We start from the raw sequence: 65,052 nt of genomic DNA, 5'->3' as shown, positions 1-65,052 counted from the left end.
AAACCAATCAGTTGATGTATACCACGGTTTATTACACCTCTGCAAGGTGTAATAAATCAGATGTTCTCCACCAAACTACTCCAAGGTATACTCTCAGTGGCAGGGGAGAACGGAGCAATACTGGATGTGTCAAAGCTGGACTGGCAAACAGCACAGTTCCACTAATCATGGCAGCACAGGAACAAGCTCTAAGCACAAGATTGAGAGAGGATGGGGTCTACCGCACAAGGCAACACCACAGGTGCAGAGACAATCCAGCACATAACAGCAGGGTGCAAGATGCTAGCAGGCAGGGCATACATGGAACGCCATAACCAAGTGGCCGGCATAGTATACAGGAACATCTGTGCCGAGTATGACCTGGAAGTCCCGAGGTCAAAATGGGACACGCTCCCAGAGGTGGTTGAGAACAAAAGCAAAATTATGTCACTGTGTTGGTGGGATTGTAAAGGCTTGTGAAGTCATTGTTTTAGTAGCACAATGTTTGACTGACTCCAGGAAAAGTAGCTGTACTTGTTACAACTAATGGACATCAAAATAAAATAAAAGAGAGCTAAGATCCCGTGGGACTTCCAGATACAGACAGACAAACTTGTGATTGCTAACCAACCGGACATCGTAGTGGTGGACAAACAAATGAAGAAGGCCGTAGTGATATCAAAATGAAGAAGAAGGAACACGAGAAGCTCGACAAATACCAAGGGCTCAGAGAGGAGCTGGAAAGGATGTGGAAGATGAAGGTAACAGTGGTCCCAGTGGTAACTGGAACACTCGGGGCAGTGACTCCCAAACTGGGAGAGTGGCTCCAGCAGATTCCTGGAACAACATTCAAGATCTCTGTCCAGAGGAGCACAATACTGGGAACAGCTAAGATACTGTGCAGGACCCTCAAGCTCCCAGGCCTCTGGTAGAGGACCTAAATTTGGGGGAAAAAAACAAGGCCGTTAGAGGCAAGCAGGGATAAAAAAAATCTCTCTCTCTCTCTATTTATATATAGATTTATCCCTCTCTCTCTCTACATATATATATATATATATATATATATATATATATATATATATATATATATATATATATATATATATATATATATATATATATATATATATATATGTAAAAAGTGGTATCATGCCATCCCTAGTCTAAATTAAAAAGTTCACTTTGGTGCCCTACTATCTGTACCATTATAGTAAGGTAGAAAAATTAAATTTACCCATAAGCATAAATTACACAGCTTAGTTTAAAAGAGCAAACTAATATTTTTAAATTTATTGGAATCCAAAGGAACACATTACACTAATGACAGTGCAGGTTTACTTTTTTTCAGTGTGTGCATAGAGTAAAAGCAGTACTTACAGAATGTGCTGTACTTTTAAAGTCTCTGTTCAACGTATTAAAACTTTTAACAATGCAGCATAAAGAACTACAATTCAAAAACATTTAAACATGTATTGCAAATTGCATGTAAACCTGTAAATCCTGACAGGGCCTGCCCCATTCTGATTTATCATTTATCAATTTAACATACAGTTGAGTAAAAACACTTTTTCACATTTAGATCTGAAATCTGTCTTCAAAAATATAACGGTAACCTCAAGATTTTTTCAGAAACTGCTACATGTAATTAGCATCATGCCATATAGGCTTAATACTTCCAAAATCAATAGCTTCATCAAAAGATCATCCCTACAACTCAATGAAGAGCTTTGTTTTTAGAGCCTGAGCTTTGTGTTATAGATTGTTCGCATCTACTTCCAAAAAGAGTTTCCACACAACCTCAAAAATATATCTAAGTGTGTGAGGGTAACTCAAGTTAAAGGTATAAATGAACCCAAACAACAACGCAAAAGCAAGTGACACACTGCCAAGATCTTCCAGAACTACACCTTCAATTACACTCCAACATCTACAGGAAGGTTCACAGTTTCAGCCCCCTGAACTCTGGTTGCACAGATTCCCAAACCAATCTCCTCAATCCCATGTTGATTTGCAGCCACATTAGAAACCTACAGTGGAACAGGAAAAAGAAAAGATAAAAACAGAAGTCACTCATTCGTAGGACAGAAAGGATTAGAAGAATAATCACTGTTTCAATAGATAGATTTCCTCCCATTCTCACTCCCAAAAGTATTTTGTTTTAACTTTCCTGCTCATTTGTTCTCCACCATTCACAGCTTATGTTGTATTTTGCCTACACCACATTTTTGCCTCCCTAACCATCCACACTCATAAAAATACACTTCTTAAATTATATTTCAATGCAACTATGAATACCTGTGCTGTGGCAGTCACAAGTTGCATAATCTTTCATCCTTGGACTCCTGTTTTGGTGAACATCTTCAGATGTTTTGTAGCATGCCGGTCCAGCTTTGAAAAGAAACGTGAAAGCAGATGGACTGTTGTAATCTGCTCAAACTCTGCGCTAACCTACAAACATTCAGATTCACAGAATTTACACAAAAATTGGGAGTGTGACAAATATACTTTCCTTGATGACTGCATTCCCTTACCTGTTTTGTCCTAAAAAGAGCCGGCCATTTTGTTTTGAAATCTGCTGTAAGAGGTGATTCCTAGATGCCTTCTCAGGTCTTATCCATTAAGCACTTTCAATGTCTGGTCATTGACCTTTTTAACTTCTGAAAGACAGGCCACTGTTACTCTCTCAAGACTCTCAGCTGTTTCTTTACACCATATGCTGGGCTAGACTTTCCTTTCCGTTTCTGTTTGAGTGAATTCACAGTGAATTCCACGCAGCATTTGAGGCCTGCTAGAGTGACTCTTATTCATGTTCAGGGGTTGAAGCTATCCACTAGCTGTCTGCCATAAGCTAAGTGGGCATGCATAGCCCACTCACAGAGGTTCTGCTTCCTGTACCGTGCCATCTGCTGTGGCCCAGAGTTGAACTTCTTGCTCATTCCAAGATTTCCGGCAAGCTCAGCAGCTTTATTAAAAGAACCTCGTGGGGTTCATGAGCAGGACACCTGTCAGAACCGTTGCCCAGTTTTTGATTTGTTTTAGGGGCTGAGCATAAAGCTGCTGGAATATCCCGCCCTAGGGCAAAATTGGGAAGTCGTAAATCCTTTTTAATGAGCACATTAAGAGAGCCATGAGAGGGTTAACCTTGACAGTTGTTGTGAGGGATGTTGCTTACTGTCATGATGATGATTTAAAAATGCTCTGGGATGTTTGTGCCCTTTTAGATAATGGAGAGGATTAATAAGAGTCTCTGCTGGGTATCTGTAGGGGATACAGGTGACCCAGTTTTCAAAGATGCTGAACAAGCAAAAACCTGAAACAAAGGATTGAGGAAGAGTATAAATACCACGCTTAGAAGAGGAGAGAAGAAAGAAGAGATAGTCTTTGTCCATGTTGCCCATTTTTCCACCAGCTAAGGCACAACCTCCTGGGAGGGCTTCTTGCTTTTTGTCCTCTGTTTTTGTGTTTGTATATTTCTAAGTACTACTAACTTTTTGCAACAGAGTTTGCTCATCACCATGGATCATTTGGACAGTTTGATTTTACTTGGACTCATACTTAATCTCAGCACGGGCTCTTCTCGGTCAGAGGGTGTGATGGGGAAGCCGGAGAAATGTAGATTGCACGGCATTAAAAGAAGTTACCACTCTACGCATGCGCATTTAACCACGTTAGCTTTGCTTTAACCACTTTAGCAAGCTACCTTGTCACAAAGCTAGCCTCCTAGTTTTCAGAGGTGGGAAGTAACGAAGTACAAATACTTCGTTACTGTACTTAAGTAGATTTTTCAGGTATCTGTACTTTACTTAAGTATTTATTTTTCTGACTACTTTTTACTTTTACTCCCTACATTTTTACACAAGTATCTGTACTTTCTACTTCTTACATTTTCAAACAGACTCGTTACTTTTTAACACGTCAGAGAGAAGTTTGCGTTTCCGGTCAGTGCGCCTTCAAACATAAAACGATCTGAGCCTAAATGGAGGAATAATAACATATAAGAGACAATCGTACTGCGTATCCTCCATCACCGGGGCTTATCTCGTACAAAGAGATTAAATACGCAAACCCATATAAGTAATGTATCATTTATAGCGCTATAATCGGGCCGGACCGAGTCCGTAAGTTGCGCTGCGGCACATAAACAGCTTAGCTAGCGCTACTGAAGAGGAGCGAGCATGAAGGGAGTAACGTGTGGCAGGTAAATGCAACGTTTCTAAATGCTCAACAAATATCAGCAAACACACAAAGTGTGTGCAGTTTGTCACACAGTGTGTCTGCTAGCTAAAAGAAGAGCTGATGCATTTCAGGGAGAGCAAAGAGAGAGAAGTTCACTCAGAGATGGAGAAAGAGGACAGGAGAGGAAGAAGAGAGGTTAGAGTTAAAGGTAAGGACTGGAAAATAAACTGAAGTATGCTGACTTTGTGTAATTCAAAGATTGTATGAAAATACTGCAGTTTAGTGTGTAATAAATAGGTTAGTTTGTTGTACTGTATTTACAGTAAAGCTCTGTGTTGGACTGGAGCACAGTGTTTGTGTTCATGGTCAGAGTTACAGGTTACATCAGTGCAGCAGAGATGAGTTTGACTCAAAGCTGCTGATGCTGAGGTTCATTCACTGAATCCAACATTTCTACAGCCTGTATGCTGTCAGTGTAGGGGATGGAGATCAGCTCAGATAGCTGTGAAATACTGGGTTACATCTTTGTGAGTTCAGTTCATCCACACAGAGCAGTAAACCTCAGAGCAGCAGCAGCAGCAGGTCAGCTGATCACAGCCTGCACACCAACATCATTTACTGCAGCTCACAATAGAAAGCTGTGATTCTTCTCCCCATGCAGAGCCACTACAGCTGATCTTAGGGTTCCTCCACCTTCTGAATCCCACTGTAACCCCTGAGTATCCTCATGTTGGTGTTTAGGTGGAGACACAGTCACCCTCTACTATGGAGGACACAGAGAACAGAGCTGTGTTTAAATTCCCTTTAACAGTTTGTGTCCTACATAACAGTTTCAAGCTGAGTGCATTCATTAGGTTTAGAATTTAGATTGGAATAACATTTGTATTCTCATGTACTATTTTATATTATTACAATAATATATAATGAGGTTCGGTTTGTTTTACACAAAAATAGCAGGTAGAAACATCCTCCAAAGAACTACTTTTACTTTCTTACTTTGAGTAAATTTCAGAGCCTGTACTTTTTTACTTTTACTTAAGTAGAGAAGTTGAACCAGTACTTCGACTTTTACTAAAGTATTTTTTAACATAAGTACTTGTACTTCTACTTAAGTACAGAATGTCAGTACTTTTGCCACCTCTGCTAGTTTTAAACAAAACTGAAGAAAGGAAAGGGTATAAAAATGAGTACCGTAGCCGGTCCAAATAAGAAACCCAAAACTTACCACTTCCATACGGAATGGGAGGAGGATTTTTTTTTCACGATGTTATATTCAAAGTGTGTTTGCCTCATCTGTCAGTGCGCCATTGCTATTCCAAAGAAGGGAAACGTAGACCGGCATTTTCGGACTGTCCACAAAAATTATGACATTGACTTTCCTCCGAAAAGCGAGCTGAGAAAGGTGAAGGAACTAAAATCCCAGTTGTCTGGACAGCAGTCGTTTTTCTCACAACTGACCACAAAAGCGAAGGCAGCCACCGAAGCATCATTCTGGGCGAGCCACTTAATTGTTAAGCACAAGAAGTCCTTCCAAGACGGAGAGATGATCAAAGAGGCATTTGCTGAAGCAGCTGATTCGTTGTTCCGAGATTTCAAAAACAAACCAGAAATATTATCTTTAATCAAAACTCTACAGCTTTCGAGGAATACCATTACACGGAGCTCTGAAGCCATGGCCGAGGATATAAACCAGCAACTTTGGAAGGATATTGCTGACTGTGAGTGTTTTTCGCTGCAATTAGACGAGTCAACAGATGTGAGTGACACAGCCCAGTTGTGCATTTGTATCCGGATGGTTTTTACCAACATGAATGCCAAAGAAGAGCTGTTGACAGTACTGCCCATGAAAGAACACACGCGAGGAGAGGACATTTTCCAGTCTTTCAAAAACTTTACTGAGAAAACCCAGCTCCCGGTTTGCAAGCTCGTGTCTATCACCACGGACGGAGCACCCGCGATGGTTGGCCGCTCGAACGGATTCATTGCCAAGTGTAGGGAGGATGATGCTTTCCCGGACTTCCTCAGTTACCACTGCATAATACATCAGCAGGCTTTATGCGCTAAAATGCTCAGCATGAAAGAGATAATGGATGTAGCAACGAAGATTACCTGTTCTATTTGCACCAGATCTCTTCAAAGACGACTGTTCCGTGCACATCTGGAGAAGGCTGACTGAGACCCCTCTGAGCTGCTGCTACACACTGACGTGAGATGGCTTAGTAGAGGGAAATTCCTGCAAAGATTTCGAGAGCACTATCCAGAAATAAGAGAGTTTTTACTCAAAGCTAAGCATGAAGAATACAGCCAACTAAATGATGAGCAGTGGCTTCTAGACTTGGCTTTTTTAACCGATCTGACCAACATGTTGAATGACCTTAATGTAGAGCTGCAAGGAAAAGACAAAACTGTTATCCACATGATCAGCTCAGTTAACGCTTTCAAATGAAAGATGCAACATCTGTCCTCAAAGTTGCAGCGCCATGATTTGGCAAACTTCCAGAATGTTGCGTCGGAGCTGGAGATGCAGGAGAAAACGTGCGAGCAACTTGACAGTGCACGGTACACACAGCACATTGAGAACTGTCTGTCAGAGTTTGACAGACGCTTTCAAGACTTGCTTTACTGGAGCCAATTGCTATATTCATGTGCTACCCATTTCAGGAAGATGCTGATGTTGATTGACTTGCATCAAAAATTGTAACGTTGTTTCATCTGAACTCGTCTGGTGTGGAGAATGAGTTTTTGACTCTACAAGCTGACACTGAACTCAAGTCCAGGGCTCATGGACAATTCTGGAACTTATTTGCAGAGGAAAAGTACCCCAGCATGAGGAAATGTGCCACTTCCCTAACTGCATTATTTGGTTCCACCTATTTATGTGAGTCAGCCTTTTCCCACATGAAGATTATAAAGTCCAAATACTGTTCTACCATGACTGATGATCATCTGGAAGTCTGCTTGAGGCTGGCTATCAGCAGCTACTGTCCAGACTATGCAGCCTTGACAGATGCCATTCAGTGAAAGTCAACCGAGTAAGGTAAGAAAAATGAATGTACACAGTTGAATTGTGCAATGTGGGTTAATGCAGTTATGCAAGACAAACTAATATGTTACAGATGAAATTTAAATTAAATTAAAATATACTTTATCCTAAAAGCACAAAATTGGCTTGGTCATCTTGTAAGTAGATTGCAAGCTGAAAAAGTGTGGGCACCCCTGATCTAGGAGAACCACTGAGACACTGGATACATCAAGATCAGATTTTTCAAGACTAAATGATAAGAAATTGTCATGTACCGCTGTGTGGCAGGCAGGATGAGGACCCCAGAGCAGGACACCAAAGGCAGAAACTTGGCTTGAAACTAGACTTTATTAAATAAAGGAAACAAAGATGGGCTGGACGGGAGCCAGCAGCACAAACTCTACTCTTAAAACAAAACGTGATGTGCCTTGGCATAACTTACATAACAGGAAATAACCAAACCTAGTATACGCAGACTTGACACACAGAGGGAACTGGCACACAGACAGAACCTAAACATGACCAAAACAGAAACCCAAATACAAAACACGGAAACATCAGGACGTCAAACTAAACACAAGACATGAGCCAAAATATACACAGGCACAATGACAGAACAGAAGGACATGGAAAGCAAAACCTAACACAGACATGACACTGGAGGGATAACACAAACACCTGAACACAGACCATGTGAAAACCATGAGGGGAACAGAAACTAAACACAAATGACTAAACAGAAAATCATGATAACCTAAAATCCTAATTCATGACTCAGAAAAGTACAATACAAAACCAAAAACGCTGGGTCACAAGGACCCAGGACATGACAGAAATCATGATCTGGTGTTTCCCTGCGAGTGAAAGAGGAATGTTTCTGAAACAATCTGTGTGTTGTGCAACCTTTTTCAAACAGCTGTGCTTTCCATCAAAGCCCATGGTCCAAAACACTACAAGTGGATCAAACAACTTAATCTCTGGGTACTGCTCCAGATAATGGTGTTTTGGTAGCAGTTTAACATGAGGGAAAAGTTGTTGATGCTTCTGTCTGTGTTCAGAGATCTCGCTTTTAAGATCTGGAGCAACCACAAGCTCAACAATAACCTTCAGGTCTAAGAGCACCTGCCGTGCAGGCTCATCCTCTGATGCAGCCGTGACTGGTTCTGAATGAAGGCTTTACTCTTCAGCTCTCAGCGGAGAAGGACTGTTTCCGGGATGTTTGTAAACAGATGCTCTACCCCCCCACTGTCCTGTCTTCTTCTGACCTGTGTTGGACTGATCTCCCTGACAGAGCTGCTGATGAACTCTACATCTTATCAGAACTGTTAGCTGAGGAGGGAGTTTGAGTCAGACCCACAGTTGCCCCCTCTCTTTCGCTTCTGATGCATTCAGAAGCGAAAGAGATACTTCCGGCGCCGCGCGAGCAGGCAGCCAGTTTCAGCAGCTCCGCACTAATTCCGTGTTTTTTCTCATTTTGTTTAGTATTAGATGTGTTTTTGTGTTTCTGTATCTTCTGCTCTTTTTCCTCATGATGGAGCAGACTTTTTTCTGGAAAACTTTGTTTTTATTTACCCTTTTTATGGTGTTTATGTTTGGAGACTGCGAGAGTGGCCACGCTCCTATTGTTTACTCTCGGGACCAGCTGATCTCCATCGGGTGCTCCGCTGTGCCTACTCCTGCAGAACGACTCGATATTCCCCGCGAACTGAGAAGGAAGAGACGCGGGAGACGTGTGGGTGTGATAGGTTGATTTTATTATTCTATTGATTATTAATCAAAGTTCATAATTGAGGTAAATATCTCCATGGGAATTGTTAAGAATATAACCTATCATTCTTCCATCGGTGATCTACTTGTTGAGCCTTTTTGTTAATGTGTGGGATATGTGATCATTTAGTCATACCTTGCACTGCAGGAGGGGGGCACTCCGGCCGCGGTGCTTCATTCTCAATGAAGCTGCTGAAGGAGAAGCATCGCGTTCGAGTGTATTTATTGATTTCCTTTCCCCTTCTCAGGTATGTGATGAGTGTTTGTGCTCCTAAGCTGTGGAGATATGTGCCGAGTTTTGTTTGACTCTCTGTAGACTGACTCACTACCTGTTCAAGACGTTTTGAAGTGTTATTTCTTTTGCATTTCTTGTAGCATACTGTTGGCTAGCTAGCTGAGCTAAGTGCTCTACGCTGCCGCTAGCATAGTGCACTGCGCCGCCAGAATGTGTGCATACGGTGATGGCGATGCATGTGCGTGTTAGTTCTGTTTGTACTGAACAACTATTGTAGAGAGAATAGGAATAAGGAAAAATGTCTGTTGATGTGTGTATATAAATGTTATTTTCAATACTTTGGAGTTTGATGATTTAAATTTGTGTTTAATAATTTGCTTGGGCATTTATGTCATATTTGGGTTCACCTGCAAGGGAGGACGGGGAAATTATACTGTACCTTGGTTGAAATCATTATTTACCTGTGAAGACAGATGAAGGAAGATCATTTTGTGATATTGTCCTAGAACTGACTGATGTGTACTTTTGTTATAGTGTTCCATATTAATGTTTTGTATCTATGTGTATACTTCAAAATAATTATATATTCTCAATGAAGCTGCTGAAGGAGAAGCATCGCGTTCGAGTGTATTTATTGATTTCCTTTCCCCTTCTCAGGGTGTAACACGGGCATAGGTCGTCGTTGCCAGGGGAGAAGGTACAGGCCCGTCATCCCGTCCATCATCATGGGAAACGTGAGATCTCTTCCCAACAAAGTGGACGAGCTGGCGGCGCTAACGCGACATCAAAGGAGCTACCGAGAGAGCAGCCTCATGTGCCTGACGGAGACGTGGCTAACCGAGCTAACCCCGGACTCACACATAAACATGGACGGCTTTCATTTGATCCGTGCCGACAGAACCAAGGAGAGTGGTAAGAAGAGGGGCGGGGGTCTGGCTGTGTTTGTAAACGATAGATGGTGCAACTCCAGACATCTAACCATCAAAGAGACGCTCTGCAGTAAGGACATTGAACTGCTCGCTGTTAGTATGAGACCGCACTATCTTCCTCGGGAGTTTTCACATGTTATTGTGATAACTGTGTATGTGCCGCCCTCTGCTAACGCTGCTGCAGCCTGCGATGTCCTCCATGCTACTACCAGCAGACTCCAAACACAGCACCCACAGGCCCTCTTTCTGATCTCAGGGGACTTTAACCACGTCTCCCTGTCCTCCACTCTCCCCACCTTCACCCAGTATGTCACCTGCCACACCAGGAATACCAACACACTGGATCTACTGTATGCCAACATCAAGGAGGCATACAGCTCATCACCTCTGCCTCCCCTGGGGGGCTCAGATCACAACCTGGTTCATCTCCAGCCTGTGTACAAACCCTTGGTACACAGAGAACCAGTTGTGACACACACAGTGAAGAAATGGTCTGAGGAGACTGAAGAAGCTCTGAGAGACTGCTTTAGCTCCACTGTGTGGGAAGAGCTTTGTGCCCCTCATGGGGAGGACATCGACAGCATCACGGACTGCATCACTGATTACATCAATTTCTGCGTGGAAAACACTGTGCCCACCAGGAGGGTACGGTGTTTTTCAAACAACAAACCCTGGATCAACTCTAAAATAAAGGCTCTCCTGAAGGAGAAGAAGAGAGCCTTTAGATCAGGAAATAAGGAGGAGCTGAGAGCCGTGCAGAAGGATCTGAGAAGGAAAATCAGGGATGGAAAAAACATCTACAGGAAGAAGATGGAGGACCAGCTACAGCAGAGCAACATCAGTGGGGTTTGGAGGAGTTTGAACTCAATTTCAGGCCACAAACCAAGCCCTAGGGTTGTGGGAGACTTAGAGTGGGTTAACAACCTGAACCAGTTCTTTAACAGGTTTGACCAGCCACCCACCCCTCCCCCAGCCCAGTCCCCCCTGCTGTCAGCCCCACCATCTTTAATGACTGCCAACCTTTCTTCTTCTTGGGACCTCACACCTCTCAGCTCTCAGCCATCACCCACCCCCTTCACTTCTGCGGACTCCATCTCACAACCCCCATCCCCCACCTCCATCTTGTCCCTCTCAACTCATCATGTGAGGAAGGAGCTACGTAAGATCAAGGTGCGAAAGGCTGCTGGTCCAGACGGCATCAGCTCCAGGCTCCTGAGGTGCTGCGCAGATCAGCTGTGTGGCATCATGGGATACATGTTCAACCTGAGCTTGAAGCTGGGGAAAGTACCACAACTGTGGAAGACCTCCTGTGTGGTACCGGTACCAAAGACCAAACATCCAAAGGATCTCAGCAGCTACAGGCCGGTAGCCCTGACATCGCATCTAATGAAGACCCTCGAGAGGCTGGTCCTCAACCATCTACGCCTCATGGTGTCGTCTTCGTTGGACCCGCTGCAGTTCGCCTACCGGCCTGGCATCGGGGTGGATGACGCCATCATCTACCTCCTGCACCGAGCTCTGACCCACCTGGAGAAGCCTGGAAGCACTGTGAGGATCATGTTCTTTGATTTCTCCAGTGCTTTTAACACCATCCAGCCAGGACTTCTGAGAGACAAGCTGGAACTGTCAGGAGTGGACCACCACATCTCCGAGAGGATACTGGACTACCTCACTGACCGCCCACAGTACGTGAGGACACAGGGCTGTGTCTCTGACAGGCTGGTCTGCAGTACGGGGGCCCCACAGGGAACTGTGCTGGCACCGTTCCTCTTCACCCTCTACACTGCAGACTTCTCCATCAACTCCCCCCGCTGCCATCTGCAGAAGTTCTCTGACGACTCTGCCATAGTTGGCCTCATCACAGGTGAGGATGACTCAGAGTACAGACAGTGGACTCAGGACTTTGTGGACTGGTGCCAGCGGAACCACCTCCTGATCAACGCCGCTAAAACCAAGGAGCTGGTGGTGGATTTCCGCAGGCGCAGACCCACCACACGGACACCGGTGAACATCCAGGGAGTGGACATTGAGATAGTGGACTCTTATAAGTACCTGGGTGTTCACCTAAACAATAAACTGGACTGGACTCATAACACTGATGCGCTCTACAGGAAGGGTCAGAGCAGACTCTACCTGCTGAGAAGGCTGAGGTCTTTTGGAGTGCAGGGGACACTCCTGAAGACCTTCTATGACTCTGTGGTGGCATCAGCCATCTTCTATGCAGCAGTATGTTGGAGCAGCAGCTTGTCTACAGCTGAGAGGAAGAGGATAGACAAGCTCATCAGGAAAGCCAGCTCTGTCCTAGGATGTCCTCTCGACTCAGTGCAGGTGGTGGGAGACAGAAGGACTCTGACCAAAATAACATCACTGATGGACAAGGTCTCCCATCCCATGCATGAAGCTGTTGCTGAGCTGGAGAGCTCCTTCAGTGACAGACTGCTGCATCCTAAATGCACAAAGGAGCGTTACCGCAGATCCTTCCTCCCAGCAGCTGTAAGACTGTATAACCATCACTGCTCCCAACAAAAACCACAATAGCCTACACAATGTAGGATAATATATAATATACTGTAAATAGTCCGGCCTGTTAAGGTTCAACACACAGGCACATCATGTACATTGTATATAGTGTTATTATTAGTAGTATAAAGGTTAATATTGTTTGTTGATTTTATATATATTCTTTTCTTAATAGTGTGAATTATTATATCTTTATTTATATTTATAATAACTGCGGCTGCTGTTACACCCAAATTTCCCCTCTGTGGGACAATAAAGGCTGTTTCTTCTTCTTCTTCTTCTTCTTCTGAACGTGATAAACTGAGTTCAGATTACATGCTTTCAGTTCAACTAACTAATCATTTTTAATCCAAATTACTTCATACAAAAAGTTAAGTCAACAAACTGCATCAGGAAAGATCAGCTGATTACAGTGTGCACACAAAGAAAATCTCTTGCAGGTCATAATAGAAATGATTCTTTTCCCCACATTGATCCACTACAGCTGATTTTAGGGTTCTCCGCCTGCTGAATCCCACTGTAACCCTGACTGTACTCATTTTTGTGTTTATGTGGAGACAGAGTAAACAAAGAAGTTTGTATTTGCGTGTACTAATAAAGTTTTTTTTTGTGTCATGTGTCATAGTGGGATTTCCTCCTGAAAACATCCAGTTCCACATTTCTCTGGGACAGCATCACATTACTCAGTTCTTCTTCTAAATTATGTGTGTGTGTGTGTTTGTGTGTGTGTGTGTGTGTGTGTGCGTGCGTGTGTGTGTGTGCGTGTGTGTGTGTGTGTGCGTGCGTGTGTGTGTGTGTGTGCGTGCGTGTGTGTGTGTGCGTGTGTGTGTGTGTGTGTGTGTGTGTGTGCGTGCGTGTGTGTGTGTGTGAGAGAGAGTTCAGGCAGAGTTTTCTGGACAAATGGCTCAGTTCACAGGACGAACAGTCAGAATCAAAACTCACTGAGTCTTACAGTTATAGTGGAGGAATCATTATTGTTGTGTGAAATGTGTGATAATAATGTGTAATAATATTTACAGTACTGGGCCCAATTGTTGACCACTTGTGTTTGATATTATTCTATTGATGCTTGGCAATTCTGTATGCTGAATAATTATTTTTATATAACTACAAATGACTTATTTACCAGTCTGTAATTAGGTGCATTTGCACAGTTATGCAAAAATATACATCTTTTGGATGAAAACAGTCCAACATGTCCAAAAGCAGGTCAAACACCCTAAATCACATAGTTCCTTAAAAAAAAACCTATGGCCTGTAGATTGGATATGGCATGCACTGATAATTATCCCAACCTCCTCAATGTCATGGACATAGTTTTACAGTGTATCATGTTGAAATACATTGTTTTTCAATGGGCTGAAACTGAAACAGAGATGCATCCCAAAAAATATTCGGCTTCAACTTTGCAGCATTAATAACGAATAGGCTTAGGGGACAGTGACGTGGTATGAGGGGGCCCCCAGATCAAGTTTTGCTTCGGGCCCCTTCCAGACTTGGGCCGGCTCTGCTTTTTTGCACTCGTCTACTATTTTTGAGGATCTACAGCCTGTGTAACTCTGTCTTCAAACCACAACCCCCAAAATTCTTTTTTTTTTTTTACTTTTTAAAACTGTCATCTGTATAATTTGTCACCACCTTTTTTCTTGCAAAAAAATTTTTTAGTCTTTTCAATTGAAAATTCAAACCCATGCATGCATGGAGTGATGGAGATTCTGTACTTGCAGTTTCTATGTGCTAGTGACCATAGAAGTTAAAAGTTTTTTAGGTAAGTACTTAGTTATTTAGTAATAAGTACTTGGAGTCTTCTCCATGTGGATGCAGAGAGAACTAGAACAAGGGGGGGGGGGGGGGGGGGGGGATTCTGGCAGACATGACTGACTGTTTCAGAAATATATAATCAAAAACTCTCAGCTTGAAAAGAGTCCCTTCTTTGTATCACTCTGGTGTGCAATTGAGATAAATGAAGAACAACCTTTGATGCTTTAAAAGTAACAATTTATTCTTTTTTCTTTAGAACTTTATACACTTCCACATATTTACAATCTTCATTTAATGCACTGAAGTTGTTTTTCTGGCTGTTTGAATCTTTAAATCAAAGGTGAGGAGAGGAGAGAGGGAGGAGGAATGGAGGGATGGGGCAGGAAAGAGAAGGGGTGGTGGGAGGACAGGCAGGGAGGGAAGGATGAGGAGAAAGAGGAAGAGGACTTCACGTCATATTCAGTTCTTTTTTGTGGTTTTCTTGTGCTGCTCGTTCTTCTTCAGCTCTTTGATGTTGTTCAGAAGCTGCTGCTCTGCCTCTGTCACTTTCAGTCTTAACTTCTTCTTTGCTTCTTTTGTTTTGCTGTTTTAGTTATTTCAGAGCTGTTTTACACTCTTTCTCTGTCAGTTCAGTCTCTGCCATGTCTGTCTTTATTGAAGCTTCTCTCTTCTCCTCTTTGCTGTGTTTCCAATAATTCCTTCTTTATGTTTTTGGATTCTTTCTTTTTTCCCTCTTGTAGCATTTTCTGCACTTTCAGCAGTTTCTGTTTCACATTTTCTGCTTCCTTCTCCACATTTCCAGTTTCCTCTTGTTTCCTCTTGTTTCTGCTGTTTTTCTTTTCTCTCTTCTTCTAGTGTTTTCTTCACTTCTGACAATTCCTTCTTTATTGTCTCAGTTTCTGGTTTTTCCTCCAGTTTTCCTTTTGTTTCCTCTTCAGTGGATTGTTGGACTTTTCGCTCGTCCTCTTTTAGTTTGGTGTTTTCAGCCTGGATGGTTTTAAAGGCCTCTCACAGTGCAATTAGCTCAGAAACCGTTGCAAAGGACTCTGTTACTGACAAATGGACACTGCCATAATAGTAACCTTATTAGAGTTTGCTTCATTTCCATTTTCATCCATTTCCTTCTGCATATTCTTTTAGGGATTGCAAAGGGGGGCTGGGCCCATCCCGGCTGTCATAAGGTGAGATGCAGGTTAAACTGACAGAGGTTTAACCTGACAACAATTCACACTCACACCTGTGGGCAGTTTAGAATCACCATTTAACTGAACTCCAAAACTACATGTCCATGGACCATTGGAGAAGACCAGATTTATGATTTATGAATCACTGAAACATAAAGAAGCGTCTAACCCAAGTGATGAACCAGTGTTGTGTCTTTCTATCACAGACAGCTGAGCAAAGAAGCAGTGTTAAATGGGCTCTTTAGGCTCTTTGTTACCAGCAGCCTGTCACAGAAACATCATCTCTGCTTTCATAGAGGTGCTCACACTTGCTGACCAATCAATGGACTGCATTTGATCGACAGCTGCTCCTTCCCCTCTTTGTTGTTGTCATGTGCTGAGGCTGTATTAAATCATTTGAGAACCTGGTGAGGACCAGATGATTTTTATTATGTCTTGATATGAAAAACCTTATTAATAAAAACGTTTCTGTTTCATGTCTGTACACTGAGCACATAAAAGCTGATTGTAACAATGACACAAGCCTACAGCAGGAGCTGCAATAAGACATCCATCAGAGTTTAGGAGGAGCGTGGCTCAGCGTGGTGGTGTGAAGCTCCTCCATCAGGCTGAGTGTGTCCTCAGTTTCCTGTCAGAGACAAACATCAATGATTCCTGCTGTTCACCTCTGACCTTCACCACACACACTATGTATGTAAATGTTACCTGCTCTCACTGAGGAATACACCACATCGCCATCAGCCGACTGCTCTGTAACACACAGTTAAAGCATTAGACTGTAGCTGTGTCCAAATTCAGAGGCCACATCCTTCGAAGGCTGCATTTCAAGTCAATTCAATTTCAGTTCAATTTAATTCAATTTGTAGGCTGATTACATCACAGCGGGGCGATGAAGGCTGTCCAAATTTAAAGACTCCTCCAAATGTGGTCAACAAAGGGGTCCTTCTTTTCTTGACTTTGAAGGATGGGTCCAGTGTATCCTTCGTGGCCTACCATATCCCATGATTGATAGCTCATCAAAACTCAAACATGCAATGGCGAAGAATGGCCAGAAAGTTTGAATTATGACTGTTTGTGTGACAAAATAAAATTTTAAGATGTTTTCAGGCAAGAATATAAATATGTAAACCTCAAATATTAGCTCGTTTTATCAAGATATCGCTTAATTGCAAAAAATGGTCTGACGTTTTCGGATAGCAGCTCGCCTCACTATCTGTCAGCTGACTGGGCTATCAAGGTCGGAGAGAACGCCCGACTACCGGCACATACTTTTCAGAATCAGAATAGCTTTATTGTCATTATATGTCAAACATATAATTAAACTGGGTTCCAGAACACCCATCCAAGAAAAAAATCAAACAAACATGTGAGATAAGTGTCTGCGGCCATGCTGCCATCACAGTGAGGTGGTGCTGTTTAAAAAGATGGAAACAATAGTGAACACAGCCTTCCAGTCTCACTGAAAACTCTCACTCATCTGAATTTTCTTGGTTCCTTCTTTGCCGAGCAGATACAGACACTTCTCCAAGATTTAATCCATTCCGCATGCAAGCCTCAAGATTCGCATCCAACTTGTGATTCAGCTCCAGCAGATACTGAGTCTGAGTTTGTACTGCTCTGCACATACCTTCACACTGCTCACTGCTTTCTCCTCATGGAGAAAATTTGATCAATAGTGTTGACAAACCAGCTGACCAGATCCATAATTTTAATTTCCAGTTCAGAAGATATGTAAAAAGAGACTCTTAAAGCACAGTGAAACAGCAAAGCAGGGTAAATTAGGAGGGGTTGGGAGGGAAAGAAAAGGCGTCCACCTCTGCCGAGGTCCAGAAGAGAATCCCCGCTGGCTGAGTGGAAGTTAAACACAGATATAACTCACTCAGATGATCTCTAACGGTTTCGGTGTTTCATTTGTTCCTGAGCAAATCGTTTTGGCTGAAATTAAAGTTAAGCAAAAGTTCACTTCCATTATAACAGCTTCTTTTCCACAGCTGTGCTTCACACTGTCACAGTTGCAAGGTGACATGAACTATGCTCAAGAGAGGGAAGGCTACGCAGATGTGAAAGCTTGACCGGACAATTTCATATCCAGTCTGCGTAGGCCGGGTTCTTTGAAGGATGTAGCCCCTGAATTTGAATTTGGATACAGCTCTCGTGTGTCTGTATGCAGCACCACTGTTTTAGTCTTTGTGAGTTCAGTGATGTCTCAAGCTTCCCCCACAGGCTCATAGAGAAAATATAACTTGAAGTTGTTGAAATTACACTGCCTGGCCAAAAAAAAGTTGCCACCTGGATTTAACTACGCAAATAGGTACGAGCTTCCTATTGGATAATTACTGCATGGCTGATTAGATGTCAGTCTGTTTGCGAAGGGTCAAATCATTGGCATGCATCAGGCAGAGAAAACATCTTAGGAGATTGCAGAAACTACTAAAATTGGGTTAAGAACTGTCCAACGCATTATTAAAAACTGGAAGGATAGTGGGGACCCATCGTCTTTGAGGAAGAAATGTGGCCGGAAAAAAATCCTGAATGATTGTGATCGTGATCACTTAAATGTTTGGATAAAACAAATCGAAGAAAGACAACAGCAGCACTCAGGGCTATGTTTAATAGTGAAAGTAAGAGCATTTCCACACACACGATGTGAAGGGAACTCATGGGATAGGGACCGAACAGCTGTGTAGCCTTAAGAAAACCACTAATCAGTGAGGCTAACTGTAAAAAAAGCTTCAATTTGCGAGGGAGCATAAAGATTGAACTCTGGAGCAATGGAAAAAAGTCATGTTGTCTGATGAGTCCAGATTTACCCTGTTCCAGAGTGAAGAGCGGCAGGTGAAGTGATGCACCCATCATGCCTAGTGCCTACTGCACAAGCCTGTGGCAGTTTGTCAAGTCTAGGTTCAGCTACATTATGTGCTCAAAGAATGAGGTCAGCTGACTACCTGAATATACTCAATGACCAGGTTATTCCATCAATGGATTTTTTCTTCCCTGATGGCACGGGCATATTCCAAGATGACAATGCCAGGATTCATCGGCCTCGACTTGTGAAAGTTGGTTCTGGGAGCATGAGACATCATTTTCACTCATGGATCGGCCTCCACAGAGTCCAGACCTCAACTCCACTGAGAATCTTTGGGATGTGGTGGAGAAGGCTTTGAATCTGCCATCATCACTGCAAGATCTTGGAGAAAAATTGATACAACACTGGATGGAAATAAATGCCACAGCAAATGAATGCCGTAATCAATGCTAAAGGCGGTCCAACAAAATGTTAGTGTCTGACCTTTTTTTTTGGTTGTGACTTTTTTTTTTTTGGCCAGGCAGTGTATATGGAATTTGGTGATGAATCCGGTCTTTAAGTCTGACGTCATTTTCGGGTCCAAATGCTCCTAAATAAACAGCAATGGCATAACCAATGACTGTTTAGTATTAAAGATGATTGTAACGTACCCTATCAGCTGCAGCATTTCCTCTTCTCTTTCTCATCGGTAAAATGACAGCTGAGTGGGTTTCTTTTCGAGTCGGATCGGTTAAAACAACCAGGGACACAGCATTGCAGCATATTGATCAGGTGACAAATGGAAATCTACGTCATCACTTAACAACCAGATAAGTTCCAGGAGTGGTTGTCATGGTTACCTGTCATCCTGCCAGCTTTCTTCTTTTTGTTGAAGACCACCTGACCATAGGTGACCTCAGCAGGACCTGAAGACAGAAATATGAATTAAGTACCTGCAGCTTCAGCTCTGACTCTCTGATTGGTCAGAATGGGGCCCCTCAACTCCCCCTGAGTCACTGTTAGTGATGACCCCAACCCTCACCCTATATCTGAACCCCATGTTTTGGAGAGAAGGAAACAGAACTTTTTAAAAATTATAATTGATGCAAATGTTAAAATACCTTCAGAAAAGCAAAGAGTGCAGCTGTGTTCAGCCTGAATGAAGAGGATAAAAAAACTAGAGACTAACCTTCTCCAGCTGTAGCTTTGGTCTAACTAAACCTCTGATGAAGCTTATCAGACTTAACGTGGTGTGGGGGGAATAACTCATCAAAGTTTCTTTGTTTCCTGGTTTGATTCAGAGGGGATGGTATCAGGTCATTATGAAGCTCTGAGGAGTTTTATGAAGCATAAAGCAGCAGGAGTCATCCAGACATGGAGGTAAACTGTCAGAGAGCTGCTCCTCTGCTGCAGCTGGACTCTGTGATCGTACCTGAGACCAGACTGACTGTTTGATGCTTTCTGTCCATACATGACCTACACACTGAACCACTTTCATCACCACCATCATCATCACCATTATCATCATCATGATCACCATCGTCATTATCCTCAGCCTCCTCATCATCAAAATTGTCCCCATCATCATCATTACCACTACCATCATCATCATCACTGACAACATCATCATCACTACCACCGTCACCATGATCATCATAATAACAATAATCGTGATCAACAGTTTTCTGTTCATTTGTACCTGCAGTGTGATTTGTCACATCAGAGTATACAACATGTGGTTCAGCTGGATTTTTGTCTAAAAAAAAAAAAAATACACACACAGACACACACACACACACACACACACACACACACACACACACACACACACACAGACACACACACACACACACACACACACACACACACACACGTATCTAAATGTTACCTGCTCTCACTGAGGAATACACAACAGCCCCATCAGCTGACTGCTCTGTAACACACAGAGTATAAAGCATTAGCCTGTGTGTGTCTGTCTGCAACACCACTGTTTTAATCTGAGTTCAGTCATGTCTCTAGCTCCCCCTACAGGCTCATGGAGGAACTATAACGTGAAGTTCTTGAAATTATGTTGAATTTGGTGATGAATAAGTTCCAGGAGTGGTTGTCATGGTTACCTGTCCTCCTGCCAGCTTCCTTCTTATTGTTGAAGACCACCTGACCATAGGTGACCTCAGCAGGACCTGAAGACAGAAATATGAATTAAGTACCTGCAGCTTCAGCTCTGACTCTCTGATTGGTCAGATTAGGACTCTCAGAGTTTCATCATCACCTGTTTCTCCATCTGAGCCTCAGCAGCAGTTTGTGAAAGATCCACAAAATGTGAATTTGATCCTTTGATCATTTACCTGAACATGAAGAGATTCATTTCCACATACACAAAGTGCCCCCACCTCCCCCTGAGTCACTGTTAGTGATGACCCCAACCCTCAACCTGAACCTTAACCCCATGTTTTGGACAGAAGCAAAAAGAACCTTTTTTAAAATTATTATTGATGTAAATGGCAGCACTGTGGCATGGTGGTTAGCACTGCTGCTTTACAGCTCTAATAACATCTAGAAGGTCTGGTTTGATTCCACATTGGCTCAGACCTCTCTGTGTGGCGTTTGCATGTTCTCCCTGTGTTTGTGTGGGTTTCCTCCCACACTCCTAAGACATGCAGTTAGTGGGGTTAGATTAACTGGTCACTCTAAATTGCCCATAGGTGTGAATGGGAGCGTGAACGGTTCTCTGTCTCTCTGTGTTGGCCCTGCAACAGGCTGGCCACCTGTACAGGGTGGACCCTGCCTCTTTCCATATGATAACTGGGATGGGCCTCTCTGTGTCCAGAGAATGTGGTGTGGGAGGAAACTCTGCTAGCGCATCAAATTTGGTGCTTTCTTTGATTCCTGGTGTGATGCAGAGGGGAGGTTATGGCTCCTCTGCTGCAGCTGGACTCTGTGATCATACCTGAGAAGGTAACTGAGACCAGCCTGACTGTGTTTGATAGTTGTGTGCGATACTGCAAATTTTGGTATCGATTTAATACAAGTAAATATAGGGCCAGTATTGACGATATCAGTACCAATAACGATACTTTTGACTAAAGGCTGCTTATGTAGGGGAGAGTAGTGTCATGATTTGACATGAATCATCATTAGTTTGCCACATCTGAACACATTTTAAAGACCACTAAATCACTCTGATTTTTACTTTCCTCAATAACTAGTTAACACAATAAAGGTAAAATATCAAAACAATTCAATCATAGACTTAGTCTGTTACAGAGTTGATGAGTCCGCACAAAGGGTAGGTTTCAATAAAGTAATTTAACATAGCTTAATGGGCTGAATATATATTTGACTGCCTGAATATTGTCTATAGGAAATCAGTCTGCTTAACCCCTTAACTGGCAGCAAAAAAATCACCTGACAAAAACTACATAACACCCTCTGGTTATTATTGGCTCTGAACAACCCATTTCATAGCCTATTAACTGGCTGCGTCTGGTCCGCCGGCCGAATGAAGTGCATTTATATGGCAGGCTAGACCCGCCCATTTTGACTGACACCTCATTCGGCCAATCATGTTAAGAAATGGGTTTCCCAGAGCCAATAATACTCAGAGGGCGTCACGTAGCTTTGTCAGGTGATTTGGTGCAGCCAGTTACATGATTGGCCGAATGACGTGTCAATAAAAATGGGAGGGTCTAGCCTGCCATATAAAAGGGACTACAAACGGCCCGTCACCGGGCCCTTGCCAGTTAAGGGGCTACGTAACAGCTAAGATGATGTTATTTTTTAACATTAACTAATGCTGAAGAACCGACATGAGTGATCACTGAAACATCACTTTCACCAGTATATGAGCTACCTGGTTATTCTTAGCCTCTCTGAAAGGACTGTGACAGTGGGCTCTGTCTCCGGATCGGGGTCTGGGTCTGTCTGAGGGATACCCTTCCTCCTGCTCCTCGGGAACCAAGCTTTTTCTTTTTTGTGCTCTTTAAATAAGTCCATGATGTTCCCACACTAGAGAATTTCCTCACAAAACGCATCACTGTTTACACTGTTTTCATTTCCAGCTGTATAGTACATCTGCACGACGCTCGGCGTTCTCACTCACTGCAGCCGACATGACTGCTCAGTGCCACTGAGTCACGTGACCACAGAGAACTAATCACAGCGGTGCAGAGACTCGGGAGAGGAGGGAGTGGGGCAAAGAGTGCCTGCATGAGAGGAGCTGTGTTTGCACAGACATTTCTCACTCTCTGATGAACAGGAGCAACACACTGAACTTACAGGAGACAAATCAACTAAAGTATCGATCCTATCACGCTAATATTGTTCGATACCAATACCAGCTTCGTATCGATAATATCGATATTTTGTATCGATCCACCCACCACTAGTGTTTGATGGTCACTGTCTATACAAGTATACATACACACACACACACACACAATATTTCATGTATTCCCTGAAACTGTGGGTTGATTGAATATGCAAAGAATTGTGTGTGTGTGTGTGTGGGGGGGGGGGGGGGGGGGGGGGTATTTTGGTGAGACCCTCTTACAGCCTACCTCTCTGTGTGGTGGTGACTTCAGCATAAGTCACATCTAAAGGAGGGGAGGAGTCACTCCTTCCTGAAAAATGAAGGAGGAAACAAAGAAGCACATTAACATGAATAAACTGTTATGGAGAGGTGAGACTGTCCACAACCCTCTGACGTTCTGACTGCAGTCTTTAGTGTTTCACTGTGGAGAAGAAGTAAAGTTATGCTAATAGTTAATCGCATATCCTTATACTGGCTAATTGCCTGCAGTCATTTGCTGTAGTTTTCAGCATGGCTCACACATGTCCAGCCCATTCTTCTTTGAAGAACATCTCCAGCTCCTCCAGATCTGGTGGACTTCTTGGTGTTCAGTTCACCCAACAGATTTTCAGTGGGATTCAAGTTTGTGCAGGCCGGTCAGTAACATTCACTTTGGTCTTCTGGAGGCAGCTCTTCACCAGAAGTGACATGTTTTGAGTCTTTGTGTTGTAAGACAACAGACCCAGGCCCAATTCTACCGCTCACTGCTTGAGGTTTTTGTCAATGCGTGTTTTTTATTTGTGAAGGAGGACACCTGAAACACTTTAATTAAAAAATTAAGATGTTTAATATAGTAAAGAATCAGAAGATATCACAATGTGATAGATGTGGTCAATCTTGTTCAGAGAGACAGGCCTTCCCAGCCAGCTGCCTGTGCTCCCTTCCCCCTCAGAGCACTGCTCTAAGCTAAACATAACAATTTTATACTACCAGCACTATCAATTCAACAAGTTGGAGAGAAGTGGGTCGCTCTCACACAGTGCTGTGCGCCCTGGTCTTTTGGCCTCCCAAATAAAATAAGGACTTTATAAATGAATTTTCTGTGTTCTTATCAGAAGTTATGCCCAACTATGATCGTGTCCTTATTGCTGGAGATTTTAATGTCCATGTGTTGTCCTGACCACCCTATTGCAATAGACTTTTTAACTCTCATTGACTGGTGCAGTCCGTGTCTGGTGCCACTCAGGAACGTGGACACACACTAGATCTCGTTTTGACACACGGTCTGCCTGTTCTTAATCTGGAGATCTGTGAGGCAGTGTTTTCTGACCACAGGCCTGTCCTGTTTGGGATCTCTGGGCTGTACTGTAGTGAAACCTCTGCCTGCTGCTCACAGATGGATCATGAACCCTTCCACAGCTCTTCAGTTCTCCACTGTTTTCACACAGAACTGTGTCATTCCTGAGTGTGTAGGTGATGATACAGAGGGGTCGAGTTTATGGTTTCATAACACCTGCCAAAACATTATTGACATTGTGGCTCCATTAAAGATTAGTCTCAAGCTAAACATGAGCCTTGGCTGAATGACTCGACCCGCTCAGTCAGACGCGAGTGTCGCAGAGCTGAGCAGAACTGGAGAAAAGACAGATTACAGGTGTCCTTTCCAATTCTAAGAGACTGTTGGCGTCACTATCAGTCAACTGTAAAAGAGACCAGGACTAAATATCTCTCAGCTATTGTTGTCTCAAATTGTCACAAGCCTCGTGGGCTGTTTAAAACCATCAGTAGTGTTTTAAATCCACCACAGTCTGACTGCATTGAAGCCTCCTTTGATGTCTGTGAAAGATTTTTGCAGTTCTTTATCAGTAAGGTCACCACTGCAAGGGCTCTTATGTCTCCTCCTGTGAATGACCCCTCAGTCTCTGTTTCCTGCTCTGCCGTTTTTGACAGTTTTAAGCCTGTAACTTTGGGATTTCTACAGGAGCTTGTTGGTCACTTGAAGCCTTCTGGTTCTCCAAATGATGTTATCCCTCCTTGTGTTTTTAAAGAAATCTTTCTGCACTAATTGTGCTCAGGTGTTGTCCCTGTAAATTTCAAACATGCTGGTGTGCGGCCTCTGATAAAAAAGCCTGGTCTGGATCCCACAGTTTTGGCTAACTTTAGACCTATTTCTAGTCTGCCTTTTTTTTAATCAAAAATCCTTGAAAAGGTGGTTTACAGTCAGCTAATGACCTTTTTAAATGAGCACAATATTTTTGAAGTCTTCCAATCTGGTTTTAAACCCCTGCACAGCACTGAATCAGCACTTTTAAAAGTTTTTAATGACATCTTTTTAGCTACTGACTCAGGTGATTGTGGTGTTCTTGTTCTTTTAGATTTAACTGCTGTCTCTGATACAGTTGACCATAAAATTTTAACCTCTCATTTGGAGAAGTGGGCGGGAATCAGGGGTACAGCCCTGAGTTGGTTTCAGTCGTACTTGTCAAGTCGGAGTTTCTGTGTTGGAGTTGGTGAATTTGTGTCCTCCACGGCTCTACTTGTGTGTGGGGTACCACAGGGCTCGGTTCTAGGCCCACTCCTTTTTACTCTTTTTCTATTACCGCTGGGCCACATACTTAGAAAATATGGTATCTCTTTCCACTGCTATGCAGATGACAGCCAGATATATGTGCCTCTTAAAAGGAAAGACTCCTACTCAGTGGCACAATTACTTAAATGCTTAGGTGACATTAAGGCATGGCTGGCTCTGAATTTCCTAAGTTTTAATGAGAAACAAACAGAGGTGATGGTTTTTGGTAACAACTCAGTGACCCCTCTGGTAGATCTGGGTCCTCTGGCACAGTTTCTCAAACCAACAATCTCAAACTTAGGAGTTAAAATAGATCCAGACATGAAGCTTGATATCCACATTAATGCTGTGGTCAACTCGAGCTTTTTCCACCTGAGGCCAAAATAAAGCCAATTCTCCAAAGGCGAGACTTTGAAACAGTAATCCACACCTTTGTCACCACTCGGCTGGATTACTGTAATGCACTTTATATGGGGCTTAGAGGGTCCACTATTGCTCGCCTTCAACTGGTGCAGAGTGCTGCTGGGTGGCTTTTAACTGGTGCCTGCAAACATGAGCACATTTCACCTGTTTTACTTCACTGGTTACCCGTTTGTTTTATGATCCATTTTAAAATTCTTTTATTGACTCTTAAATCTCTAAATGGTCTTGCCCCACCTGATCTCTCTGAGCTTCTACACACTTACATTCCCACCCGGTCACTCAGGTCGGCAGACCAGCGGCTTCTGACTGTGCCTAAAACCAGGTTTAAGCTCAGAGGGGACCGGGCCTTTGCAGTGGCAGCACCAAATGTCTGGAATGATCTGCCACTGCATATTAGACAGGCCTCATCACTCACACACTTTAAATCACTTTTAAAAACTCACCTTTTTCCTTTCGCTTTTAACATTAATTAAACACAGAGTCTGTGAGCTTTGTTATTTTTTTATATTTTTGTATTTTTTATGTAATTTTCAGGTATTTTAATGCATTTTATTGAGTTGTTTTATGTATATTATTGTTATATTGTACAGCACTTTGGACCCTGTGGTTGATAATAAAGCACTTTATAAATAAAGCTGGATTGGATTGGATAACACAGTTTTCTGTGTATTGAGTTTTTTTTATGGTGTTTTATTGCTTCTTTTGCTAAAGGAATGGTTTGAAAAATTGATAATAACTGTTTCTGTTTTCCTTTCTGTAAAAGTCATGACTGTTGCACTGTACTTTGATTGAAACTTTCAAGTCATATTAAAGACAAGTTTACAAAATATTCAAATTAATAGTAACCTTACAAAAAGACTAACAATCTATTTTTTCTTATATATAAAAACATGATCTTTGGGTTCCTTAGCGACTTCAGTCTATAATATATATATATATATATATATATATATATATATATATATATATATATATATATATATATATATATATATATATATATATATATATATATATAATATTAAATATGTTGGTAGGATGATGGTTAACCTTAATTCTAATGCTTAGAGGAATGTTTGAAAGATTTTTGGGGAAGTTAGGTGTAAACTATAACCTTATGTCTTGTGGTGTAACACTGGAGGTGACCAGAAATAACAATAAATGGTAAATGGACTAGCTCTTATATAGCGCTTTTCTACTCAGTCAGAGCACTCAAAGCGCTATTACAACATGTTTACATTCACCCATGCACTCCCATTCATACAAGCACTTCCATGTTTGCTAAGCTAAGTGCTTTTTAATTAACTACCATTCACACACATTCATACTCCGACGGGACGGTCGGAGAGCAACTTGGGGTTAAGTATCTTGCCCAAGGATACATTGGCATGTAGCCTGGAGTAGCCAGGAATCGAACCGCTGACCTTCTGATCAGTAGGTGACCTGCTCTACCTACTGAGCTACAGCCACCAATAGACATCTGTCTGCTCAGTGGGTCAAAGTTACAAAACAAACAAAGTAACAGCATGATAAGTATTTTCTGTCACCTCACCATCAGCACAGATACATATAAGGTATAATGATCACAGCAGCATCTGCACATCATCTGTCTGCTTCCTTTTGACAGAGAGCGCAGAAAGTTTCACTTCACATTATGAACTAATTTAAGAACCGTACGTTTAAAGTGAAACCTCACAGGTTTGTTTAAACTTCACTGTAGATAAAAAAGCCTTCATGTAAAATAGAATATGAAGCCCAGAGTGAACATGACACTGGAACTCAGTTAAAGATGAATGAATTAACCAGTTAATACTTAAATACATTGTAAAACACAGAGTAAGTTAAAATAAAGATCTCTAGAATCTAAACTACAGTAGCTAGTTAGTAAAATCTGAAATATTAAGAAGTGGTTGCTCTTGTTGGAGTTATGGTATAAATTCCATTCTGTTTATTATAAATTATCATATCTTCTGTTTGTATATTTTCTATAAGTTGTTTTATGTACATATGATACTGTTGTTTTTATGTTTGAAATGGGAACACATGGTGACATTTCTTACAAAGGAAGTTGTAGTTACCTGCAGGCTGTTTCAAGCCTGCAGAGAACACATATAGGATACGTGTCTCGTATACGCCATGTTACATGCGCACATGTCACAGTACGCTTACGACCATATATGGTAAGGAAAAAGCCAAGAATATTGTTTATTACATGCTGTAAACTGCGTTTGGTGTAACCCACATGATCTTATTGTGAAAGTCCGAATAAAAGCGCTGCACAGGAAGCCGTCCTTTAGGACAGATAACTTCCGCTCAGCCGCGAGCTGAGTTGAAGGAACGGATCTCTCCTCCTTGCGCAAGTTCAAAAGAGTTGTGTGTTTGTTCTCTGAGTTATTAAAATGATCTGAACCTATCAGCTCTCAGCCTGCATTTCAGTTCAGCAGCCAAACTACAGAGTTCTTCCCTTGGCTGTGTCATTTCCTCCTGTCTTACACCGCTGTCACTCTGCCAGGAACCAAATGCACCAATGTGAAATGGCACAAAGGAAACAGCTGTTTCTTTTTACTGATTCGGCATCTGAAGCTGCTGAAGCTGTTTGTCCTCCACTGCTGAAACTGCTTCCAAGAGCCTTTCAGAGGAGGCTTTAGAAATGTGATCCTGCATGTGACACTGTTTGATTCTTGGATGCTTTATATGTTTGTACGAGCAGAGGTGGCAAAAGTACTGACATTCTGTACTTAAGTAGAAGTACAAGTACTTATGTTAAAAAATACTTTAGTAAAAGTCGAAGTACTGGTTCAACTTCTCTACTTAAGTAAAAGTAAAAAAGTACAGGCTCTGAAATGTACTCAAAGTAAGAAAGTAAAAGTAGTTTTTTGGAGGATGTTTCTACCTGCTATTTTTGTGTAAAACAAACCGAACCTCATTATATATTATTGTAATAATATAAAATAGTACATGAGAATACAAATGTTATTCCAATCTAAATTTTAATCCTAATGAATGCACTCAGCTTGAATCTGTTCTGTAGGACACAAACTGTGAAAGTGAATTTAAACACAGCTCTGTTCTCTGTGTCCTCCATAGTAGAGGGTGACTGTGCCTCCACCTAAACGCCAACATGAGGATACTCAGGGGTTACAGTGGGATTCAGAATGTGGAGGAACCCTAAGATCAGCTGTAGTGTCTCTGCATGGGGAGAAGAATCACAACTTTCTACTGTGAGCTGCAGTAAATGATGTTGGTGTGCAGGCTGTGATCAGCTGACCTGGTGCTCTGAGGTTTACTGCTCTGTGTGGATGAACTGAACTCACAAAGATGTAACCCAGTATTTCCGAGCTATCTGCTGATCTCCATCCCCTACACTGACAGCATACAGGCTGTAGAAATGTTGGATTCAGTGAATGAATCTCAGCATCAGCAGCTTTGATTCAAACTCATCTCTGCTGCACTGATGTAACCTGTAACTCTGACCATGAACACAGCCTCTGTGCACCAACACAGAGCTTTACTGTAAATACAGTACAACAAACTAACCTATTTAGTAGCCCCTTAACTGGCAAGGGCCCGGTGACGGGCCGTTTGTAGTCCCTTTTATATGGCAGGCTAGACCCTCCCATTTTTATTGACACGTCATTCGGCCAATCATGTAACTGGCTGCACCAAATCACCTGACAAAGCTACGTGACGCCCTCTGAGTATTATTGGCTCTGGGAAACCCATTTCTTAACATGATTGGCCGAATGAGGTGTCAGTCAAAATGGGCGGGTCTAGCCTGCCATATAAATGCACTTCATTCGGCCCGCGGACCAGACGCAGCCGATTAATAGGCTATGAAATGGGTTGTTCAGAGCCAATAATGACCAGAGGGTGTTATGTAGTTTTTGTCAGGTGATTTTTTTGCTGCCAGTTAAGGGGTTAAACACTAAACTGCAGTATTTTCATAGAATCTTTGAATTACACAAAGTCAGCATTCTTCAGTTTATTTTCCAGTCCTTACCTTTAATTCTAACCTCTCTTCTTCCTCTCCTGTCCTCTTTCTCCATCTCTGAGTGAACTTCTCTCTCTTTGCTCTCCCTGAAATACAGCAGCTCTTCTTTTAGCTTGCAGACACACTGTGTGACAAACTGCACACACTTTGTGTGTTTGCTGATATTTGTTGAGCATTTAGAAACGTTGCATTTACCTGCCACACGTTACTCCCTTCATGCTCGCTCCTCTTCAGTAGCGCTAGCTAATCTGTTTATGTGCCGCAGCGCAACTTACGGACTCGGTCCGGCCCGATTATAGCGCTATAAATGATACATTACTTATATGGGTTTGCGTATTTAATCCCTTTGTACGAGATAAGCCCCGATGATGGAGGATACGCAGTACGATTGTCTCTTATGTGTTATTATTACTCCGTTTAGGCTCAGATCGTTTTATGTTTGAAGGCGCACTGACCGGAAATGCAAACTTCTCTCTGACGTTAAAAGTAACGAGTCTGTTTGAAAATGTAAGAAGTAGAAAGTACAGATACTTGTGTAAAAATGTAGGGAGTAAAAGTAAAAAGTAGTCAGAAAAATAAATACTTAAGTAAAGTACAGATACCTGAAAAATCTACTTAAGTACAGTAACGAAGTATTTGTACTTCGTTACTTCCCACCTCTGTGTATGAGTGAGCACACAATCCACACTGAACTGTTGAGTCTGACAGACTTCATACCTTTTAGTTTCCTGCAGAAGATCAGAACTCCAACCAGAACCAGAAGAACCACAGAAACCAGACCTGCTACAACTGGAATGATGGAGGAGGAGAAAAGAGGAGGAGGGAGGGCTGTGGGAGAGGAGGGACAAGCAGAAATACCAGGAGAGGTGCAGGCTGTGGTGCTCTGTACATGAGGAGGAAGAGCTGTAGGAGAGATGATGAAGATGGTTCAGTCAGTTTATTATCAGGTCAGCAGATTAGGGCTGGTCTTTAAACAGGAAGCGATCTCAGTGTGCTGACCTCTGACCCTCAGAAAGCTCTGAGGAGATGATCCCAATGTATCAGTGGAACATGAGTAGAGACCTTCATCAGACTGCTGGATGTTAGTGATGGTGTGCTCTGATTTACCAGATCCAAGAACACTTCCATTAAAAAAGAAATAAGCTGCGACTGTGTCACCATTCTTTTGTCTGCAATGCAGGGTGATGTCACTTCCTGTCCTCACAGGAAGTGCAGGAATCTCCAGGATAAGAGAATCATCTGACCAACAAAGACACAAACAGAGTGATTCAGAGACAGAGTTCCACCAGAGAGACAGCTGCAAACATCTGTCTGTACCTGAAACACTGATGGAGACTTCATCGCTCTGCTGTCCAGAAAGGTTTACACAGGAGAAATTTCCACCAGAGGAAAAGGAGAGATCCAGAACACAGGAGGATTCAGTAACTGACACGAAACCTGCAGCTGCTCCACAGTCCTCAGCGAGTCCTCCTCTGGTCCTCTTCACTGTCCATCCACCAACTGTCTGTCCATCATCAACACAACTCAGAGACACTGAAGAAGAAGATCCTCTGAAGAACTGCTGAAGGTTTGGACTGACAGACAGAGAGACTGGAGGACAGACAGACAGAGTAAATGTGTTTGTGTTCTTGTTGGAGTCTCTCTGATTGTTTTCACTTCCATCAACTCACCTGCAGAAACAGTCAGTGCAGACAGCAGCAGCACACACACACCTGCAACAGGAGGACAGAGGTCACTAAAGGTCAGAGTTCATTAGAGGTCAAATGAAAGTGTGGGAGAATCACTTTAGTGATTGAGAATACAGCTTCACTTGGGGATAGAACAGTTCATCTACTAATCAGATGCTCGTAGTTCGATCCCTGGCTGCTCCAGTCTGCATGTTAAAGTATTTTTGGGCAACATCCTGAACCCTGAGCTGCTCCTGATGCATTCATGGGAGTCTGAATGTTTGTGAATGTTACACAAAGTGTTTAGGCATGGAGAAAAATGTGACTGGGTAAATGAGGCTTGTAGTAAAACGTGTTTTAACTGCTGCGATTCCTTAGCAACCACTGGTTACTAGGGAAAAATGTGTATCCCCTAACTGGTTGCCACATAGTTGGTAGCATTTACAGGATAAAATTGGTTGCAGTGTGGTATACAACACTGGAAAGCAAGCTTTGAAATAAGAGGTTTCTGGATCAACCAAAAGATTTCTGGGACAATGGTCCTCATTCACTAGTATTTGCATAGAAATGTTCTCACACTGTGTAAACAGCAAAAACAAAAACAACTGTGTACAAAAATTACCATCTGATTCATTTAACTTGCATGCTTTTTTCATACTGTTTTGCACATGTTAGTAATTTAAAATCCATCTAAACCAAAGGGCTTGCGCAATCTGCGTACTACCATGCCCCATTTTTCTATACAAAGAGATGTGTTTATTGATACTTATACAAAATGGTGATAATATTGTAAGAGAGACTCCTGCACCACTAAGGCAAGAAAGCAGCAGAACATCAGACTGAAGAAACTGAAACAATGGTGTTTGAGGAGGAAGCCAGAAAAGGCGGACCTTTCCAGAGTTTTTTCCACTGGAGTGTTTTGGGCTGAAATAATGGAGGTTCTGAATATCACTGAGACAGCAGTAGTAGTAGTATTAACAGTAATGCAATCACTAACAGTTTAAATCTTTACATTTTCTAAGCCAGGCCATCATTTGTTTATATATATCTGATCGAAGTACAAATAAATTCAGGTATAAAAATAATGACAAATCACTGATTTCCATTTGAAACATTAATATGCATAATTTATACAGAAATTTCTTTTTTTTTATCTTCATTCACAAACAGTCCAATGCCCTTTGGACAGAGAAGACCAAAGTGGAGATGATTGGCCATAATACAAAACTAAACTCAGCATATCAGCACAAACACCTCAGAACAGCTGTCAGCACAGTGATGGAGGGCTGAGGATTTGGGCACCTTGCATCAATGAGTCATGAACTCGTCTGTATACCAAAGTATTCTAGAATCAATTGTGAGGCCATCTGTCCCACAGCTAAAGCTTGGCCTCAAATTGATCAATGCAACAGGTCAATGATTCCAAGCGCAGCAGCAAATCTCCAACAGAACAGCTGAAAAAGAAAAGAATCAAAGTACTGCAACGGCCCAGTCAGAGTCCAGACCTCAACCTGCTGTGGTGGGACCTTAACAGAACTGCACATGAACGAATGCTGCAAATGTCAAAGAAGCGAATTGATGTCATAAAGAAGAGACAGAGTTCCTCCACAACAATATAACAGCCTCATAAAGTTATTGTGCTGTTTTCTATAAAAAAAATTGTAATTTAAGCAGTGGTAATGTGACCACATTTGTACAATGCTGCCACCTAGTGGACCTTTTATTTTATTTTTAATGGAATAGATTTGTAGCTAATCAGTGAAAGCAGTTGGTTACAGGGAAAGCAGCTAAGCACATGGTGCAAAAGAGTGCCCTTTCTTACGCTTGTGCCTTGGACACATTTGTCTGTAAGTAGTTCATGCATTAGTTCTGACTATGTTTTCTACTATTTGTTAGTCTTCTGATGTTTTATTTTGGATAATTTTATAGTTGCTATTCTTGTTAAGCTAGCCTGTTAAGTTGGGGAATGTTCTACATGTATAGTTAGCTGCTTAGTAATGTGTCATGAGGAGTCCATTACAGTGTGTGTATATTAATATATGATTATGTTTCTGTATTTTTTCAGTTTTACACTGGCGACACTTCTTAATTAAACTGTGCAAAGCCAAGCAAGGACTTGTGAGTTTATTGGAGTATCAAAGTGTTAACTAGCTGTCTAGCTCTGCCAGAAACGCACTGCGAGGGCAGCATAGTAAAAAGACACTTACGCAGCGGGCTCAAGCACAACAAGGGAAAACTCAGGCACCATGAGTCTACGCTCAGGCAAGTCCTATGCTAAGGAATATAGTCTGGCTACTGAGCAGCAACCACATGCAGTAAGTCAAGATGTAGAAGCCTGCGATCCACCTGACAAGGAGGAGCCTCCCCATACACATGATACTAAATCACAGTATTCCAAGAAGTCTTCTAAGTCGTCGCAGCGGTCCAGTGAAGCATCAAAGTCCACAGCAGCTTCAGCCACCAGAGCACGTGCTAAGGCGAAGGCAGCTCGAGCTCAGCTGGTATTTGCAGAGAAGGAAGCTAGTGTTATGAAGCAAAAAGCTGACCTCGAAGCTAGTCTCCACATTCTCCACAGCCAAAAGATTGTGGCAGCTGCAGAGGCTGAAGCTTCAGCTTATGAAGATGAGGAAGTTGAAAGCGGGGAGAAGCATTACAAACTACATGTTCCAGAAAAGCCTCTCAGCCCAGCTGAACGCACAAGCGATTATATTCAACAGCACTCAGAGTTGTTCGGCAGAGAATCATCCTCCAAACAAATGCCAGCGGACTCTGTAAAATATAATCCAATCACTCCCCAGAAGCACAAACATCCAAGTTTGAAAGACTTTGAGACAAAGGAAAAAGAACCAGGGAAGACACCTCCATCCAACCCTTACCGTCAAAGGTCTCAGCTGGTTAGCTTGCCCAATAGGGGGTCTGAACCTGAGCCACGCAGTGCACAGGAGCTTGCTCGATATCTCATGCGCAGGGAGTTTGTGACTTCGGGGCTTTTGGAATTTGATGACCGACCCGAACACTACTGGTCATGGAAAGCATCTTTCGTTGGTGCCACTCAGGACTTAAATCTTTCAGCCAGGGAAGAATTAGACTTGCTGATCAAGTGGCTGGGAGCAGAGTCAGCAGAACAGGCACGGAGAATACGTTCAGTGCACATTCTCAATCCCTCAGCAGGTCTCAACATGGTGTGGCAACGTCTGGAAGAATGCTATGGGACAGCAGAAGTCATAGAAAATGCGCTGCTTAGAAAGATAGAAAATTTTCCTAAGCTAACCAATAAAGACAACGACAAACTGCGGGAACTAGGGGACATCCTTCTTGAACTGGAGTGTGCTAAAGAAGAAGGATTCCTACCCGGTCTGGCATATTTAGACACTGCTCGTGGTGTAAACCCTATAGTCGAGAAATTACCGTACAGCCTGCAAGAGAGATGGGTTACTCAAGGATCCAAATACAAAGAGGACTATGGGGTAGCATTCCCACCTTTTTCTTATTTCTCACAATTTGTCCGGCAGCAGGCCAAGGTTAGAAATGATCCTAGCTTTGCTTTCTCCGCTTCAACCAGTCACATACCTGCAAGGACAGAAAAGGCCACAAAATACAGTAACAAAGCTTCCGTAAGTGTGCGCAAGACAGAGATCTCTTCCGAGACCACAGATTGTGGTATCCTTTCTACTGGAAAGAAAGGGATTGAGCCAGATAGAGAGTGTCCAATCCACAAAAAGCCTCACCTGCTTAAAAAATGCAGAAGCTTTAGAAGCAAGCCATTAGAAGAACGCAAAGCATATCTGAAAGAACACTGTATTTGCTTCAGATGCTGTGGATCAACACAACATATGGCTAAAGACTGCAAGGTGGCAATCACATGTTTTGAGTGTAACAGTAATGTCCATATCACAGCTCTACACCCTAGTCCACCTCCAGTGGTTAAAGGAAATACTGTGGTGGAGAAGGAGGAAAACGAGGAGCATGCAGAGAGGACATCTTCAGTCACATCTAAGTGTACAGAGGTTTGCGGGGATATGGGGAGCCCTCGTTCATGTGCTAAGATCTGTTTAGTTAAAGTATATCCAGCAGGGAAAAGAGGAGAAGCTATCAAGATGTATGCGGTGCTGGATGAGCAAAGTAACAAATCACTTGCAAGGACAGAATTCTTCCAGCTCTTTGACATCAAGGCCAGTCCACTTCCATACACATTAAAAACGTGTGCAGGAACAGTGGAGGCCTCAGGCAGAAGAGGCAACAACTTTGTGCTTGAATCAGTGGATGGAAAACTACAGCTTCCTCTCCCCACTTTAATTGAATGTGACATGGTGCCAGATGATCGATCGGAGATTCCGACCCCTGAGGTTGTGCAGCATCACCCACACCTACGGCCAGTTGCCAATAAGATTCCAGAGGTGGACCCCGACGCTCCAATCCTTCTCCTCTTGGGAAGAGATATCCTAAGGGTGCATAAGGTAAGGGAGCACATCAATGGGCCTCACAATACTCCTTATGCGCAGCGGCTTGACCTGGGCTGGGTCATCGTGGGAGAAGCTTGTCTGGGTGCAGTGCACAGACCAGAGAAAGTAAACGTGTACAAAGCAAATGTGCTACATAACGGTCGCACATCCTTCCTCAGTCCATGTCCAAATAATATTCAGATAAAGGAGGACTATGGCAACATCTTACATCAGCCCACCACTGTTAACAGTGCAGAAAAGAGAGGCCGTTCTCAGAACACAGATAGCTTTGGATGCTCAGTGTTTGAGAGGTCTAAGGATGATGACAAACCAGCATTATCGGTGGATGATAAGACCTTCCTGGACATCATGGACAAAGAAGTTTATCAGAATGAGGAGCACAGCTGGGTGGCGCCCTTACCATTTCGTACTCCTAGACAACGCCTTCCAAGCAATAGGGAGCAGGCAGTAAAGCGTCTCCGTTCACTCAGGAAGACACTGGAGAGAAAGGCGGAAATGAAAACTCACTACATAGAGTTTATGCAGAAAACACTTGACAGTGAGCAAGCTGAGCTAGCACCACCTATGGAGGAAGAGAAAGAACACTGGTATCTGCCAACATTCGGTGTGTATCACCCAAGGAAACCAGAGCAGATAAGAGTCGTATTTGATTCAAGTGCTGAGTGTGAAGGCGTGTCTCTGAATGATGTACTCCTCAAGGGCCCAGATTTAAACAATACTTTGTTGGGAGTTCTTCTGCGGTTTCGCAAAGAGGCTGTAGCTATCAGTGCAGATGTGCAACAAATGTTTTATTGTTTCATTGTCAGAGAGGACCACAGAGACTATCTTCGTTACCTCTGGTACAAGGACAGTGATCTCAACACAAATATGGTAGAGTACAGGATGAAAGTGCATGTGTTTGGAAACACTCCATCCCCTGCCGTGGCCATATATTGCATGAGACGTGCTGCAGAGAAGGGTGAAAAAGAATACGGTTCTGATGCAAGGCAGTTTGTGGAGAGGCAGTTTTATATGGATGATGGCCTTACATCAGTTTCCACACCAGAAAAGGCAATAGATCTCCTGGCAAGAACTACGCAGATGCTAGCAGCATCCAATCTGAGGCTACACAAGGTGGCATCAAACAGTGGGCAGGTGATGGAAGCCTTTCCTGTGGAAGATCGTGCAAGAGACTTGAAGGATTTGGAGCTTGGTGTGGACCCTCTTCCTCTACAACGTAGCCTAGGACTCTACTGGAACCTGGAAACAGACAGCTTCACATTTCAGGTATCCCAGGAGGAGAAGCCATTTACTCGAAGAGGTGTGCTGTCCACAGTGAACAGCCTGTACGACCCTCTAGGGTTTGTGGCTCCAGTAGTAATGCAAGGAAAAGCATTAGTCCGGGAACTCTCACGTGGAAGTACTGACTGGGACACTCCGCTTCCTCCATACAAGCAAGATGAGTGGAACACATGGAAAGACTCTCTGAAGGCCTTGAAAAACCTGTCCATAAAGAGATGCTATATTCCTGTCTCACTGTCTTCAGCACAGACAAAGGAGCTGTACATTTTCTCAGATGCTTCGATAATGGCAATAGGAGCAGTAGCCTACTTGAGAGCAAGAGATTGTAATGGGAAAAATCATGTTGGATACGTCATGGGAAAGTCCAAGTTAGCCCCATGCCCAGCTCCTACCATTCCACGCCTTGAGCTTTGTGCAGCTGTGCTGGCTGTACAGTTGTATGAACAGATCAGAGATGAGCTTGATATCCAAATGGATACTGTGAGGTTCTTTACTGACAGCAGGATTGTACTTGGATATATTCACAACTCCAAAAGAAGATTTTACGTCTATGTGGCCAACCGGGTTGCTCGCATCAGACAATGTACCCATCCTGATCAGTGGTGCTACATCCCTACAAACCAGAATCCTGCAGACCATGCAACCAGATGTACATCAGCAGAACAACTGCAACAGAGCAGCTGGCTGTCAGGACCCAGTTTTATAACTTGTGACAGTGCAGAGGGGGTTCCTGAACCCTGTTTTTGCTCTCTTGTGAATCCTGACACGGATGCAGAAATCCACCTGAAGTCACAACCATGATCACCAGAACCATTGGGGCCCAATTAGGGTCATGACGCTTTGAGCGATTCTCAAACTGGAGAAAACTCTGTGGTGTTACAGCCAAACTGATTCACGTCGCAGCGTCCTTTAAAGAAAACCAGCAAGGAACAAAAGACAAAGGCTGGAAATGTTTCAGAGATAGGCCAACCCTGATGGAGCTCTCACAAGCCAAGATAGTGATTATACGTGCGGTGCAACAAGATGTCTTTAAAGAAGACTTAAAGTGTATCAAGGAGGGAAAGCCATGTAACAAGCAAAGCCAGCTCAGAAAGCTAAATCCTGTGACAGATGATAATGGTTTACTTCGGGTTGGAGGTCGCATATCGTGTGCAGACCTCTCAACAGAAGAAAAACATCCTCTGATCATTCCACACACTCATCACATTGCCACACTGCTTGTGAGATTCTATCATGAGCAAGTATCTCACCAAGGACACCATATAACAGAGGGAGCAATCAGAGTGGCTGGATACTGGATTATTGGTGGGAAACGGCTCGTGTCCTCTATTATACACAAGTGTGTTATTTGTCGCAAGTTGCGTGGGAAATTTCAAGAACAGAGGATGGCAGATTTGCCAGTTGACAGACTCACACCCGAGCCGCCATTTACAAATGTAGGCCTTGATGTGTTTGGACCCTGGACCGTCCCTGGACCGCATTTTGGATGCAATGCTGCTTCAGACAGGCCAGATGCGCCTCACACATGAGGTCTTGAGCACCCTCATGGCTGAAGTCATGGCAATCATGAATTCAAGACCCCTGGTTCCTGTGTCTACTGACCCAGACATGCCTACAGTCCTCACCCCAGCAATGCTTCTGACACAAAAGACAAATCCTGTTGCAGCCCCCTCTGGAAAGTTCCAAATGGCTGACCTGCATGGTAAGCAGTGGAAGCAGGTCCAGTGTCTCGCAGACACTTTTTGGAAAAGATGGAAAGGGCAATATTTGTCCACTCTACAAAGTCGTAGAAAATGGATTCAAGGAAAGCCAAATATCAAAGTGGGAGATGTCGTCTTACTCAAAGACACCCAAGCTCACAGAAATGAATGGCCAGTAGGGGTGGTTGTTAAAACCCTGCCAAGCAAGGACCAGGCTATTCGCAAAGTGGAGGTGAAGATTGTGAAGGAAGGAACTGTCAAGGTTTTCCTGAGACCAGTTTCAGAACTTGTAGTCCTAATTTCTGAGGAAAATTGAACAAAAACAGAAGAGATTTCAGTTTCCTAATTAGAGACATTTCTTTAGTTTGATAGTGGCATGATAACATCATGCCAAGCGGGGAGTGTGCTGTTTTCTATAAAAAAAATTGTAATTTAAGCAGTGGTAATGTGACCACATTTGTACAATGCTGCCACCTAGTGGACCTTTTATTTTATTTTTAATGGAATAGATTTGTAGCTAATCAGTGAAAGCAGTTGGTTACAGGGAAAGCAGCTAAGCACATGGTGCAAAAGAGTGCCCTTTCTTACGCTTGTGCCTTGGACACATTTGTCTGTAAGTAGTTCATGCATTAGTTCTGACTATGTTTTCTACTATTTGTTAGTCTTCTGATGTTTTATTTTGGATAATTTTATAGTTGCTATTCTTGTTAAGCTAGCCTGTTAAGTTGGGGAATGTTCTACATGTATAGTTAGCTGCTTAGTAATTTGTCATGAGGAGTCCATTACAGTGTGTGTATATTAATATATGATTATGTTTCTGTATTTTTTCAGTTTTACACTGGCGACACTTCTTAATTAAACTGTGCAAAGCCAAGCAAGGACTTGTGAGTTTATTGGAGTATCAAAGTGTTAACTAGCTGTCTAGCTCTGCCAGAAACGCACTGCGAGGGCAGCATAGTTATACAGAAAACCATCACTGCAACTTATTGCTGCTAAATGTGGATCTACAAGCTACTGAATCCTGGGATTTAACACGACAGGAGTGTCCTTTATAGCATATTGCTTTATATATCTAGCTAATCTCTTTCATATATTCAGCAAATCAGGGTACATCTGCATCAACCACAGTGTGAAACTCAATGTATCTCTTATGGTAACAAATATATAATCAGCATTAGAATCTAAAGGAGACCCTACAACAGGGTTCTAAAAATTACCATGGTTCTCAGTTCCTGTAGTGCAGACAGAAAAAAGGGAGTGCCACCATGAATGGTTACAGGAACTATAAAACAGTTACTGTGGTGTTAAAGCACACAGTAAATATGTGATTCAAGTTGTGTCCTTGTTCTCTCAGTAATAATACACACAAAGACACAATAAGACCTCCAGCTGGGTCACATTATCACGTTAGCTTTCACTGACATTACATTCACTGACTGAGTAGCTTTGAATGGGGACCTGCTGTATTTGGATCCTGCAGCTTGTGTAAATGAAGAAGGTGAGTCAGATTTAGTTCATAAAGCTGACACATCCCAATCATTACCATGTTTTAATCAACAAACACTCACACTGACTCAAATCTACACTTTATTACAAGTTTAGTATCTTTGTGGCTAGGAGCAGACACTTTCTGTGATCGCTGCTGATTTACTGACTCTTACCCAAGGAGTAGCAGTAACTGGTCTGAGTGTTGGACTATCTCACAGTTACAGGTCAGAGGTAAATTGTGGGGACTATAATCAGCAGCTGAGGCTCTAACTGTGTTTTAGCTCAGTCTTTGTGCTGCTGTGAGTCACTCTCTGCTGGAAATGTGTGTTTTCCTCTACAAAGGTGTGTTAAAGCTGGAATGAATGGATTAATGAGTGTAAGAAGACGAGGATTGACTCACCAAGGAGCAGAGAAACAGATGCAGCCTTCATGTTGTCTGGATGACGACTAAATGAAGTCTGACCAACAGAGCGACGGCTTCAGCTACAGCATCTTCACTTCCCTGTTCACACTCAGCGTCACTGGCTGAGCCCTGCATAAACCTGCTGCTATTATAATGGTGTAAAAGCCACTATATCAAAGTTTAGTCCAAAGTTTCTATAAAGTTTATTACTCATTTATAGCTATTGAATAATTAAAACATGATGTATGAATATTTTTGAATGTGCATTTGACTGGTTCTTAATGTAATTCCTTTTTATTTCAAAAGTGATGTCAGGTGAGGGGAAAGAATGGAGGGCTGCATTAGGCATGGGAGCATATAGTTTTTCTACTGTGTGAGTATGTTGTGATTATTCCAAAATAAACATTTGAAGTCTGAACTACTTCTGCTGTCATAAACCTCAGGATTGAGTTACTGTGGTAGCAGCCCAGAAGTGGCTTGGAAAAGACTGAAGGAACACCACTACAGTGGTATGTTTGTCTTTATGGAGGTCAGTGTGGTTTTGAATTTGTGTATGATGGTGAGACCGCAGCACGCTGATTTAGATGCAGTGTGCACAGTTTCTGCTCTTGAGTTTTTCTGATGTGATATAGAATTATTTCTCTCTCTCTCTCTCTCTCTCTCTCTCTCTCTCTCTCTCTCTCTCTCTCTCTCTATATATATATATATATATATATATATATATATATATATATATATATATATATATATATATATACATATATACAGAGTGGGTACAGAAAGTATTCGGACCCTTTAAATTTTTCATTTTGTTTCATTGCAGCCATTTGCTAAAATCAAAAAAGAAGTTTATTTTATTTCTCATTATTATACACTCAGCACCCCATCTTGACAGAAAAAAAACCCCACAAATGTGGAAATTGTGGAATGTGGAAAATGGCTGTCCACCAACGTTCACCATCCAACCTGACAGAACTGGAGAGGATCTGCAAGGAAGAATGGCAGAGGATCCCCAAATCCAGGTGTGGAAAACTTGTTGCATCATTCCCAAGAAGACTCATGGCTGTACTGGCTCAGAAGGGTGCTTCTACTCAATACTGAGCAAAGGGTCTGAATACTTATGACCATGTGATATTTCAGTTTTTCTTTTTTAATGAATTAGCAAAACCTTCTACATTTCTGTTACCGCTTAAGATGGAGTCAGACCCAGACTTTCTTGCTGTGAGGCAGCAGTGCTAACCACTATACTGCTGCCTTTCTTTTTTCCCAATAAAAATAATAAATAAAACTTGTGTTGGCTCTAATGAAGAAGAGCAGAACAGCGGAGCTACATACAGTGCCTTGCGAAAGTATTCAGCCCCCTTGAACTTTTCAACCTTTTGCCACATTTCAGGCTTCAAACATAAAGATATAACATTTTAATTTTTTGTGAGGAATCAACAACAACTGCGACACAATCGTGAAGTGGAATGAAATTGATTGGATGTGTCAAACTTTTTTAACAAATAAAAAACTGAAAAGTGGGGCATGCAATATTATTCGGCCCCTTTACTTTCAGTGCAGCAAACTCACTCCAGAAGTTCAGTGAGGATCTCTGAATGATCCAATGTTGTCCCAAATGACTGATGATGATAAATAGAATCCACCTGTGTGTAATCAAGTCTCCGTATAAATGCACCTGCTCTGTGATAGTCTCAGGGTTCTGTTCAAAGCGCAGAGAGCATCATGAAGACCAACGAACACACCAGGCAGGTCCGAGATACTGTTGTGGAGAAGTTCAAAGCCGGATTTGGATACAAAAAGATTTCCCAAGCTTTAAACATCTCAAAGAGCACTGTGCAAGCAATCATATTGAAATGGAAGGAGTATCAGACCACTGCAAATCTACCAAGACCCGGCCGTCCCTCTAAACTTTCATCTCAAACAAGGAGAAGACTGATCAGAGATGCAGCCTAGAGGCCCATGATCACTCTGGATGAACTGCAGAGATCTACAGCTGAGGTGGGAGAGTCTGTCCAGAGGACAACAATCAGTCGTACACTGCACAAATCTGGCCTTTATGGAAGAGTGGCAGGAAGAAAGCCATTTCTCAAAGATATCCATAAAAAGTCTCGTTTAAAGTTTGCCACAAGCCACCTGGGAGACACACCAAACATGTGGAAGAAGGTGCTCTGGTCAGATGAAACCAAAATCCAACTGTTTGGCCACAATGCAAAACGATATGTTTGGCATAAAAGCAACACAGCTCATCACCCTGAACACACCATCCCCACTGTCAAACATGGTGGTGGCAGCATCATGGTTTGGGCCTGCTTTTCGTCAGCAGGGACAGGGAAGATGGTCAAAATTGATGGGAAGATGGATGGGGCCAAATACAGGACCATTCTGGAAGAAAACCTGTTGGAGTCTGCAAGAGACCTGAGACTGGGACGGAGATTTATCTTCCAACAAGACAATGATCCAAAACATGAAGCCAAATCTACAATGGAATGGTTCACAAATAAACGTATCCAGGTGTTGGAACGGCCAAGTCAAAGTCCAGACCTGAATCCAATCGAGAATCTGTGGAAAGAGCTGAAGACTGCTGTTCACAAACGCTCTCCATCCAACCTCACTGAGCTCGAGCTGTTTTGCAAGGAAGAATGAAGAATTTCAGTCTCTCCATGTGCAAAACTGATAGAGACATACCCCAAGCGACTTGCAGCTGTAATTGCAGCAAAAGGTGGCGCTACAAAGTATTAACGCAAGGGGGCCGAATAATATTGCACGCCCCACTTTTCATTTTTTTATTTGTTAAAAAAGTTTGACACATCCAATAAATTTCATTCCACTTCACGATTGTGTCCCACTTGTTGTTGATTCTTCACAAAAAATTTAAATGTTATATCTTTATGTTTGAAGCCTGAAATGTGGCAAAAGGTTGAAAAGTTCAAGGGGGCAGAATACTTTCGCAAGACACTGTATGCGAGAGAGACAGAGAGAAAAACACCACAGAGTTCTTCTATTTCACACCTACAAAGAAATGAACTCAGTGGTTCCCAGTTGATGGAGCCAGAAAATCAGAAAGTACTGTGCAAAAGTCATGAGCCACCCCTCATTTCTTTATATTTTGCTTCCAGGACCTTCTTGTACTGTTTAAAGTGGTCTTCAGCAATAGTTTTCCAGACTTTTTGATGGTCCTTGTAATTGACACCGAATTGTCTTGGAGTGGCCACAGGAGGCGGTGTGTGTGGTGGAGAGGAGGTGAAGGACCAGCAAAAGGGAATTAGGTTTTATGGCCCTCACCTGCTTTCTGTTGGTATGCGTTGCCTCATTTTCGTTTGTTTGGTGTGGCGTGGTGTCCGGTTTCCCCGTGGCTTCTTTTTCCTTGTTGGATGTTTGCTTGGTGAGTTGTCGGTTTGAATTTTTATCTTCGTTTCTTCTGAATTGTATGGATCGTATTTAAGGATTTTATTGTTTATTATTAGTCTTAAGGTGATGGGCAGCCTTATAGATGATCCGTAATATAGCACCCCTCGGTGACGGAACGAGGTACGTTTGCCTTCTGTGATTTAGTTGTTGTGATAATTGTAAGTTTCCTGTTGATGATGTATTGTAAATAAATTGTTTTTTTTTGTATCTGTTTTTAAGTTTTCACGGTGCACAATGAAGTGGAAATAAAGAGTTGAAGCACCTGTCGAGACTCCCGTTTATTGACCCAGGGGCAGCTACAGTGAAAACTCGACCATCGGAAGAGTAAGGCTTCAGCTAAGAAAATCAACGTTATTGCACAAGTATTTGATAACGGCGGTCCGGCCCAGTGTACGCCCCTTTCGCGCACCGGCGAGCTCAGCCAATGGACGGTATTTGTTACGCTTCTAGTTCAAGCGAACTGGGTAGCGATACATAAGAGACTGGTGATAAAGCCTATGATTAAGTGCTTAATGTTTAGGGTTTGAATGTGTTTTATAATGTATTCCTTTTCTCCTTTTTGGGGTTGAAGGGTAAAGTTATATTGATTAAAATATTTGTAGTTTATTGTTGTGGTTTAATGTCGAATTTTAGTATTGTTTGGTGAATTTGGAAATTGTAAACTAAAGGGTAAATGAGGTAAAATGTCCGTTAAAAATCAAGTTTTAGATAATACTGCCGACCAACCAAGCAGGTCCAGCTCCCGTCAAAGAGTTTTGACCGAGAAGGGTCAGGAGCTGCGTAGAGAGAGAGCCGAACAACATGAAAGGTCTTTTATGAAGGAATATGATGTGTGGAAACAAAGAGCTCGAGATTCCAGGACGCAATTGAAGCGATTTTGTACAGTGAATGACCTTAATGTAATCCAGCAGAATTTAAAAACTAATTATGATTTAGTATGTCAGTCCTATGAGCCCATCAGGCGTAACTGCACTGCCACACCAGACATTATTAAGAAAATGGATGCTTGTGTTTCTCTCACCGCCGAAATCGGCGAACTTGTAGTTAAAAGAAAGGAAACTATTGACGAAGTTTTTAATGATGAATTGGAGAAAGAACGAGTGAGGATGACCCTAAATAAAGGGGAGTATGGGTCCATTTTTGGAGGTACAGATACAGAGACTGTGATTTCTGAAATGTCGGTAGCTTGTCCTCCTTCCTCCCATTCAGTGGTTTCAAGTAAATTAGCAGAGGCTGAGGCAGAGTTCGCTGTTAAGGTGGAACAGGCAAAGGCGGTGAGAAAAATTCAAGCTCAACAAATGAAAATGTGCAAATTGGAGAATGAATGGAAATTAGAAGAAGCGAAGATGCTGGCTGAAATTAAACAGAAGGAAGTTGAAATGCGTTTCAAACAAGAGGAGGAGAAGCTGCGGTTAAAACAAATAGAAGCAGAAAATGATGTGGAGGTGGCAGTGGCGCGTTTGAGGGCTTATAGGGATTTAGAAGACGGTTTGAGGAATCAGGGAGAAAAGGGTGATCAAGGAGATATCCGGTCTAGTCACCAAGGGAAGGATATCGGGGATCCATCAAATTCAGGGGTTGTACCGCTTCAATCTCAACAGACATTAATCGGAGTTAAAAGTCAGGAGACAGCTGACTTAGCTCAAGCCATTGCGGGTTCCTTGAGCATGTGTCACCTGTCTCCCCCCGACTTGGCAACCTTTTCCGGGGACCCCTTGAAATTTATTGACTGGAAGATCTCCTTTATGATTCTTATTGGTAAGAAACCCCTCCCAGTCTGTGAAAAAATGTTATATTTGAAACATTACCTTGTAGGGGAGGCACGCAAGGCTGTGGAGGGATTTTTTTATAGAAATTCTGAGGATGCCTATCACAGTGCTTGGACATTGTTAGAGGAGAGATATGGAAATCCATTTATCGTCCAGAGAGCTCTCCGAGAAAGGCTTATGAAATGGCCTAGGATCAGTGAAAATGATCCCTTGGCCCTTAGAGATTTTGTGGATTTTTTAAAGGGGTGTGCTGAGGCTATGCCTTATGTCAAGGGATTGGACATTTTGAACGATTGTGAGGAAAATCATAAATTGCTTAAGAAGTTACCGGAGTGGATTGTACGTAAATGGGGTAGGTTTGTTGTTGATGAGTTAGATGCATCCGGTAATTATCCAGGCTTTTTGCATTTTGTGGATTTCCTGCAAAAGGAGGTCCGTATTGTATGCAATCCTATTGTTTCCCCTTTCTTATTGAACTCTAAGGCAGCGGAAGATAAGTCAAAGCGAGTCAGTACCTTTAATACGAGCTCTCAAAGTGATGCCCCCCCTTTTGAAACAAATGTAACAAATGGTTCTAAATCAAGAATATCTTGTTTGGTTTGTGAAAATGAAACGCACGGTGTAGCAAGATGTCCCATCTTCGCAGAGAAAACAATTGATGATAAGAGAACCTTTATTCGAGAGAACCGACTCTGTTTTGGTTGTTTGTGGGGGGGCACGTTATGAGGAATTGCAGGAGGCGGCACACGTGTGCTACTTGTGGACGGCGTCATCCAACCTGTTTGCATAGCGAGAGTGACAATTCGTCTGCCACAGCACTGGAGCCACACCTCTCTCCGGGGGTGGATGACGCCGGTCAGGAGGTACGTAGTGTATCGTCTCATGCTGTGACTAAGGGCCTTCCTTCCACATCTAATATCGTGCCAGTGTTCCTGTCATCGGTGGAAGAACCACGTAGGGAGGTGCTCACTTATGCCTTACTTGACCCACAGAGTGATACAACCTTTATCTTGGAGGATTTAGTTAGCAAGTTACATGTAAATATGCAACCAGTACAATTAAAACTGAGCACAATGACAGCTGTTGACACCGTGATTAAAAGTGGGATTTCACATGGTTTGCAAATTAGAGGAGTTCATTCCGAAGCCTATACTAAATTGCCTAAGGTTTATTCGAGGGATTTTATTCCGGTGGATAGATCTCATATTCCAACTGATAGTACCGCTCTGCAGTGGCCTCATTTGAAGCATTTGGCCGGTAAGCTGTTGCCATTGCAAGAATGTGAAGTTGGATTGCTTGTGGGTTATGATTGTACGTCAGCATTGGTACCGTTGGAGGTTGTTAGAGGGGGTGAGAACGAACCCTTCGCGCAAAGAACGGTACTCGGATGGAGTATAACCGGGTCCTCCAACCCACATTTCGATCGGCAAGGAAATCAGAGCTTTGTGCATCGAGTTACGGCAAGAGAGGTGTTCGCACCACCCGGTAGTGATATTCTTAAGGTTCTTGAGTCGGACTTTAATGAGAAGTCCTATAAAGATCAGTGCGTTTCTCAGGAGGATATGCTTTTTATACAACTTCTCCGTGATAATATATGGCAAAGAGAGGATGGACATTATGAGCTCCCCCTGCCCTTTAAGAGTAATATACCCCCCATATTGCCAAATAATAAGGGCGTAGCTATTGCTCGTTTACAGCATTTGAAGAGGAAACTAAGGGCTAATCAGCAGTATTATGATCATTATCAGACCTTTATGGAGGAAATCCTCAAAAGGGGTAATGCAGAGTTAGCCCCCCCACTATGTGAGGGAGAAATAGTGTGGTATATACCGCATCATGGTGTATACCACTCGCAGAATCTGGAGAAGTTGAGGGTGGTTTTTGATTGCTCAGCAAGGTTTCGGGGAGTTTCATTAAATGATGTTCTATTGACTGGTCCTGACTTGATTAACTCTTTGATAGGAGTCCTTTGTCGCTTTCAGAAGGAAAATGTAGCTGTGGTATGCGACATCGAAAGGATGTTTCATCAATTCTTTGTTCCCCCGGCAGCGCAGAACTATTTGAGGTTCCTGTGGTGGGGTGGTGCAGATCTGGAAGCGGAACCGCAAGAATATCGGATGACAGTTCACCCCTTTGGCGCTACTTCATCCCCTGGGTGCGCTAATTTTGGCCTCAAGTATCTGGCCCAGAAACATAAGGTGGATTATCCTTTGGCATCGGCTTTCATTGAGAAGAATTTTTATGTAGATGACGGCCTAACTAGTGTTCCTTCTGTTAAGGATGCAGAGGATTTGATTATAGAAGCACGGGAGTTATGTAAGAAAGGGGGCCTACGTCTGCATAAATTTAACTCAAACAGATTGGAGGTACTGGATTGTGTTGATGCTTCTGAGAGAGCAACGAAGGCTGGAAGCTTGCATCTTGGTTTAGATGAGCCGTTAATAGGACGTGCTTTGGGCATCCAGTGGTCAATAGAACAAGATAGTTTTAGTTTTGATGTAAACCTTAAGAATCAGCCTTCTAGTCGTCGTGGCATTCTCTCAGTTATCGCCTCTATATACGATCCGCTCGGGTTTATTTCCCCCGTTACCTTATGCGGAAAGCGTATTCTGCAGGATTTGTGTCGACAGGGTGCTGGATGGGATGAGCCTCTTCCTGAGGATTTAGGCTCTCGATGGGAGGAGTGGAAAGGGGACTTGCCCAAATTGCAAGAAATTATAATACCCAGATGTTATCATCCGCCAGATTTTAAATCTATTGTTCGGATAGAGTTGCATCATTTTTCAGACGCCAGTAGCGTCGGTTATGGCGCATGTTCATATGTGAGGTACATTAATAACGACAGAGAGGTTTACTGTAGCCTAGTGATGGCTAAAGCAAGAGTAGCACCCACGAAGCTCCTGAGTATACCTAGAATGGAGCTTTCTGCTGCTGTGGTTTCTGTCAGAATGAGTGCCATGTTGAGGGTTGAACTGGAAATGAAAATCGATGAGGAATTTTTTTGGACAGATTCCCAAGTGGTATTGGCCTATATTAATAATGACGTGAGAAGGTTTCATGTATTTGTGGCAAATAGACTCCAAGTAATAAAGGGAGAAACAAACTGTAGCCAGTGGCATTTTGTTGATACATCTGAAAATCCAGCTGATCATGCCTCCAGGGGTTTAAATGCTTCTGGCCTTTTATCAACTAACTGGATGATGGGACCAAGTTTTTTGTGGCAGCATGAGCTGAAGTTAACATCCCCTCCTTCCGCTGTGCTGTTGGTGCGTGATCCAGAAGTGAGGGCAGCACAAGTGAATGTGGCGATTACAAGCGATTGCGATGATATGCTTGATAGGTTGAGCCGATTTTCCTCTTGGATACGGCTCCTTAAGGTGGTGGCGAGAATCAGGAGGATGACATCCAGACAAAGGCATGATAGTGATCACATTACGGTAGAGGAAATTGAGAGCGCGACGGAAGTGGTAGTTAGACTTGTCCAGCAACAAGCCTTCTCCGAAGAGAGAAGAACGTTGGAGAAGGGGGATAGTCTTCCCCACTCCAGTCCCCTTTTTCGTTTCAATCCTATTTTGGATAAGGGAATTCTTAGGGTTGGTGGGAGGTTGAGGCAGTCATCTCTCAGTCAAGGGTTGAAACACCCAATTATTCTTCCTAAGAGTTCACACATTACCGAGCTTGTGCTTCTTCATTTTCATGAGAGGATTTGTCACCAAGGTCGAAGCCAGACTCAAATGGAACTTCGAGCAAATGGGTTTTGGGTCATTGGTGGGAGTAAATCCACTGCTAGGTTGATACATCATTGTGTGACTTGTAGGAAGCTTCGACGTCCGGCAGAGGAGCAGCAGATGGCTGAGCTCCCGGAGGCACGGGTGGAGGCCTCAGCACCATTCACATATTGTGGGATGGACGTGTTTGGTCCCTTTATTATTAAAAGGGCACGCACGGAACACAAGAGGTACGGACTGATTTTTACTTGTCTTTCCTCAAGGGCTATTCACATTGAGACGTTGGAAGATTTGTCAACGGATGCGTTTATAAACGCTTTAAGATGTTTTATCAGCCTCAGGGGGGCTGTACGTCAGCTTTATTGTGATCATGGCACAAATTTTGTGGGGGCTAGGAACGAGTTTAAGAAGGCTTTGAAACAGTGTGATCCCAAGAAATTGGAGGCTTATCTGGCAAATAAACAGTGTGAATTCATTTTTAGTGGGTTACCCTAACCCTGATTTATGAATCACTGAAACATAAAGAAGCGTCTAACCCAAGTGATGAACCAGTGTTGTGTCTTTCTATCACAGACAGCTGAGCAAAGAAGCAGTGTTAAATGGGCTCTTTAGGCTCTTTGTTACCAGCAGCCTGTCACAGAAACATCATCTCTGCTTTCATAGAGGTGCTCACACTTGCTGACCAATCAATGGACTGCATTTGATTGACAGCTGCTCCTTCCCCTCTTTGTTGTTGTCATGTGCTGAGGCTGTATTAAATCATTTGAGAACCTGGTGAGGACCAGATGATTTTTATTATGTCTTGATATGAAAAACCTTATTAATAAAAACGTTTCTGTTTCATGTCTGTACACTGAGCACATAAAAGCTGATTGTATTTCATGAATGCAAGAAAAACACAGAGCTATTGCCCCCCCACCCCCTCCATATAAAATGGAGCCTTCAGGTCAGCAGACAGTAACAATGACACAAGCCTACAGCAGGAGCTGCAATAAGACATCCATCAGAGTTTAGGAGGAGCGTGGATCAGCGTGGTGGTGTGAAGCTCCTCCATCAGGCTGAGTGTGTCCTCAGTTTCCTGTCAGAGACAAACATCACTGATTCCTGCTGTTCACCTCTGACCTTCACACACGCACACACACACGCACACACACACACACACACACACACACACACACACACGCACACACACACACACACACACACACACACACACACACACACACAAATTTATGTAAATGTTACCTGCTCTCACTGAGGAATAGACCATATTGCCATCAGCCGACTGCTCTGTAACACACAGTTAAAGCATTAGACTGTAGCTGTGTCCAAATTCAGGGGCCGCGTCCTTCCAAGGCCGCATTTGTAGGCTGATTACGTCACAGCGAGGCGACGAAGGCTGTCCAAATTTGAAGACAGTCGACGAACACGTCCTTCTTTTCTTGAATTTGGAGGATGGGTGTGGTGTAACCTTTGTGGCCTACCATATCCCATGATTCATTGAGCATCAAAACTCAAACACGCAATGGTGGAGAGAGTTAAAAGCATTTGAAATATGACTGTTTCTGTGAGACAAAATAAACTTTTAAGATGTTTTCAGGCGAGAATGTAAATGTGTAAACCTCATATATACGCTCAATTTATCAAGATATAGCTTAATTATAAACAGTGCTCCAACGTGTTCGGAGTTGTCCATTGCTGCTGCTGTACCAGCAGCTCACCTCGTTAGCTGTCAGCTGATCGAGCTATCGAGGCTCGCTATACCCGGAGTTAAGAAATAGTTCAGCTGCATTATAACAGTTTCTTTTCCACAGCTGTGCTTCGCATTGTCATGGTTGCTAGGCAACATGAGCTACATTAACGTGAGAGAAGGCTATGCAGATATGAAGTGTAGATGGGCCAATTTCACAGCCACTCACTTCTGCCCTTTACAGTCAAAGGACCCAGTCTACATAGGCCAGGTCCATAAAAGGATGCGGCTCCTGAATTTGGCCAAAGCTCTTGTGTGTCTGTATGCAACACCACTGTTGTAACCTTATGGTATAATTCACAAACGCACAGCTAAAAGCAGATAACACGTAAGCTGGAGAGGGAATGGCGTCTCACTAAATTAGAAGATGCTCATTTAGCCTGGAAAAAGAGTTTTTTGCTCTATAAAAAAGCCCTCCGTAAAGCTAGGACATCTTACTATTCATTATTAATTAAAGAAAATAAGAACAACCCCAGGTTTCTTTTCAGCACTGTAGCCAGGCTGACAAAGACTCAGAGCTCTGTAGAGCCGAGTATTCCTTTCACTTTAACTAGTAGTGACTTCATGGATTTCTTTACAAATAATATTTTAGACATTAGAGAAAAAGTATTTGTAACGATCTCAAAGATTTATCTTCATGTTCGGCTGCTGGTAAATTTAGAAGTCATTAGCAGGACTCTGGAGAACTTGACTGCATACTGAGGAGGTAATTCAGCCATTTGATTCAGATGTGTTGAATCAGGGACACATCTAAAACCTGCAGGACACTGGACCTCGAGGCCTGGATTTGAGGATCCCTGGTTTAGACTCTGATCTTTTGGAGTTAACTTCAATAGTTACTTCCTCCAAACCAGCAACATGTTTATTGGATCCCATTCCTACTAGACTGTTCAAAGAAGTCTTTCCAATTATTGATGCTTCAATCTTAAAAATGATCAATCAGTCTTTATTAGTTGGTTATGTACCACAGGCCTTCAAGGTGGCTGTAATTAAACCTCTACTTAAAAAGCCACCACTGACCCAGCTGTCTTAGCTAATTATAGGCCAATCTCCAACCTTCCTTTTCTCTCAAAGATTCTTGAAAGAGTAGTTGTAAAACAGCTAACTGATCATCTGCAGAGGAACGGTTTATTTGAAGAGTTTCAGTCAGGTTTCAGAATTCATCACAGTACAGAAACAGCATTAGTGAAGGTTACAAATGATCTTCTTAGAGCCTCTGACAGTGGACTCATCTCTGTTCTTGTCCTGTTGGACCTCAGTGCAGCTTTGATACTGTTGACCATAACATTTTATTACAGAGATTAGAGCATACTATAGGTATTAAAGGTACTGCACTGCAGTGGTTTGAATCATATTTATCTAATAGACTCCAATTTGTTCATGTAAATGGGGAGTCTTCTTCACACACTAAGGTTAATTATGGAGTTCCACAGGGTTCTGTGCTAGGACCAATTTTATTTACATTATACATGCTTCCCTTAGGCAGTATTATTAGAAAGCACTGCATCAATTTTCATTGTTATGCAGATGATACTCAGCTTTACCTATCAATGAAGCCAGATGACAAACATCAATTAGTTAAACTGCAGGAATGTCTTAAAGATATTAAGGCCTGGATGACCTCTAATTTCCTGCTTCTAAATTCAGATAAAACTGAAATTCTTGTACTCGGCCCCACAAATCTTAGAAACATGGTGTCTAACCAGATACTTACTCTGGATGGCATTACTTTGGCCTCCAGTAACACTGTGAGAAATCTTGGAGTCATTTTTGACCAGGATATGTCCTTCAATGCACATATTAAACAAATACTTAGGACTGCTTTTTTGTTGAAATTATTTTGAATTTGGTGATGAATTCCAGGAGTGTTTGTCATGATTACCTGTCATCCTGCTAGCTTTCTTCTTATTGTTGAAGACCACCTGACCATAGGTGACCTCAGCACGACCTGAAGACAGAAATATGAATTAAGTACCTGCAGCTTCAGCTCTGACTCTCTGATTGGTCAGATTAGGACTCTCAGAGTTTCATCATCACCTGTTTCTCCATCTGAGCCTCAGCAGCAGTTTGTGAAAGATACACAAAATGTGAATTTGATCCTTTGATCATTTACCTGAACACGAAGAGATTCAGTTCCACATAGACAAAGGGCCCCCACCTCCCCCTGAGTCACTGTTAGTGATGACCCCAACCCTCAACCTGAACCTTAACCTCATGTTTTAGAGAGAAGCAAAGAACTTTTTTTTTTTAATTATTGAGTTTTAATTATTATTGATCTAAATGTTTTTTTAATGGATATTGATGTAAATGCTTTTCTATGCTGGGAAAGGTTTTTTTAAAAAAAGAGTGCAGCTGTGTTCAGCAAGAATGAAGAGGATGAACAAACTAGAGATGAACCTTCTCCAGCTGTAGTTTTGTTCTAATCAAACCTCTGGTGAAGTTAATCAGACTGAACGTGGTGGGGGGGAAATTGTCTGCTAACTCATCAAATTCTGTGCTTTCTGTGTTTCCTGGTTAGATTCAGAGAGGATGGTATCAGGTCTTGATGAAGCTCTGAGGAGTTCTCATGAATCTTTGTGAGATTATGAAACAAAGCAGGAGGAGTCATCCAGACATGGAGGTAAACTGTCAGAGAGCTGCTCCTCTGCTGCAGCTGGACTCTGTGATCGTACCTGAGACCGGACTGACTGTTTGATGCTCTCTGTCAATACATGACCTACACACTGAACCACCTTCATCACCACCATCATCATCACCATTATCATTTTCATCATCGTCATCACCATCATGACCATGATGATGATCATCATCATGGTCATGATGGTGATGATCATCATCATCTTCACCATCATCATCATCACCAGTTTTCAGTTGATTAGTTTCTTCAGTGTGAATCCTCACATCAGAGTAGTGTTGGGATTTTTTATCACCCCAATGCTGATATTTAAAGTTATTATTCCTACTTCTATTTATTTGCAACTAAACTGCTTTCTACACTGTAATAAATGCATATTGTGTGTCTAAAAGTAGTCGGAGGATTTGAGGCCTGTTTGAATTGCTCTTATTTGTGTTCAGGCACCAGAAGCTCTGCTACCCCTCCCTAACAGTCTGCTGTAGCCAAGCAGGCCCTCTCAGATCACTCTCAAAGCATACTCCTCTTCTGCTCTGGCCCAGTGTTGAACTTCTTGTTCATTCAAATTCATGCTTTGGGGTCTCAGCTCATAAAACTGCCCTTCTCGCGTTCACGTGTGGGATACCAGTTATCCTGTTTGCTCATGTTTCGATTTATACTGGTGATAGGGATAAATCTGTCCAGTAGACCTAGCTGTAGGATATAGCACGGCCAAAGATTCTGAAAATCAGAAAGTCTGTCTAAAATCTGTCTAAGCAACAAGTCTAGGGGCAAACTGGGCCCCACTTTCTCCCTCATATCTGGTCTGTGTAAGTGTGGGCAGTTGTAAATCCTTCTCCAGGAGTACCACAGGATGACCACAAGGAGGTTGTTTCTGACAGTTATTGTGATGAATTTTTCTTATCTGATGATGTATTAAAAATGCTCCGGGATGTTTGCGCTTTTCTAGATAGTATGAGAAGATTAATGAGACCCCCTAATTTATGCTTACAAAGTGCAGACTCAGCACAAATCTTAGACAAAGGAAGGGAAAGAGTATAAATACCACGGTTAGAAGAGGAGTAGAAGAAGAAGAGAAGATGTAGCGACCGTCTCTGTCCGTGTTGTCTGGTTTTTCAGTAACTGCTCAGGTTTAACCTCCTGGGAGGGTTTTTTGCTTTCTGTTTTTTGCTTTTTGTGTTTGTATATTTCTAAGAACCAGTAACTTCTTGCAACAGAGCTCGCTCATCTTCATGGATCATTTGGACAGTTTGATTTTATTTGGACTCATATTTAATCTCAGCACGGGCTCTCCTCGGTCAGAGGGAGTGATGAGGAAGCCAAAGCATGATCAACAGGTTCTTTCTTCTCTGTGTGTGTGTGTATCTCAGTCTTCACTATGTTACTGTGTGTCTTGCTTTTTGACTTTGCTGTGTGTGTAACTAAGATGTCTAATAAACAGCCTGCACAGAACCTGTTTAACCCTGTGATTTGCTGGTAACTATGGTTTTAGTTGGGTTTTAATTTTTGGCCAAAAAGGAATATGGAGACCCATAAAAATAGATCCAACAATAGACAATGTGGATCAGCACACACACACACACACACACACACACACACACACACACACACACACACACACACACACACACACACACACACACACACACAATCTTTCATGTATTCCCTGAAACTTTGTGTTGATTGAACATTTATAGAATTGAGTGTGTGTGTGTGTGTGTGTGTGTGGGGGGGGGGGGGGGGTATTTTGGTGAAACACTCTTACAGCCTACCTCTCTGTGTGGTGGTGACTTCAGCATAAGTTACATCTACAGGGGAGGAGTCACTCCTTCCTGAAAAAGAAGGAGGAAACACAGAAGCACATTAACATGAATAACCTGTTATGGAGAAGTGAGACTGTCCACAAACTTCTGACCTTCTGACAGACTTCTTCTCTGCAGTGTTTCACTGTGGAGAAGAAGTGAAGTTATGCTAATAGTTAATCACATATCCTTTTACTGGCTAACTGCCTGCAGTCATTTGTTGTAGTTTTCAACATGGCTCATACACGTCTCCTGGGCCGCAGCAGTTCAGGGGGGTCTGCCAGGAACCCCACAGCACAATACAGACAGTTCAGGGGGACTACTGTGCTTCGACTGGCGGCGGCGACGTGGCGAGGCACATCAAGGCCCGCGGATGTGCAGGCTGGGGCTGCCTAGATGATAATTTGGATGTATTTGGTGGTGGTGAGGATGATGGTGACAAGGGCTCTAACTGAAGTTGTGGCCCTGATTGAGACTGGGCCCTGACTGGGGAGCTGGCTGAGACTCTGATTGAGGCTGACCAGACAGGGAAGCTGACACTGGAGAAACTAAGGGGACCAAAACTACAGAGGGAAGCTGGGGCTGCAGGTGCTTGGAGACTGCTGCAGCGAGTCGTGATGCAATACAACCTGTCACGGATCTACACACAATAACATAAGTGCCAAAAGAAAAAGAAAAATCAAAATGTGTTAAGACTGTTCATATTTAGGAACTACGGTGTCCATTTCTTTTAGTCACATGCACTGTCCTCTGGCATTTTTAAGTCTTTAATATACATAATGAAATGGATCCAAACACTCTCAAACAAGTCTTGTTTGCCCTTTAGCACATACGTAACCTCCTCTAATGGGAAAGCTCTTAGCATCTGCCAGATCCAGTGGTTGACAGTCAGTCTATGAGGTTTTTTTCCAAAACAACGATATATATCTTTTTGCATTGAGCAGGCCTAAATCTATAAATGTGCATTTATTTTTAGTGTATTTGTGTTTTTCTGGATACAAGTAAAAACAGCTTTTGTTTTTCAGCTTCTAGTTTCAGTTGTTTGCAAATAATTTTCTCAATTATATCCTTTACTTCTTTCCAAAATGGTAAATGGACTACCTCTTATATAGCGCTTTTCTACTCAGTCCGAGCACTCAAAGCGCTTATACAACACTTTTCCATTTACCCATTCATACAAGTACTTCCATGATTAACTAAGCTAAGTGCTTTTATTATCTAACATTCGCACACATACAAACTCCGACAGTTGCGTCGGAGAGCAACTTGGGGTTAAGTATCTTGCCCAAGGATACATTGGCATGTAGCCTGGAGTAGCCAGGAATCGAACCGCTGACCTTCCGATCAGTAGGTGATCCGCTCTACCTACTGAGCAATTTCAGCAGCGGCAACGGAGCGAAGTGTACCACGTCTTCCTAGGTGGCTGCCATAATCGGAAATCCTAAATATTATTTTTTAATATTTAATCACTATTGTAATTACTGCTTGGTGATGATGTAATAATGGAATAATAATTTATATATCATACTTACACACTGAGATGTGTAAGTATCATGTATGTGTTCATTGAGGTGTTTTTATGCTGTTTTATTGCTTCTTTTGCTAAAGGAATGGTTTGAAAAATTGAAAACTGTTTCTGTTTGCCTTTCTGCAAAAGTCACCAACACCACTGTTACACATTACTTTGAGTAAAAGTTTCAAATTGTATAGACAAGTTTTCAAAATATTCAAATAAATTGCAACTTTACGAAAAGAATAATAAACTATTACTCTAATGATCTATTTATTTTTATTGATATAAAACATGATTTTGGGGTTCCCCAGAGACTTCAGTCTGTATTACATCTACGTTAAATATGCTGGTAGGATGATGGTTAACCTTAATTATAATACTTAGAGGAAAGTTTAAAAGATTTTTAGGTCGTGGGGGTGAACTATAACCTCCATGTGTAACGCTGGAGGTTATAGCGTTACACTGTCTGCTCAGTGGGTCAAACGTGCAAAACAAACAAAGTAACAGCATCAAAAGTATTTCTTGTCACCTCACTATCAGCACAGATACATATAAGGTATAATGATCACAGCATGCTGTGACTACAGGATGTGACCTCTACACATCATCTGTCTGCTTCCTTTTGACAGAGAGCGCAGAAAGTTTCACTTCACATTATGAACTAATTTAAGAAACGTACATGTTTAAAATGAAACCTCACAGGTTTGTTTAAACTTCACTGTAGATAAAACAGTCTTTGTGTACAATAGAAATTAAGCCCAGAGTGAACATGACACTAAAACTCAGCTAAAGATGAAATAATTAACCAGTTAATACTTAAATACATTGTAAAACACACAGAGTAAGTTAAAATAAAGAACTCTAAAGTCTAAACTAGCTAGTTAGTAAAATCTGAAATATTAAGAAGCTGTTGCTCTCAGCCTGCATTTCAGTTCAGCAGCCAAACTACAGAGTTCTTCCCTTGGCTGTGTCATTTCCTCCTGTCTTACACCGCTGTCACTCTGCCAGGAACCAAATGCACCAATGTGAAATGGCACAAAGGAAACAGCTGTTTCTTTTTACTGATTCAGCATCTGAAGCTGCTGAAGCTGTTTGTCCTCCACTGCTGAAACTGCTTCCAAGAGCCTTTCAGAGGAGGCTTTAGAAATGTGATCCTGCATGTGACACTGTTTGATTCTTGTATGCTTTATATGTTTGTACGAGTGAGCACACAATCCACACTGAACTGTTGAGTCTGACAGACTTCATACCTTTTAGTTTCCTGTAGAAGAACAGAACTCCAACCAGAACCAGAAGAACCACAGAAACCAGACCTTCTACAGCTGGAATGATGGAGGGACGAGGAGGGAAGGAAGAGGGAGGAGCAGAAATACCAGGAGAGGTGCAGGCTGTGGTGCTCTGTACATGAGGAGGAAGAGCTGTAGGAGAGATGATGAAGATGGTTCAGTCAGTTTATTATCAGGCCAGCAGATTAGTGCTGGTCTTTAAACAGGAAGCGATCTCAGTATGCTGACCTCTGACCCTCAGAAAGCTCTGAGGAGATGATCCCAATGTATCAGTGGAACATGAGTAGAGACCTTCATCAGACTGCTGGATGTTAGTGATGGTGTGCTCTGATTTACGTCCAGATCCAACATTACTTCCATTAAAACGGAAATAAGCTGCAACTTTGTCAACATCCTTTTGTCTGCAAAGCAGGGTGATGTCACTTCCTGTCCTCACAGGAAGTGCAGGGATCTCCAGGATCAGAGAACCAGCTGACCAACAAAGACACAAACAGAGTGATTCAGAGACAGAGTTCCACCAGAGAGACAGCTGCAAACATCTGTCTGTACCTGAAACACTGATGGAGACTTCATTACTCTGCTGTCCAGAAGAGTTTTCACAGAAGTAACTTCCATGAGAGGAGAAGGAGAGATCCAGAACACAGGAGGATTCATTAAACACCACAAAACCTGCACCTGCTCCACAGTTCTCAGTGAGTCCTCCTCTGGTCCTCTTCACTGTCCATCCATCAACACAGCTCAGAGACACTGAAGAAGATCCTCTGAAGAACTGCTGAAGGTTTGGACTGACAGACAGAGAGACTGGAGGACAGACAGACAGAGAGACTGGAGGACAGACAGACAGAGTAAATGTGTTTGTGTTCTTGTTTGAGTCTCTCTGATTGTTTTCACTTCCATCAACTCACCTGCAGAAACAGTCGGTGCAGACAGCAGCAGCACACATACACCTGCAACAGGAGGGCAGAGGTTACTAAAGGTCAGAGTTCAATAGAAGTCAGACAAAACTGTGGTGAAATTACTTTAATTATTGAGAATATAGCTTTATTTGGGGACAGAACAGTTCATCTATTATTCAGAAGGTTGGTAGTTTGATCCCTGGCTGCTCCAGTCTGCATGTCAAAGAATATTCAGGCAAGATACTGAAATCTGAGCTGCTCCTGATGCATTCAAGGGAGTCTGAATGTGTGAGAATGTTACACAAAGTGCTTAGACATGGAAAAAAGTGTGATTGGGTGATTGAGACCGGCAGTAAAGTGTGCTCTGAGTGCTGCAATTCCGTATTGCCCAACTAGTTGCCAAGTAGTTGATATCAGTTACTAGGTAAATTTGTTTGCAAATTGGTATACAACACTGGAACACAAATTTAGACATTTAGAGGTCACTAGAATCTGCTAACAACCAAATCAATCACAGGGTGATTTCCAGGTGTGTGTTAACACAAAGCCACAATCTTCCCAAGAGTGGATATCCCACCAAAATCACTCCAAGGTCAGAAAAAATGCTCCAAAAAATCCCTCTTGAAAACCCAAGAGTTCCATCTCAGACTGTGCAGGCCTCAGCATGTTATGAGTTAATCCTTTAAGGCCAGGCAATTGCCGCTGAAGCACTGGTTACTTGCTGTTACTAGCAGGGAACACCTGGTTAAGACGTAGAGTATCAGTGCAGAATCAGCTGATCAAAGGAACTTTGATCAGCTGATCAAAGTTCCTTTTTACCATATCTCCACAACCGTCTTTTCGGGAAAATTCAAACAGTTCCTGAAAGCTCAAAAACTGCACTTCACAGCCATATAGGGTTATTATGGTATTTGCTGCCAGAGGTCCATGAATACAGGACCTCAGAGGTATAAGGTTAAAGTTCATGTTCAGTCTGTTTCTAATTGTGCTGTCAAATAGGGCATTTTGGAAGGGTTGCTGTCTCTGAAAAGAACATAGCAGCACAGCTTAGGTTTGCAATGCTGCATCTGAACCAACCACAAGATATATGGAACAATGGGCCTCATTGTCTCGTATTTGCATAGAAATGTTCTCACACTGTGTAAGCAGTATAAGCAAACAAGTGTGTAGACACAATACCATCTGATTCATTTAACTTGCGCCTGTTTTTCTTACCATTTTGCATGTTTAAAATTTAAAATCAATCTAAGCTAACAGACTTGTGCAAGCTGCATAAAGCCACGCCCCATTTTCCTATACAAGGAAATATGTTTACTGCCACTTGCACAAAATATTGATATTGTAAGAGAGACTCCTGCACCACTCAGGCAAGAAAGCAGCAGAAAGTCAGACTAAAGAAACTAAAACAACAATGTCTGAGGAGGAAGCAAGAAAAGGTGGACCTTTCCAACGTTTTTTCCACTGGACTGTTTTGGGCTGAAATAATGGAGGTTCTGAATGTCACTGAGATAGAAAAAGTACTGTTAGCAGTAATACAATTACTAACAGTATAAAGGAGTGTTTACATTTTCTAAGCCAGGCCTTCATCATTTGTTCATACAAAGTACAAGCAAATTCAGTTTCAAAAATATTGACAAATCATTGATTTCAGAGATTATTCAAATATTTGTCCTTATGCACTGTTTGTGAATGAGGCCCAATGTCATGGCTGCTTGACTTTAATACACAGCACCAAGTTTGGAGAAAACCTCAGCATATCAGCACAAACACCTCAGACCAGCTCTCAGCATGTGGTGGAGGGCTGAGGATTTTGGCACCTTGCATCAATTAGTCATAAACTCCTCTGTATACCAAAGTATTCTTGAACCAAATATGAGGCCATCTGTCCCACAGCTAAAGCTTGGCCTAAATTTGGTCAATGAAACAGTTCAGTGATCCCAAGCACAGCAGCAAATCTCCAACAGAACAGCTAAAAAAAAAAAAAAAAAAAGAATCAAAGTGCTGCAACGGCCCAGTCAGAGTCCAGACCTCAACCTGCTGTGGTGGGACCATAACAGAACTGCACATGAATGAATGCTGCAAACCTCAATCAACTAAAGTAATGTTGTAAAGAAGAGACAGAGTTCCTCCACAACAATGTGAGAGACTCATAAAGTTATACAGAAAACCATCACTGTAAATTATTGCTGCTAAATGTGGATCTACAAGCTACTGAATCATTGGTTTTCACAAGATTGCAGAGTGTCCTTTGTTGCATATTACTTATCTCGCTAATCTCTTTCATATATTCACGTTCCATCCATCCATTCTCTTCCACTTATCCTGTTCAGGGTAGCAGGGGTGGGGTGGGGGGAGTGGAGCCTATCCCAGTTGACATAGGGCGAGAGACGGGTTACACCCTGTGCAGGTTGCCAGCCTGTCACAGGGCTAACACAGAGAGACAAACAACTATTCATACCTATGGGCAGTTTAGAGTGCCCAATCAACCTAACCCCAGTAACTGCATGTCTTTGGACTGTGGGAGGAAACCCACGCAGAAACAGGGAGAACATACAAGCTCCACACAGAGAGGCCCGGGCCAAGGTGGAATCAAACCCAGACCTTTGAGATGCTATTCCAGCTGTGAAGCAGCAGTGCTAACCACCATGCCACCGTGCTGCCTATTACTTTCTATTTCTCACTAATCTCTTTCATATATTCAACAAATCAGGGTACATCAGCACAACCCACAGTGTGTAACTCTGTATCTCGTATGGTAAAAAGTTTGTAATCAGCATTAGAATCTAAAGGAGACCCTACAACAGGGTTCTAAGAATTACCATGGTTCTCAGTTCCTGTAGTGCAGACAGAAAATTATCTTTCACTGACATTACATTCACTGACTGAGTAGCTTTGAATGGGGACCTGCTGTATTTGGATCCTGCAGCTTGTGTAAATGAAGAAGGTGAGTCAGATTTAGTTCATAAAGCTGACACATCCCAATCATTACCATGTTTTAATCAACAAACACTCACACTGACTCAAATCTACACTTTGTTTTATTACAAGTTTAGTATCTTTGTGGCTAGGAGCAGACACTTTCTGTGATCGCTGCTGATTTACTGACTCTTACCCAAGGAGTAGCAGTAACTGGTCTGAGTGTTGGACTATCTCACAGTTACAGGTCAGAGGTAAACTGTGGGGACTATAATCAGCAGCTGAGGCTCTAACTGTGTTTTAGCTCAGTCTTTGTGCTGCTGTGAGTCGCTCTCTGCTGGAAATGTGTGTTTTCCTCTACAAAGGTGTGTTAGAGCTGGAATGAATGGATTAATGAGAGTAGGAAGACGAGGATTGACTCACCAAGGAGCAGAGAAACAGATGCAGCCTTCATGTTGTCTGGATGACGACTAAAGGAAGTCTGACCTGCAGCGCGAGGGCTTCAGCTACAGCATCTTCACTTCCCTGTTCACACCTTCAGCTGGCTGAGCCCTGCATAAACCTGCTGCTATTATAATGGTATGTTTGCCTTAATGGAGTTCAGTGTGGTTTTGAATTTCTGTGAGATGGTGAGACCACAGCAGGTTGATTTAAATATGGTAGCTATGGTTTCTGCTCTTGAGTTGTTCTGATGTGATGTAGAAATATTAGACAGGACTGCAAAGGTTTGTTTCTCTATTCTGTTCCCTTTTGTTTATTCCTGCTGTGTCTCGATGTGTCAGGGTAACACTCTCCATATCAGCAGGAAAAAAAACAAAAAAACACCAACAACCAGAGGGCACCCTGTTAGCAATCGCTTGGCAATAGTGGGAAGGAAAAACTCCCTTTTAACAGGAAGATGTCATTATTCAGTGTTTTGGAGTTCCTTCTGTCAAGTTCCTTTTTTTTGCTGTATTATCTGTTTGCAGATAGATAGATAGATAGATAGATAGATAGATAGATAGATAGATAGATAGATAGATAGATAGATAGATAGATAGATAGATAGATAGATAGATAGATAGATAGATAGATAGATAGATAGATAGATAGATAGATAGTAGATAGACAGACAGACAGACAGACAGACAGACAGACAGACAGACAGACAGACAGATAGATAGATAGATAGATAGATAGATAGATAGATAGATAGATAGATAGATAGATAGATAGATAGATAGATAGATAGATAGATAGATAGATAGATAGATAGATAGATAGATAGATAGATAGATAGATAGATAGTTAAGAGGAATAAACAGCATTTTACCAAGTGTTCAGGAATCTTATGGCATATGGAAAAAAGCTGTTTCTGAATCTGGCTGTTCTGCATCCGGAGCCTCTTTCCAGAGGCCAGTAACAAAAACAGTCCGTTGTAAGGGTGGGAGGGGTCTTTGTAGATGTTTTGAGCTCTGTTCAGACAGTGACTCATTGCCGTGACCTGAATGGGTGGAAGTGAGATTCCTATTCTTCGCTCCGCTGTCTTCACCACCCTCTGTGAGTGCTTCCAATCAGAGGCGCTGCAGGCTCCTGCCCAGACTGAGATACCACTGCACAGCACGCTCTCTGTGGTGCCCCTGTAGAAGATGGTGGGAATCGGAGGGAGAGGTGTGCTCTTTTCATCTGTCTCAGGAAAAGCATGCGCTGCTGGGCTCTTTTAACCAGAGCTTCAATGTGAGAAGTAAAGGTCAGAGTGTTAGTGTTAGTAGCCCCAGGAACTTCGTTTTGCTGACAATCTCCACTGCTGTGTCATTGATAAGGAGTGGTGTGTGGATGAGTTTGCTCCTCCTGAAGTCGATAATGAGCTCTTTGGTTTTCTTGACGTTCAAGGCCAGGTTGCTGATCTCACACCATTTGACCAGATGGTTCACCTCATCCCTGTAATTCAGGTCGTTGTCATTCTGGATTAGACCCACAACTGTTGTGTCGTCAACAAACTTCACAGTGTGATTGTTAGCAGACCTAGCACAGCAGTCATCACAAGGTGATTAGCAGTGGGTTCGGGATGCAGCCCTGGGGGGAGCCAGTGCTCACAGAGATGACATTGGAGACGGTGTCACCCACCCTCACCGACTGAGGTCTGTTTGTTAGGAAATCCAACAGCCAGTTACACAGGTGGGTGCTGAAGCCAAGGGAGGACAGTTTGCATATCAGGTGTTGAGGGATGATGGTATTGAAAGCAGAGCTAAAGTCCAGAAACACCATGCACACATGTGTATTCTTTTCTTCCAGATGTTCTAAGCTCTGGTGCAATACAGATGATACAGCATCATCCACTGAGTGATTTGGGCAATAAGCAAACTGGTTCTGGTAGAATTTGGGAGGAAGTTTGGAGGTGATGTAGTCCTTAACCAGCCTCTCGAAGCACTTCATCACAACAGGGGTGAGTGATTCTCAGTTTGTTGTCCGTCCGTCCGTCCATCCGTCCGTCCATCCGTCCATCAATCCATCCATCCATCCATCCATCCATCCATCCATCCATCCATCCATCCATCCATCCATCCATCCATCCATCCATTCTCTTCCGCTTATCCGGGGCCGGGTCGTGGGGCAGAAGCCTAAGCAGAGAAGCCCAGGCTTCCCTCTGCACAGCCACCTCCACCAGGTCATCTGGGGGGACCCCAAGTGAGGACCATGGCCTCAGACTTAGAGGTGCTGATTCTCATACCAGCC

General features: G+C 42.6%; 2 protein-coding genes and 1 long non-coding RNA gene across 3 annotated transcripts; 1 reads left to right on the top strand and 2 right to left on the bottom strand.

Annotated features, from left to right (window-relative positions):
- Nucleotides 1-16,109: 16,109 nt before the first annotated feature.
- On the bottom strand, nucleotides 16,110-40,662 carry LOC115775654 (uncharacterized). Its single transcript, XM_030723126.1, has 11 exons — nucleotides 40,632-40,662; nucleotides 31,303-31,344; nucleotides 30,950-31,222; nucleotides 30,629-30,871; nucleotides 30,350-30,535; nucleotides 22,918-22,953; nucleotides 20,476-20,541; nucleotides 20,247-20,291; nucleotides 19,219-19,284; nucleotides 16,279-16,323; nucleotides 16,110-16,201 (listed from the first exon to the last, which is right to left on the bottom strand). The coding sequence occupies exons 1-11, from the start codon at nucleotides 40,660-40,662 to the stop codon at nucleotides 16,194-16,196; spliced, it is 1,041 nt and encodes a 346-aa protein (XP_030578986.1). The 3' UTR covers nucleotides 16,110-16,193.
- A 3,452-nt stretch (nucleotides 40,663-44,114) lies between these two features.
- LOC115775685 (uncharacterized) lies at nucleotides 44,115-44,651 on the top strand. Its single transcript, XR_004019373.1, has 2 exons — nucleotides 44,115-44,165; nucleotides 44,265-44,651. It is a non-coding gene; the product is annotated as an uncharacterized LOC115775685 (long non-coding RNA).
- A 3,219-nt stretch (nucleotides 44,652-47,870) lies between these two features.
- Nucleotides 47,871-62,791, bottom strand: LOC115775653 (uncharacterized). The gene is made up of 10 exons (XM_030723125.1): nucleotides 62,761-62,791; nucleotides 59,431-59,472; nucleotides 59,075-59,326; nucleotides 58,751-58,996; nucleotides 58,490-58,657; nucleotides 55,697-55,756; nucleotides 53,175-53,240; nucleotides 49,181-49,307; nucleotides 48,405-48,509; nucleotides 47,871-47,904 (listed from the first exon to the last, which is right to left on the bottom strand). The coding sequence occupies exons 1-10, from the start codon at nucleotides 62,789-62,791 to the stop codon at nucleotides 47,871-47,873; spliced, it is 1,131 nt and encodes a 376-aa protein (XP_030578985.1).
- Between the last annotated feature and the right edge of the window lie 2,261 nt (nucleotides 62,792-65,052).

This window comes from Archocentrus centrarchus, unplaced genomic scaffold (genome assembly GCF_007364275.1).
Source record: "Archocentrus centrarchus isolate MPI-CPG fArcCen1 unplaced genomic scaffold, fArcCen1 scaffold_24_ctg1, whole genome shotgun sequence".
Taxonomy (NCBI): Eukaryota; Metazoa; Chordata; class Actinopteri; order Cichliformes; family Cichlidae; genus Archocentrus; species Archocentrus centrarchus.
The sequence above is the reverse complement of the archived record's forward strand: the minus strand, read 5'-3'. Positions and strand labels throughout refer to the sequence as shown.

What these genes read in the sequence shown, in the direction of transcription:
- LOC115775654 (XM_030723126.1), bottom strand. Translation starts at nt 40,662, where the DNA reads ATGAAGGCTGCATCTGTTTCTCTGCTCCTTG. An exon ending in AGTCTCCATCAGTGTTTCAG is followed by an intron (nt 30,872 to 30,949) that starts GTACAGACAGAT and finishes TTTGTTGGTCAG; the next exon opens with ATGATTCTCTTATCCTGGAG. An exon ending in GAAAGCTGGCAGGATGACAG is followed by an intron (nt 16,324 to 19,218) that starts GTAACCATGACA and finishes TGTGTGTTACAG; the next exon opens with AGCAGTCGGCTGATGGCGAT.
- LOC115775653 (XM_030723125.1), bottom strand. Translation starts at nt 62,791, where the DNA reads ATGAAGGCTGCATCTGTTTCTCTGCTCCTTG. An exon ending in CTTCTACAGGAAACTAAAAG is followed by an intron (nt 55,757 to 58,489) that starts GTATGAAGTCTG and finishes CTTCTTTTTCAG; the next exon opens with GAAGGAGTGACTCCTCCCCT. An exon ending in CGCCACCACCTTAAGGAGCC is followed by an intron (nt 48,510 to 49,180) that starts GTATCCAAGAGG and finishes AATTTGGGCAAG; the next exon opens with TCCCCTTTCCACTCCTCCCA.